This window comes from Salvelinus alpinus, chromosome 12 (assembly GCF_045679555.1).
Source record: "Salvelinus alpinus chromosome 12, SLU_Salpinus.1, whole genome shotgun sequence".
Taxonomy (NCBI): domain Eukaryota; kingdom Metazoa; phylum Chordata; class Actinopteri; order Salmoniformes; family Salmonidae; genus Salvelinus; species Salvelinus alpinus.
In genome coordinates, this window is record NC_092097.1 from 46,254,350 (window position 1) to 46,315,297 (window position 60,948).

General features: G+C 41.9%; 2 protein-coding genes across 7 annotated transcripts in view; one reads left to right on the forward strand and one right to left on the reverse strand.

The window, feature by feature from the left end:
- Positions 1-10,225, reverse strand: part of LOC139536239 (bridging integrator 2-like) — a 13,384-nt gene extending 3,159 nt beyond the window's left edge. For 2 of the 6 annotated variants that reach the window (XM_071336590.1, XM_071336588.1), the window contains exons 1-7: positions 10,104-10,225; positions 8,912-9,081; positions 7,828-7,908; positions 6,254-6,308; positions 5,148-5,242; positions 368-463; positions 80-187 (exon numbers count right to left, since the gene is read on the reverse strand). In XM_071336590.1, coding sequence (XP_071192691.1) covers positions 80-187; positions 368-463; positions 5,148-5,242; positions 6,254-6,308; positions 7,828-7,908; positions 8,912-9,004 — 528 coding nt within the window. In that variant the 5' untranslated portion in view covers positions 9,005-9,081; positions 10,104-10,225. Of the gene's footprint in view, positions 1-79; positions 188-367; positions 464-5,147; positions 5,243-6,253; positions 6,309-7,827; positions 7,909-8,911; positions 9,082-9,405; positions 9,651-10,103 lie in introns of those variants that run through there. The other 4 variants (XM_071336589.1, XM_071336586.1, XM_071336587.1 and 1 more) reach the window with 3 other exon arrangements.
- An 18,673-nt stretch (positions 10,226-28,898) lies between these two features.
- LOC139536240 (thioredoxin reductase 1, cytoplasmic-like) lies at positions 28,899-56,953 on the forward strand. The gene is made up of 16 exons (XM_071336592.1): positions 28,899-29,260; positions 29,901-29,961; positions 33,925-34,034; positions 35,069-35,176; positions 35,592-35,664; positions 35,887-36,009; positions 40,715-40,857; positions 41,356-41,471; positions 46,851-47,076; positions 47,573-47,665; positions 47,948-48,024; positions 51,070-51,226; positions 51,576-51,683; positions 53,509-53,604; positions 54,032-54,166; positions 54,797-56,953. Exons 1-16 carry the CDS (start codon positions 29,144-29,146, stop codon positions 54,857-54,859), a joined length of 1,806 nt encoding a protein of 601 aa, XP_071192693.1. The 5' UTR covers positions 28,899-29,143; the 3' UTR covers positions 54,860-56,953.
- The last annotated feature ends 3,995 nt before the right edge of the window (positions 56,954-60,948 follow it).

Sequence of the window (60,948 nt, forward strand, 5' to 3'; positions counted from 1 at the left end):
CAGTGTTTTTATCCTAATACATAGACAAAGAACAAAAATAATCTATACAGCTTTAATTTACATTTCATTTTCAACACACCTTGGTGATTTTTGCATCGTCTTTCTTCTTGGCATTCTGCAGCGCCTCCAAGTGGTGGCGTGAAGAATCGTAGTCTACTAGCTTCCGACCGCGTTTGGCTACTCGTTCCTAAGAGGCAGGGGGAGAAGCGATATTTCTGAGCACAATTCCCATGAGCCACATGGCACTAGTCTCTCATGATTGTTTGTAGGACCTATCAGCAATGTAAACACATGGGGAGAGAAGAGCTTTGACGTGAACTAGTTCTATCGGACCACAAACAATTGATAAGAATTTATCAGACGCTACCTTGACTTCATGAAACTGTCCAGTATAATTCTCCATGGTGCGAACTATCTGGTCTGTTAGTTTCTCTTCATAATCATTCCACAGCAAGTCCTCACTCTGTTGTAAAAAAAAATGTTTGAAATAAACCTTTAGGTTGCTTTCTACTATACAACAGAAATACATATGCCAAAATCAAGTCACATACGCAGATGTTATTGCCGGTGTAGCTCCAACAGTGCAGTAATATCTAACAATACACACAAATTAAAAAAGTAAAAATTGAATTTAAAAATATTAGGACGAGCAATGTCGGAGTCCAGAGTGTGTGAAATATTTAAGCAATAAGGCCCGAGGGGGTGTGGTATATAGCCACGAAGCAACGCGAAGTGCCTGGATATAGCCCTTAGCCGTGGTATATTGGCCATATACCACAAACCCCAGAGGTGCCTTATTGCTATTATACTGGTTACCAATGTAATTAGAGCAGTAAAAATAAACGTTTTGTTATACCCATGGTATACGGTCTGATATACCAGGACTGTCAGACAATTTTTTTATTTTACCAGGTAGGCCAGTTGAGAACAAGTTCTCATTTACAACTGCGACCTGGCCAAGATAAAGCAAAGCAGTGCGACAAAAATAACAGAGTTACATGGGATAAACAAACGTAGTCAATAACACAATAGAAAAGTCTACAGTTGAAGTCGGAAGTTTACATACACCTTAGCCAAATACATTTAAACTCAGTTTTTCACAATTCCTGACATTTAATCCCAGTAAAAAGTCCCTGTCTTAGGTCAGTTAGGATCACCACTTTATTTTAAGAATGTGAAATGTCAGAATATTAGTAGATTTCAGCTTTTATTTCTTTTATTTCAGCCCACATTCCCAGTGGGTCAGAAATTTTACATACTAATTGAGTGTATTTGGTAGCATTGTCTTTAAATTGTTTAACTTGGGTCAAACGTCTCAGGTAGCCTTCCACAAGCTTCCCACAATAAGTTGGGTGAATTTTGGCCCATTCCTCCAGACAGAGCTGGTGTAACAGGTTTGTAGGCCTCCTTGCTCGCACACGCTTTTTCTGTTCTGCCCACAAATGTTCTATAGGATTGAGGTCAGGGCTTTGTGGATGGCCACTCAAATACCTTGATTTTGTTGTCCTTGCGCTATTTTTCCACAACTTTTGAAGTATGCTTGGGGTCATTGACCATTTGGAAGACCCATTTGTGACCAAGCTTTAACTTCCTGACTGATGTCTTGAGATGTTGCTTCAATATATCCACATAATTTTGCGTCCTCATGATGCCACCTATTTTGTGAAGTGCACCAGTCCCTTCCTGCAGCAAAGCACCCCCACAACATGATGCTGCCACCCCCGTGCTTCACGGTTGGGATGGTGTTCTTTGGCTTGCAAGCCTCCCCCTTTTTCCTCCAAACATAACGATGGTCATTATGGCCAAACAGTTCTATTTTTGTTTCATCAGACCAGAGGACATTTCTCCAAAAAGTACAAACTTTGTTCCCATGTGCAGTTGCAAACTGTAGTCTGGCATTTTTTATGGCGGTTTTGGAGCAGTGGTTATTCCTTGCTGAGCAGCCTTTCAGGTTATATCAACATAGATACTTTTGTACCCGTTTCCTCCAGCAATTTTTTGCCTGAGGTCTTGGCTGATTTCTTTTCATTTTCCCATGATGTCAAGCAAAGAGGCACTGAGGTTGAAGGTAGGCCTTTAACTACATCCACAGGTACACCTCCAATAGGCTAATTGACATCATTTGAGTCAATCAGAAGCTTCTAAAGCATTACATAATTTTCTGGAATTTTCAAAGCTGTTTAAAGGCACAGTCAACTTAGTGTATGTAATCTTCTGACCCACTGGAATTGTGATACAGTGAATTATAAGTGAAATAATCTGTCTAAACAATAGTTGGAAAAATTATTTGTGTCATGCACAAAGTAGATGTCCTAACCGACTTGCCAAAACTTTAGTTCGTCAACAATAAATTTGTGGAGTGGTTGAAAAACGAGTTTTAATGACGCCAACCTAAGTTTATGTAAACTTCCGACTTCAACTGTACTTGCTGGAGCGCGTGCTACGGGTGGGTGCTGCTCTGGTGACCAGTGAGCTGAGATAAGGCAGGGCTTTACCTAGCAAAGACTTATTGATGACCTGGCGCCAGTGGGTTTGGTGACGAATATGAAGCGAGGGCCAGCCAACGAGAGTATACAGGTCGCAGTGGTGGGTAGTATATGGGGCTTTGGAGACAAAACGGATGGCACTGTGATGGACTACATCCAATTTGCTGAGTAGAGTGTTGGAGGCTATTTTGTAAATGATATTGCCGAAGTCAAGGATCAGTAGGATAGTCAGTTTTATGAGGGTATGTTTGGCAGCATGAGTGAAGGATGCTTTGTTGCGAAATAGGAAGCCGATTCAAGATTTAATTTTGGATTGGAGATGCTTAATGTGAGTCTGGAAGGAGAGTTTACAGTCTAATCAGCATTCAGGGCTCGAACCAACCAGTTTGTTTGTTAATGTGTCTGTGAGTGAGATGGGATGTTTAGACATTATGGACAGTATGTGGATAGAATATTTAGTATATCTGAAGAATATGTACAGCAATAGTTGAACAGGATGGCCTTGACTAGAATACAGTACAAACATATGAAGTGGGTAAAACAGTATGTTAACATTATCAAAGTGACCAGTGTTCAATGACTATGTACACGGAGCAGCAGTCTCTATGGTGCATGGTTGAATACCGGGTGGTAGCCGGTTAATAACAGTGACTAAAGTTCAGGGCAGGGTACCGGCTAGTGGTGACTATTTAACAGTCGGATGGCCTTGAGACTGAAAAACAGCTTCGGTCTCTGTCCTAGCTTTGATGCACCTGTACTGACCTCGCTTTCTGGATGGTAGCGGGGTAACAAGCCGTGGCTCGGGTGGCTGAGGTCCTTGATTTTCTTGGCCTTCCTATGACACCAGGTGCTGTAGGGCAGGCAGTGTGCCCCCGGTGATGTGTTGGGCAGACCGCACAACCGTCTGGAGAGCCCTGCGGTTGCATTCGGTGCAGTTGCCGTACCAGGCGGTGATACAGCCCGACAGGATGCTCTCAATGGTGCATGTATAAAAATTAGAGTGGTTCTTTGGGGCCAAGACTCATGGCCAAGACTCATTTCTTCAGTCTCCTGAGCTTGAAGAGGCGCTGTTGCGCCTTCTCCACCACACTGTGTGGGTGAACCATTTCAGATTGTCAGTGATGTGTGCGACGAGGAACTTGAAGCGTTTCACCTTCTCCACTGCGGCCCCATCGATGTGGATGGGTGCATGCTCCCTCTGCTGTCTCCCATGATCAGCTCCTTCGTTTTGTTGACATGGGGGTTATTTTCCTGGCACCATTCCGCCAGGGCCCTCACCTCCTCCCTGTAGGCTGTCTTGTCATTGGTAATCAGGCCTACATCTGTTGTGTCGTCTGCAAACATGATGATTGAGTTGGAGGCGTGCGTGGCCACGCAGTCATGGGTTAATAGGGAGTACAGGAGGGGGCTGAGCATGCACCCTTGTGGGGCCCGCACTGAGGATCAGCATGGCAGATGTGTTGCTACCTACCCTCACCACCTGAGGGCGGCCCGTCGGGAAGTCCAGGACCCAGTTGTACAGGGCAGGGTTCAGACCCAGGGCCCGGAGCTTAATGATGGGCTTGGAGGATACTATGGCGTTGAAGGCTGAGCTGTCGTCAATGACCAGCATTCTGACATAAGTATTCCTCTTGGCCAGATGGGATAGGGAAATGTGATGGCGATTGCGTCATCCGTGGATCTGTTGGGGCGGTATGCAAATTGCAGTGGGTCTAGGGTGTCAGGTAAGGTAGAGGTGATATGATCCTTGACTAGTCTCTCAAAGCACTTCATGATGACAGAAGTGAGTGCTACGGGCAATAGTCATTTAGTTTAGTTACCTTCGCTTTCTTGGGTACAGGAACAATGGTGGACATCTTGAAGCAAGTGTGGACAACAGACTGGGATAGGGATAGATTGAATATGTCTGTGCATGCTCTGAGGACGAGGCTAGGGATGCCGTCTGGACCGGCAGCCTTGCGAGGGTTAACACACTTAAAATGTGTTACTCATGTCAGCCACAGAGCACAAGAGCTCACGGTAGCCTGCATCGGAGGTACTGTTTTCCTTGAAATGGGTGAAGGTGTTTGTCTTGCTCCCCGAAACAAGCTAATGTCCCCAACATAGCTTGTTTCCCTTTATAATCTATGATTGTCTGGAGTCCCTGCCACGTAAGTCTGGGGTCTGAGCCGTTGAATTGCGAATACACCTTTGTCTCTGTACTGACGTTTTGCCTCTGACTTACAGAGGGCATAACTAAACTGTTTGTACTTTACCATATTTTCAGTCACCGTGCGTGTTTAAATGCAGTGGTTCACGCTTTCATTTTTGCGCAAATGCTGCCATCTATCTATGGTTTCTGGATCGGATAGGTTTTGATCTTACAGTGGGAAAATCCCCTATAGACTTCCTGATGAATCCAGTCACCGTGTCAGTGTATACTAACAATTATCATAAATACACACCGAAAGAACTGCCTCACCTGAAACATGAAAAGCACTTTTGCATAACTGTAGTCTTTGAAATTGAAACTCTGGTCAACACACTGGTATTATTGTATACTCTGCTCTTAGTTAATGGTTCTCAGACCAACATTTTGGTCAATGGATCGTCATCAGAGGTTCTTCCTCTAGTCTACAACAAAAAAATCCACTTGTCTGAAAACACCCATCTATGGCCCACCTCCATGATGACAGACAGGTCCTCTCCTCCCTGCCAGTCAGGTTCATAGACATCTCTTAACGTCTGGGACATTCGCTTGGAAGTCTCATGCATCACTGTGGAGAAGGACAGAAGGAACGTGTGAACTATAGCAAAACTGGTGCGTTTAGATGACACTATAAAGCTAATAGCTATTGTTTAGGACAGCCAAGTGAGAAAGTAGACATCTGTGTAGATGGTAGCTTGCCTAGCAGATACCTTGTTAGCTAGACCAAGGGTCAGAGTCTGGGGATGTGGGTTGAATGTTTGAAACTAGGGTTGTATTCATTAGGCACCAAACTGATGGAAACAGAACTTTTCCAATAAGAAACGCTTGTTTTCTGTTGCGAAACGTTTTGCTTTGGTGTGCACTAATGAATAGCACCAACCTTTTAGCCTTTACACAGCTCGTATGACAAAAATCAACATGGATGACACACTTAGATGAAGTAGTTTTGGTTTAGTGGCACACTGCAGATTCGGCTACACCTACACTTAAAGGTCAAAACATGATGGGCTTCACTTGAAGTGGTATGCAAATGGTAGCACAAAAAAACAAACATTATTCCTGCTCAAATTAATAACACGTTCTGCCCTTTTTGGGCTGCCTTTTTAATGGCTGGTAGTTCTTCGTTTTTATAAATTGACAGTTATGCTACCAGAGAGGTTTTCAAAGTAAGGTCAGTTTACACCAAAAAATTATAATGACAATAAAAAAAGATTTCAAAATAAATGTAAAAAGACTGGCCAGTGTGTTAAGTTGAACAATACTGTACAAGATATAGCCCTCCTACTATATAAACAGTTTAAAGACCAAAGTAATGATTTCAGATCTTGTGGCCATGAAAAGACCTATATATAAAAGATAGAAGTACAAAAAATAAGTTGATATTTGGTTTTGACCAGAATATGAATATGGCAGCTTGAACTGCCCAAATGGGCAGGGCAACACTACAAATAAGTACGGTGTCTATAACCTGTTTTTCTTCAACTAATGTATTTGATTAAATTAATCAGATCTAGGGCCGTAGGTGCCATCATGCCCGAGAGCAACCTCTGCTATGGATTGAGATGTAGACAGATCCTACCTTTCACTGCACTGAAGTATGCTTTGACTTCTTTAAATAGCCTGCCGCCATCATTCTGTTGGTTGTAAAGATAGAAGATTCTATGAAAGGGTTATTTTTTCCTTACAGTGAGAACATCCATCAAAAGACCCTTTCCAGTTTGACTTCACCTTTACAGAAGATAAGTCTCCCATAAACATTGTAAGAGACCAGGAACTTCCCAATTCAAGTTGTACAGTCACGTTTTGGAAACATTTCACAAACAATAACAGTACAAAGTGTACGAGTATTAAAAGTGACACTTAAGTCATTTCAATTTTACTATGTCCCTTTAAAAACAAGGAGGACCTTTTCAAACAAGTCAAATGGTTTGTGCTAGTGCAAATGGTTTGTGCTTCAAGGAGCAAGAGAAACCAATGACTTTAAAAACATTTCAGTGTAAAGGAGGATATTGTTTTACACAAGATAGTCTGGTGAAAATATCACGGGTGCGTCCTACTCGGTTTCGTAATAGAAGTGCGAAATAAGAGTGAAAACTGTCTAAGGGTGGAGCTCCTTCCTGTGACATGTCATGTTATCGGCATGCACAAAATTGGTCAGAGCTGGGAAGTCAGAGGTTAACGGACAGGTCGTCATGGAATTTATTAAAATTATTTCTGAGAAAATGTTCAGACTAATGACTTTTTCTCAAATGATACATGCTGATTTGGTGAAATGCCCCAAAACACAGAGATTTAAGATGGCACACAGCTCTGAGGGCAGTTAAACGGTTAACCTAACGTCAGATATGGCTCACTTTCAAGATATAAACTGAATCTATCGGAGAACATTTGTATGGTTGACCAACACAAGGACAGTAAAAACAAAATTATTAAGCAGACAAAACATCTGTTTTTAAAGTGCTTTTCCAAACGAGTGACTGACCAGTGGCTAGAGTCAGTAAGCCATTTGACAGCATATCAGCCAGTAAAATGACATGGAAAAACTAAGAATGTAAACAAAGTGCAAGGAAGACCACCGTTCCAAATGCCTGGAGTTTAGATCCATTAGCAATGCAAAAAAGTTTCAGTCATGTGAATATGGTCCTTATGTGACTTAGGGGATGAAGAGACGTGAGCAACCAACAGTAAGTACCACTCATTACCTAATATATGTTGCACATCGATACAAACTTTATGTATCAGTCAGTATGTTAACATGCACACAAATAATTCGGCATTACACTGATTATGGCAGTAGGCTGAGTATAGCAATAGCCATGTAAAAACTTTACTCTTACGCTTATCTTAAATTGGGTAAGGTCAAAATTGAAGTCCACAAACGCTGATTAAAACACCTGGTTTTCTGAGCAATCTTTCGAATTATTAAAAAATGTAAACTGCTTATACCGCTGGAACGCAGATTTAATAGATCTGCTCCTGTACCAGCACCGGTAGTGCAAGCCACCCTATGATGAGCAAGTTCGGAAAAACTGAAAGTATGCATCTTAGAAATAGTTTTCACACACAAACAATGTCCGAACTCTGAATCGAATAGGCTTTGCAAAAATAACACGGTTGAACGTTTATTTTGATTGGCGATGTCTGCATTGGTACCTGTTGTTTGAGAAGGTTCTGGGAGTACTGCTCAAACTGTTCATCTTTTGTCTCCATGTTCTTACCCAGCTTCTGCATGACCTATGACAAGATGAAAGCAAACAGCTGGTGACCTATCCACAGGTTTCAGACAACATTAAAAAGACTTGAGTCTCTAAACAGGTGCTGTTGTTGAGGTTGACCAGTGTGAGGTGCTAACAATCACACTTACATTATACTAGGCCCTACGTTGTATTCCATAATGATTCTAATCAATTAGTTCAAAAGCGAACTGTAATAGGATAAGGGCCACACTATTTTCTATACAGAGGCCAACATCATTTCTAGCATTCCCCTTCCCAAAAATGACCTCTGTGGTTGACCCCAAATGATAGGATGGAACTTGGGCACAACTGAACGGATTTCATTTTACATACACTACAATATCTGACACAAACTACACTCTCTGTCCTGTTTTGAGCGTTTCAGCAAGCAAAGTGAAACTAGCAGAGTAGAACCCAGGCCAAGCAGTGAACCACAAAGCCACCGAGTAAAAGTAGAAAGGGAGAGGAAGTGTACAGCAGAGGCAGGAAGTGGCATTTGCAAAAAACATCAACAAAAAGGTATTAACAAACTAATACTGACAAAGCCCATGGAAATTCCTCCATAAAGGCTACAGAGTTCATTCGGTTGATTTCTATTGGAATAGACAACTTGATATAGGCTAGCTCAAAAAAAGGTCAATGGAATATTGTTTGAACTGAGTTGATTTTTGTCTCAAGGAATTAAGCTGGGAGATATCAACATCAAAGCCTACATTCAGCATAATGATTCTTCAAACAGATTAAACACTCAAACCCCCTCAAACCAACAGTCAGCATCGATAGAGAATGTGTCTTAAGAAATTGTATTACTCTAATATACAACGTGGGCCTACTGTCACCATACTAATTTAATATCAATATGCATAAACAGGACAATAACTTATGAGCATCACTAGTTCAAGTAGCCCAAATAACAAGGATAGTCGTGTAGAAAAGCCTAAAGAATTGTGGCAATCTTGATTTCAGGGTAACAGAGATGCCACGGTTCACTAGTTGCTTACCTTCTCCTGAGCTCGATTCAATGACTTTTGTACCAGTTTGGCAAAACCTCCAGCCCCAGCCCCAATGTTTGGCCCCATCTTGTTCTCTGCCATCGTGTCGTCTCACTCCAGTCTATGTATGATTCCTCTTGTTAAGCCGCTGCTTTGATGCTTATATCTTTGTTGAGTTACTTAGGGGGCGGAGAGGAAGAGTCAGTACCGATCTCAGACAGGACTCTCCCTAACACACGCGCGCGCGCTTTGCTGTAGTATACCCATGTAATATTTGTGCCAGCTAACTGCTTGTTAAAAGTGTTATCTTGCAATGAAACGGGTAATAACGTGCTGGTTTCAAAATAAGTCGAAAGACAACATGAAACATGCTCGATCCTCTTGTTCAAACTTGTAAAATAGTCAGTGAATATTACGTTGCGGCAGGAGGGCGGTGTCTTTAGAGATATTTACCCAATATTCAAGAAATTGCTTCAACATGATAAAGGCTACACTTGACTCACCTCGGTGATTCACACCATGCTTATCCCGTCATCCGCAAGTAAACGCAATGCTTTTTCGCAACCAAACACAGGCAGATCGCAGGATGAATATACTACTCACCTGAAAAATACGAAACGTTAATTTGTTGTTCTATTCCTGTTCTATATCTAGAGGTGGGTTCAGTTCGCTTGAATGGTTGGTACTGAGCGACACGTTTCCCCCCCAAAAACGTTCTTGAACAGACTTTGAGGTATGTTTCCTCCGGTTTGATGGGTGTGGTTTGAAGCAATGAGTGACGTTTTAAAAGAGAAGAGGCCATGCTGACATCATTCCCTAACCCACAACCCAACCCAACCCCTCCACGTTGTTAAACTGGACGTTCAGGACAGCACTGTTTCCATTCAATTGAATATTCCAGAACGTAAAAACGTCTGAAGGCATCCCTGGTGACATCATTGTAAATTAGTTAAAGGTCCAATGCAGCCGTTTTGTCAGGGCATTTTCCCAATAGAGTGTGATTGCGGCCAGCATTGTGGCGGCAGGTAGCCTAGTGGTTAGAGCATTGGGCCAGTAACTGAAAAGTTGTTAAATCAAATCCCGAGCTGAAAAGGTAAAAATATGTCCTTCTGCCTCTGTACAAGGCAGTTAACCCACAAGGCCGTCATTGTAAATAAGAATTTGTTCTTAACTGACTTCCCTAGTTAAATAAATAATTCACCTGCCTGCTGTGTACTGTAGTCCTCCTAGTTAGCTAGCACACAGTGTCCTCGACTGACTGCCGAACACCTGCCATCGTTAACAGAACTTCTGGAAAGCGGTGCCTGATGGGTGGGGATGAAGGACACTGCTAGCTACTGTCAAATATATTTATAAATTACCCTAACTGCTCCTTGTTCTATCTGCCATTCCAATGTAATGGTGCATTACCGCCACCTACTGTACTGGAGCGCCTCCCGCTAGTGTACCTAGCTTAAAAATGAACCAATAGAATTATAAAGAAAGGGTTCTTGCAGATGCAGGAACCCCCCGAATTGCGGGCCGCAATTGCACCCTTCTGGAGTTTCCTGTGTTTTATAAACAGTACAAAACATTAGGAACACCTTCCTAATATTAAATAGCATATTATTATTATTATTCATATTAATTAATATTACTTTTAATTTAATATTTAATTAATATTAATATTAAATTGCCCTCAGAACAGCCTCAATTAGTCGGGGCATGGACTCTACAAGGTGTCGAATGCATTCCACAGGGATGTTGGCCCATGTTGACTCTAATGCTTGTTGGGTGGATGTCCTTTGGGTGGTGGACCATTCTTGAAATACACAGAAAACCCAGCAGCGTTTCAGTTCTTGACACAAACCAGTGTGCCTGGCACCTACTACCATACCCCGCACTTACTGTAAGTATTTTGTCTTGCCTGTTCACCCTGTGAATGGCACACATACACAATCCATGTCTCAATTGTCTCAATGCTTCCAAATCCTTCTTTAACCTGTCTCCTCCCCATCAACCCTAATCTTCATCTACACAGATTAGGGTTGCAAAGGGTCGGAAACCTTCCGGTAAATTTCCAGATTTTTTCCGGAAATTTTCCATGGGAAGTTAAGCCCTGTAATTTTGGTAATTTTTCTTAAATTCATCAAAAAGCTTATAACAGTGAACCTTTTTTGTGGGATACACATAAGGCAATCCTAGGTCTTTAGGCATATTTTGGTTAATCTATCTCCAATTCAATGGAATTGCAACCCTCTGCATGCACAGTGCACTCTTCCATCACATGTACAGCTGATTCTCAAGATCTTGCACACTAATGAGATGCTATTGAGCCCACACTACTACACTGTCTGAGCCAAGGACTACATGCTTTCTGGTAAATTTTGATTACAATACTGTGTGGGGTGAATATATTTTATATGACATACATGCTTTTTTGTTAACTAGTAAATAGTAGCCTACAGCAAAGTGTGTTTATATAATTTCTAACTTGTTAACAATTTCTGCTAGTTAGTTTTTGCTACCATTTGGGTTTTAGCTTGCTTGAGCCTGATGACTGAGGAGTGTTAATTCACCTGTTTCCATACATGTTTAATTTTTAAAACATTTATCTTACAAAGGAGTTGTTTAATCTAACTGCTTAACTATTTATCTGTACATGGAATTGTATTAGTTTTTTTTTACTCATTTTTTTCTCATCTACAGGAAAATGCCATGGGCACTATCTGATATGTGGAGACATTTCATTGCAGCTAATGTAGAAGGAAACGCTGTGTGCATTAGCAAAAACTGTGCCAAATTATATGTGAAGAATGCAACAAAGATGCAGAATCATCTGGCCAAGTGCATAAAGTTCCCTCAGCGCTCACAACAAGCAACCTCTGACAAAAGTCCCTCTACTTCTATTCGAGGTGAAAATGATGAATCAGACACCTTATCGATAGCAACAGCTCATGATCCTCCTGGAATCAGTATTTTTTTTTGACTCAATGGAGGAACGTAGTCAGAGAAATGCTGATGAATGTCTTGCTCGAGCTGTGTATGCAACTGATTCACCTCTGATGCTCACAGGCAATGTGTATTGGAAGAGATTTCTGAATGTTCTTCGCCCAGCATACACCCCTCCAACCAGACATGCTTTATCTACTCATTTGCTGGATGCAGAGTTCAACAGAGTTCAAGTGAAGGTCAAGCAAATCATAGAGAAAGCAGACTGTATTGCAATCATCTCTGATGGGTGGTCGAATGTTCGTGGCAAGGAATAATTAACTACATCATCTCCACCCCTCAACCAGCATTCTACAAGAGCACAGACACAAAGAACAACAGACACACCGGTCTCTACATTGCAGATGAGCTGAATTCAGTCATCAATGGCCTTGGACCACAAAAGGTATTTGCACTGGTGACAGACAATGCTGTGAACATGAAGGCTGCTTGATCTAAAGTGGTAAGTATTCAGACCCTTTGCTATGAGACTCACAATTGAGCTCAGGTGCATCCTGTTTCCATTGATCATCCTTGAGATGTTTTTACAACTTGATTGGAGTTCCCCTGTGGGAAATTAAATTGATTGGACATGATTTGGAAAGGCACACACCTGTCTATATAAGGTCCCACAGTTGACAGTGCATGTCGGAGCAAAAACCAAGTCATGAGGTCGAAGGAATTGTCGGTAGAGCTCCGAAACAGGATTGTGTCGAGGCACAGATCTAGAGAAGGGTACCAAGAAATGTCTGCAGCATTGAAGGTCCCCAAGAACACAGTGGCCTCCATCATTCTTAAATGGAAGAAGTTTGGAACCACCAAGACTCTTCCTAGAGATGGCTGCCTGCCCAAACTGTGTAATCGGGGAGAAGGGCCTTGGTCAGAGAAGTGACTAAGAACCTGATGGCCACTCTGACAGAGCTCCAGAGTTCCTCTATGGAGATGGGAGAACTTTTCAGAAGGACAACCACCTATTCAGCACTCCACCAATCAGGCCTTTATGGTAGAGTGGCCAGATGGAAGCCACTCCTCAGTAAAAGGCACATGACAGCCTGCTTGGAGTTTGCCAAAAGGCACGTTAAGCACTCAGACCATGAGAAACATGATTCTTCGTTCTGATGAAACCAAGATGGAACTCTTTGGCCTGAATGCCAAGTGTCACATCTGGAAGAAACCTGGCACCATCCCTACGGTGAAGCATGGTGGTGGCAGCATCATGCTGTGGGGATGTTTTTCAGCAGCAGGGACTGGGAGACTAGCCAGGATCAAAGGAAAGACGAAAGGAGCAAAGTACAGAGAGATCCTTGATGAAAACCTGCTGCAGAGCACTCAGGACCTCAGACTGGGGCGAAGGTTCACCTTCCAACAAGACAATGACTCTAAGCACACAGGCAAGACAACGCAGGAGTGGTTTCGGGACAAGTCTCTGAATGTCCTTGAGTGGCCTGCCAGAGCCCTGACTTGAACCAGATTGAACATCTCTGGAGAGACCTGACAATAGCTGTGCAGCGATGCTCCCCATCCAAGCTGACAGAGCTTGAGAGGATCTGCAGATAAGAATTGGAGAAACTCCTCAAATACAGGTGTGCCAAGCTTGTAGCGTCATATCCAAGAAGATGTGAGGCTGTAATCGCTGCCTAAGGTGCTCCAACAAAGTACTGAGTAAAGGGTCTGAATACTTATGTAAATGTGATATTTCAGTTTTATATTTTTTATACATTTGCAAAAATTATGTGGCTAGTTAGCTAGCTAGCTAACCTAGCTTGCTAACCTAGCCAATGAGGTGTGTGTGTGTGTGTGTGTGTGTGTGTGTGTGTGTGTGTGTGTGTGTGTGTGTGTGTGTGTGTGTGTGTGTGTGTGTGTGTGTGTGTGTGTGTGTGTGTGTGTGTGTGTGTGTGTGTGTGTGTGTGTGTGTGTGTGTGTGTGTGTGTGTGTGAAAGAAATAGTAATATCAATTATGCTATTTACTACCCCTGATAACTTAACCAAATAATCATGTTTGAAAGAGTATGACTGTGTATGTCAGATAAATAGTAATAGAATTGGTAGATACTACTGTACCCCTGAGAATTTGGTCAGATAACCGTGTGTCTGTGTCTGTGTGTACAGCAGGTGACATGACCATGATAGCTATCTAAAAACTATAGCTATGCTAGGTAATGGTTTGGCTTATCATGTTCATGTCTATGTAGAAGAAGACTGTAGGAGGAAGTGGAGAGGACTCAGGGACAGGTATCAGAGAGAGAGAAGGGCAGAGAAAGAGAAGAGGTCTGGGTCAGCAGCTTCAGGCTAGCAGCCTTGGTGCTTCTGCCACATTCTTTCTTTTCTGGATCCATTTATTGTGCCTAGGGCGCTATCGGCGGTACCAGCCCCCAGATCAACTAATTTCAGCAGAGGCTCCTCCAAGCCGTCGAGAGGGATGCAGCCCAATCTGATGCTCACAGGAAGGAGGATGAAGAGACCCTCTTTGCCATGAGCCTGGTGCCAACCCTGAAGAAGCTGCCTCAGCAAAGAAAAGCAGCAGTCAAGGATAAAATTCATCAGCTGCTTTTCAATGCCGAGTTCAATGGTAAAAAAAAATTCTCCACAACACAGGTAGAGTCATAAGTATTGCGACAGTGAAGTAGGTCGTTTTTACAGTATCATCTAGAGGCAAAAGAAACGCACACCTATTTAGGCGAGGTGCTGGCTAGCGGAGTGGAACACTTAAAAAATAAAAGGAGAGCCGCACACTCTAGGAGCTCAGATGCAAAAATATTTATGTCCAACGTTTTCGACAGACAGGGTCTTCATCAGGGTATAATGACAAACACTGAGGGATGACTCATTTATATAGTGTCAAAAGACACACAGGTGTCTGTAATCATGGCCAGGTGTGGCCTGATATCATTGGTTAATTCTCATATATTCAAATAGCATACAAAAAACTAATGCATAGCGTATGATCATAGATACAATTTGGCTACATAAGCCTACAAACATTTACAATAGCAAAATCACAATAATCACAAGAATGGCTTCAGATCAAAGTCAACGTTGAGACCGAAGGGAACAAGGGTCTTTAAATTAAAGATCCAAACAGCCTCTCGTTATAACAATAAATTGTCAAGGTCACCCCCTCTCCTAGGGAGGGTGACATGTTCGATGCCAATATAACGTGCAGACGAAATCGAGTGGGTTTCTTCCAAAAAGTGGGCCGCAACTGGGTAAGTCGAGTTTTTGCACCTAATGGTGCTACGATGCTCTGAGATACGTACTTTTAATTCTCGCTTTGTTTTACCCACATCATTTTTACCACAAGGACAAGTTATAAGATAAATAACTGCCTAAGTGGAGCATGTGATAACACCTTTGATTGGGATCTGTTTCCCTGTTTGGGGGGGTTGGGGGATCTACATTTATAGGTGCCATTACATTGAGCACAGCCATTACACTTGTAGTTTCCATCCAGTAGTGGTGCAAATACACGTTGTGTAGGGATAACTTGGGGTGGTAAATCAGAGTTTACCAGTTGATCTCTGAGGTTTCTGCCCCCTGAGAATACGACCAAGGGAAGGTCTGAAAACACATTACCGATACTATCATCGGATCTTAGAATGTGCCAATGTTTGTGAATGATTCCCTTAATTTGTTCAGAGCACTTTGAATAGCGGGTAGTTAGAATGCAAGAATGCTTATTTTTGCGAGACTGACCTTGAAAAAGGTCATGTCTCGTTTTGTTTTGAATTTTCTCAATGGCAGTATTAATCTGACCATTTTTATACCCCCTCTCCTTGAATTTTCTTTGCGTCTCGGCCATATTTCTGTCGAAATCTGATTGTTTTTTACAAATCCTTTTAATTCGACAGAATTGGCTGTAGGGCAAACTGTTTTTCAAGGGAAGTGGGTGACAACTATCAGCCCTCAACAAACTGTTACGATCAGTAGGTTTCCTGTAAAGATCAGTGTATAGAACATTATCTTCATACAAGATCAGAAGATCAAGAAAACTGATTTGACGTGTATCAGATTGCATAGTAAATCTCAGATGCTCAGAACAAGAGTTAAGAAAAGCATGGAACACCTGGAGCTGTTTTGCATCACCCCTCCATAGAACAAAAATATCATCAATATACCGTTTCCACATAATAATGTTAGGCAAGAAAACATTTTTGAGAGGTTTGAAAATAGACTGTTTCTCCATGTAACCCACATACAAATTAGCATAGTTAGGAGCCATGGGGGATCCCATAGCAGTACCCTTCGTCTGAATAAAGAAATCATTTAGAAACATGAAGTAGTTGTGTGTGAGTACTATTTCAGCCAATGTTATAATGCATGCACTGGAAGGTAGTTCATTAGGGTCACGTTGAGGAAGAAAATGTTCCATAGCTTCAATACCGCTCCCGTGTGGAATATTTGTGTATAACAACTCAACATCAAAAGTAACTAACAAAGTATTCTCTGGGAGAGGATTAACATATTCAATAGTAGAGATCATACTGCTGGTGTCCTTTACAAAGGAGGGGAGCTGTTCTGCGAGTGGACTAATAAAAAAGTCAACAAAAGTCGACAGAGGGGCCGTTACTGCATCAATGCCCGCTACAATAGGGCGCCCTGGAGGTTTTGTAACATTCTTGTGTAATTTCGGCAAAGTATAAAAAGTGACAATTTTAGGGTGTTGAATAGCCAAAAAGTCATGTTGTTTTTTGGTTATCTGACCAGAACTTAAATACCCATCTAGGACAGTAAAGATCATGTTCTCATTTTTACAGTATACTCATATAGGCTAATTGGTATTTCAGATAAAATGATTAATATGAGGTAAATGTACAGCTGTTGTTTCTGGGTTATAAAATATCCTAAAACAGTTTGATGTCTAAATATTTGCTTGTCATATTCATCTTTTGATCTGAAATACAAATTCCATGAGTTAACAGCAAGAATTACCAACTTGTTCCAATATTTATGGCACTAACTACATTATACAAGCAGTATTTAGTTAACATAAATCTCACCTATGTAATGCTTGTATGTGTTTTTCTCTTCCCTTCCAGAGATGGAGTCAATTTAGCCGACCAGCTCACAGGAAGGACAGGAAGAGGAGAGTAGTCTGGTTGTTTTTTTTTACCTTCTCCTCAATGGGTTTTGAGTGGGAGGTGAGGAGAGAGGATGCGAGGAATCAAGGAAATGCAACTGAGATTTTCCAACTGTCCTTATTCCGCTTACTAAACTCAGCAAAAAAATAAATGTCCTCTCACTGTCAACTGCATTTATTTTCAGCAAACTTAACATGTGTAAATATTTGTATGAACATAACAAGATTCAACAACTGAGACATAAACTGAACAAGTTCCACAGACATGTAACTAACAGAAATGTAATAATGTGTCCCTGAACAAAGGTGGAAGTATAAACACCAGGTAGGCCTTGAAATACATCCACAGGTAGACCTCCAATTGACTCGAATGATGTCAATTAGCCTATCAGAAGCTTCTAAAGCATGACATAATTTTCTGGATTTTTCCAAGCTGTTTAAAGGCACAGTCAACTTAGTGTATGTAAACTTCTGACCCACTGGAATTGTGATAGTGAATTATAAGTGAAAAATCAAAAGTAACAGTGATTTTTACAAGGTCAAAATCCAAAGTAACAGTGGCCACCAGCTGCATTAAGTACTACAGTGCATCTCCTCCTCATGGACTGCACCAGATTTGCCAGTTCTTGTTGTGAGATGTTACCCCACTCTTCCACCAAGGCACCTACAAGTTCCCGGACATTTCTGAGGGGAATGGCCCTAGCCTTCGCCCTCCGATCCAACAGGTACCAGACGTGCTCAATGGGATTGAGATCCGGGCTCTTCGCTGGCCATGGCAGAACACTGACATTCCTGTCTTGCAGGAAATCACGCACAGAACGAGCAGTATGGCTGGTGGCATTGTCATGCTGGAGGGTCATGTCAGGATGAGCCTGCAGGAAGGGTACCACATGAGGGAGGAGGATGTTTTCTTGTAACGCACAGCGTTGAGATTGCCTGCAATGACAACAAGCTCAGTCCGATGATGCTGTGACACACCGCCCAAGACCATGACGGACCCTCCACCTCCAAATCGATCCCGCTCCAGAGTACAGGCCTCGGTGTAACGCTCATTCTTTTGTGAATAAACGTGAATCCGACCATCACCCCTGGTGAGACAAAACCATGACTCGTCAGTGAAGAGCACTTTTGCCAGTCTTGTCTGGTCCAGCGAAGGTGGGTTTGTGCCCATAGGCGACATTGTTGCCGGTGATGTCTGGTGAGGACCTGCCTTACAACAGTGTGAGCACTGATGGAGGGATTGTGCGCTCCTAGTGTAACTCGGGCAGTTGTTGTTGCCATCCTGTACGTGTCCCGCAGGTGTGATGTTCGGATGTACCGATCCTGTGCAGGTGTTGTTACACGTGGTCTGCCACTGCGAGGACGATCAGCTGTCCGTCCTGTCTCCCTGTAGAGCTGTCTAGGCGTCTCACAGTACAAACATTGCAATTTATTGCCCTGGCCATATCTGGAGTCCTCATGCCTCCTTGCTGCATGCCTAAGGCACGTTCACGCAGATGAGCAGGGACCCTGGGCATCTTTCTTTTGGTGTTTTTCAGAGTCAGTAGAAAGGCCTCTTTACGGTCCTAAGTTTTCATAACTGTGACCTTAATTGCCTACCGTTTGTAAGCTGTTAGTGTCTTAACGACCGTTACACAGGTGCATGTTCATTAATTGTTTATGGTTCATTGAACAAGCATGGGAAACAGTGTTTAAACCCTTTACAATAAAGATCTGTGAAGTTATTTGGATTTTTACGAATTATCTTTGAAAGACAGGGTCCTGAAAAAGGGACGTTTCTTTTTTTTGCTGAGTTTATGTCCTTGTTAGTAGTTTCTCAATACTTAGGATAATATTCATTATTAGTTGTACATAATTGCATGAAAATTGACTGTATTGAAACTGACACACCGGAGAATTCAGATGCTCTTGTTCTTTTACAAGACTAAAGGTGGAATGTGTGTTTACCTGTACTGTGGCTACACATTCACGTTTATTTTTTTCAGACACACACACCTCTCCTCTCTGTACCTCAGATCTTCAGTGCCCTGCCCTCTCTCTCTTTATGGCCATGTCTGAAGTTCCCCTACTACATCTAGGCTTTATGAGTAGTCCCTGTATCTGTCTGCAGTTGTGCCAAAAATACACGCTCTTGTTGTTCTCTTACAGATTACAGGCTACACAAATGTTTGTATTTTTACACGCACATACATTTGAAGTCAGAAGTTTACATACACCTTAGCCAAAAACATTTAAACTCCGTTTTTCACAATTCCTGACATTTAATCCGAGTAAAAATTCCCTATTTTAGGTCAGTTAGGATTACCACTTTATTTTAAGAATGTGAAATGTCAGAATAATAGTAGATAATGATTCATTTCAGCTTTTATTTCTTTCGTCACATTCCCACTGGGTCAGAAGTTTACATACACTCAATTAGTATTTGGTAGCATTGCCTTTAAATTGTTTCACTTGGGTCAAACGTGTCGGGTAGCCTTCCACAAGCTTCACACAATAAGTTGGGTGAATTTTGGCCCATTCCTCCTGACAGAGCTTGTGTCCTGACAGAGCTTCTGTTGTCCTTAAGCCATTTTGCCACAACTTTGGAAGTATGCTTGGGGTCATTGTCCATTTGGAAGACCCATTTGCGACCAAGCTTTAACTTCCTGGCTGATGTCTTGAGATGTTGCTTCAATATATCCACATAATCTTCTTGCCTCATGATGCCATCTATTTTGTGAAGTGCACCAGTCCCTCCTGCAGCAAAGCACCGCCACAACATGATGCTGCCACCCCCGTGCTTCACGGTTGGGATGGTGTTCTTCAGCTTGCAAGCCTCCCCCTTTTTCCTCCAAACATAACGATGGTCATTATGACCAAACAGTTCTATTTTTGTTTCATCAGACCAGAGGAAAGTACAATCTTTGTCCCCATGTGCAGTTGCAAACCATAGTCTGGCTTTTTTATGGCGGTTTTGGAGCAGTGGCTTCTTCCTTGCTGAGCGCCCTTTCAGGTTATGTCGATATAGGACTCGTTTTACTGTGGATATAGATACTTTTGTAGCTGTTTCCTACAGCATCTTCACAAGGTCTTTTGCTGTTGTTCTGGGATTGATGTGCACTTTTCGCACCAAAGTACGTTCATCTCTAGGAGACAGAACGCATCTCCTTCCTGAGCGGTATGGCGGCTGCGTGGTCCCATGGTGTTTATATTTGCGTGCTATTGTTTGTACATATGAACGTGGTACCTTCAGGCGTTTGGACATTGCTCCCAAGGATGAACCAGACTTGTGGAGGTCTACAAATGTTTTTTCTGAGGTCTTGGCTGATTTCTTTTGATTTTCCCATGATGTCAAGCAAAGAGGCAATTAGTTTGAAGGTAGGCCTTGAAATACATCCACAGGTACACCTCCAATTGACTCAAATGATGTCAATTAGTCTATCCGAAGCTTTTAAAGCCATGACATCATTTTCTGGAATTTTCCAAGCTGTATAAAGGCACAGTCAACTTAGTGTATGTAAACGTCTGACCCACTTGAATTGTGATACAGTGAATTATAAGTGAAATAATCTGTCTGTAAACAATTGTTGGAAAAATGACTTGTGTCATGCACAAAGTAGATGTCCTAATCGACTTGCCAAAACTATAGTTTGTTAACCATAAATTTGTGGAATGTTGAAAAACTAGTTTTAAGACTCCAACCTAAGTGTATGTAAACTTCCGACTTCACCTGTACATGCACCTCTTTCAATAGATTTTATTTTTTGTAACATTTTTACAACAAACATACCTGTCATGTTCTTTCCTGTACTTGAATACTTATTAAATTCTAATGTTTTCATAGTCAGTTGTTTCATTTGTTTATTAATATATAATTTATTCTTAATCTGTTTATTTCTTCCCTCCACCTTTGCAGATCTAAGACAAGATGAAAGTAAAAACACATTCTCTTCTTAATAGTTTTTTTCCCCACCTGCATTTTTTCAGACCAGTGAAGATGGTGGTAAACTGTACTATTTATATGGATCCTAGGTCAAATCAAATCAAATCAAGTTTATTTTATATAGCCCTTCGTACATCAGCTAATATCTCGAAGTGCTGTACAGAAACCCAGCCTAAAACCCCAAACAGCAAGCAATGCAGGTGTAGAAGCACGGTGGCTAGGAAAAACTCCCTAGAAAGGCCAAAACCTAGGAAGAAACCTAGAGAGGAACCAGGCTATCAGGGGTGGCCAGTCCTCTTCTGGCTGTGCCGGGTGGAGATTATAACAGAACTATGCCAAGATGTTCAAAATATTCATAAGTGACAAGCATGGTCAAATAATAATCATGAATAATTTTCAGTTGGCTTTTCATAGCCGATCATTAAGAGTTGAAAATAGCAGGTCTGGGACAGGTGGCGGTTCCATAACCGCAGGCAAAACAGTTGAAACTGGAATAGCAGCAAGGCCAGGTGGACTGGGGACAGCAAGGAGTCATCATGCCTGGTAGTCCTGACGTATGGTCCTAGGGCTCAGGTCCTCCGAGAGAGAGAAAGAAAGAGAGAATTAGAGAGAGCCAAGATTTTCAAAATGTTCATAAATGACAAGCATGGTCAAATAATAATCAGGAATAAATATCAGTTGGCTTTTTAAGAGTTGAAAACAGCAGGTCTGGGACAGGTAGGGGTTCCATAACCGCAGGCAGAACAGCTGAAACTGGAATAGCAGCAAGGCCAGGCGGACTGGGGACAGCAAGGAGTCATCATGCCCGGTTTGCCGTGACGTATGGTCCTAGGGCTCAGGTTCTCCGAGAGAGAGAAAGAAAGAGAGAACGAGAGAATTAGAGAGAGCATACTTAAATTCACACAGGACACTGGATAAGATAGGAGAAGTACTCCAGGTATAACCAACTGACCCTAGACACATAAACTACTGCAGCCTAAATACTGGAGGCTGAGACAGGAGGGGTCAGGAGACACTGTGGCCCCATCAGAAGAAACCCCCGGACAGGGCCAAACAGGAAGGATATAACCCCACCCACTTTGCCAAAGCACAGCCCCCACACCACTAGAGGGATATCTTCAACCACCAACTTACAATCCTGAGACAAGGCCGAGTATAGCCCACAAAGATCTCCACCACAGCACAAACCAAGGGGGGGCGCCAACCCATTGTTACATTTTCCCATTGTTATCATGCTAACTGTATGTTGTATAACCTTAATTAGAGGTCCTGCTCACCTGATGTACCATGCCAGGTGTGTATAATACTGACGTTAATGGGAGAGGGAAGGGGTTTTAAGGTGTGGTCTTTACTCCCAAACTTCACTTAAATATAACTTCAAAATGAAGAGAGACAAGGAGACATAAAATAATCTGGGGGAAAAAATGCTGTTCATGGACAACGGTAGATGGTTCTTAAAATAACCTTGGTGTTAGGGGGCTCTTAAAAGAGCCGTTTCACTCCACAGCATACTGCCATGGGACTTCACCTGCTGGCCATGAGAAGTAGGTGGTCAGCTTCTCCCTCACATTGAGTGCCTGTCTGGGGGTGTTGTTGGCACCTGCCCTGGTGACATCAGGTAGGTGACCATTTGGCGTGCCCGTCTCCATCTGGAGCGGCTCCTGGAATGACCTCCGCAGGTAGTTGTGGAGAACACATGTGGTCTTCACGCAGGCATCGACATTTCAGAGGCTGAGACCAAGCACTCTCCAATACATTCTCCACCGGGCTGCCAGAATCCCAAAGGCGCATTCAACAACCAACCTTGCCCTGGATAGTTGTTCATTAAAGATCCCTGCAGGCTTTGGCAATGGCAGCTGGCATCCAGCGTAGGGCCTCGTGAGGTTGGGTCTCAAGGGAAGGCCTCGTTGCCGATGAAGACGTGGGGAACGGGTCCCAGGTCTTCAGCCCCAGGGAGTGATGCAGGTGGTGGAATCTCCAAAGTGCCTGGCCTAAGGCAGAGTCCCGGAGGGTCCTGCCATCACTCCACTTGCTGTAAGCACCAACATCGACAACACGGAAACAGTAGAAGGCATCTACAACAGCCAAGAGTACAACTGAATATTACCCTTGTAGTTGTAGAATTGTGAACCCGGGCACGTTGGAGCCTGGATTACTACATGTTTCCCTGCAATGGAGCCAAGACAGTTAGGGAAATTCCACCTCTCCAAGAACTCGGCAGCAATGGCCCTCCAGTCTTCCTCCTTGGGGACAGGCATGTATTCACCAACCAGACAGTCCCAAATGGCTTGTGCCACAGAGGGGACAATGCCTGCCACCGTGGACCTTACAACTCGGAAGCTGAATCCAATGGTCCTGTAGGAGTCCCCTGTCACCAAGAATCTGAAATATAATTCTAAAGAATTATCAATATTGTCTGTAACTTGAAATTCCACCCACAAATTCTACTCATATATCTACCTCATTACAGTTTATTATGCTCTACTAATTATATTGTAATACTCATCAACCATCATTAGCAATGCCTTGAAACAGTACAATTCAGTCTATGACTGTATCAATAAACTGTAGCCCAGGCCAACTCCACTCTTAGAAAAAAAGGTGCTATCTAGAACCTAAAAGGGTTCTCCGGCTGTCCCCATAGGAGAACCCTTTGAAGAACCCTTTTTGGTTCCAGGTAGTATCCTTTTTGGTTCTAAGTAGAACCCTATTCGGTTCCATGTTATAACCTTTTCCCCAAAGGGTTCTACCTGGAACCAAAAAAGTGTTATCCTATGGGGAAAGCAGAAGAACACTTTTGGAACCCTTTTCTCTAAGAGTGTACATGATTCCAACAAGAATGTAATGAATGACTGTAACTGTCTTGAACAACAAGGGGTCCTGGAGAAGACTAGCCTACCTTCATCAGGGCAGAAGGCACCCCAACTTTCTTTTCATTTGGTAACATTGGATCATTAAAAAAGGATTTAAAACCAACTTTGGGAAAAGTTATAGTCTTAATTAACATTCTGTAAAAGTACATCTCATGTCACATAGGGGCTATTAACTAGAGCCCTTTGGCTAGCTAGGTTGCACCCCTTGTTGTTCAAGACAGTTACAGTCATTCATTAAATTCTTATTGGAGTCACTTACACCGTCTTCATCGACCTGGCCAAGGCTTTCGACTCTGTCAACCACCGCATTCTTATCGGCAGACTCAATAGCCTTGGCTTCTCAAATGACTGCCTCGCCTGGTTCACCAACTACTTCTCAGATAGAGTTCAGTGTGTCAAATCGGAGGGCCTGTTGTCCGGACCTTTGGCAGTCTCTATGGGGGTGCCACAGGGTTCAATTCTCGGGCCGACTCTTTTCTCTGTATATATCAATGATGTTTCTCTTGCTGCTGGTGAATCTCTGATCCACCTCTACGCAGATGACACCATTCTGTATACATCTGGCCCTTCTTTGGACACTGTGCTAACAAACCTCCAAACGAGCTTCAATGCCTGACAACACTCCTTCCGTGGCCTCCAACTGCTTTTAAATGCTAGTAAAACTAAGTGCATGATATTCAACCGATTGCTGCCCACACTCTCCCGCCCGACTAGCATCACTACTCTGGACGGTTCTGACTTAGAATATATGGACAACTACAAATACCTAGGTGTCTGGTTAGACTGTAAACTCTCCTTCCAGACTCACATTAAGCATCTCCAATCAAAAATTAAATCTAGAATCGGCTTCCTATTTCGCAGCAAAGCCTCCTTCACTCATGCTGCCAAACATACCCTCGTAAAACTGACTATCCTACCGATCCTTGACTTCGGCAATGTCATTTACAAAATAGCCTCCATTACTCAGCAAATTGGATGGAGTCTATCATAGTGCCATCCGTTTTGTAACCAAAGCCCCATATACTACCCACCACTGCGACCTGTATGCTCTCGTTGGCTGGCCCTCACTACATATTCATCGCCAAACCCACTGGCTCCAGGTCATCTATAAGTCTATGCTTGGTAAAGCCCCGCCTTATCTCAGCTCACTGGTCACCATAGCAACACCCACCCATAGCACGTGCTCTAGCAGGTATATTTCACTGGTCATCCCCAAAGCCAACACTTCCTTTGACCGCCTTTCCTTCCAGTTCTCTGCTGCCAATGACTGGAACGAATTGCAAAAATCACTGCAGCTGGAGTCTTATATCTCCCTTTCTAACTTTAAGCATCAGCTGTTAGAACAGCTTACCGATCACTGTACCTGTACACAGCCGATCTGTAAATAGCACACCCAACTACCTCATCCCCATATTGTTACTTATCCTCTTGCTCTTTTGCACTCCAGTATCTCTACTTGCACATCATAATCTGCACATCTATCACTCCAGTGTTAATGCTAAATTGCAATTATTTCGCCTCTAAGGCCTATTCATTGCCTTACCTCCCTACTCTTCAACATTTGCACACACTGTACATAGATTTTTCTATTGTGTTATTCACTGTACATTTGTTTATGTGTAACTCTGTGTTGTTGTTTTTGTCACACTGCTTTGCTTTATCTTGGCCAGGTCGTAAATGAGAACTTGTTCTCAACTGGCATACCTGGTTAAATAAAGGTGAAATGAAAAAATATATATATAATATCAATCAATTACGGTATCAAAGGCTTTAAAATTTCACTAGAATTTAGCTTACCGGAGACTAATCGTCAGGCGTTCAACTGGGCTAATGGACTACCGGTCTCCAGGCTTTCAACTGGGCTAATGGACTACCGGTCTCCAGGCTTTCAACTGGGCTAATGGACTACCGGTCTCCAGGCTTTCAACTGGGCTAATGGACTACCGGTCTCCAGGCTTTCAACTGGGCTAATGGACTACCGGTCTCCAGGCTTTCAACTGGGCTAATGGACTCCCGGTAGTTGTTATCCATCCAGGCAATCCTGGCTCCAACCATCTGGAGCAGGTGATCGAACTCGCTTCGGTCCAGACGAAAGTAACTTCGAAATTCCTCTCGAAATAGTTGAAGCACTTGAATGAGACGGTGGAACTCCCCTGCCTGCTTTCGGGACTTCAACCATCTCTGGACCCACACAGACCTGCGCTTTCAGGACTTCAACCATCTCTGGACCCACACAGACCTGCGCTTTCAGCAGGGCTGGTCTCGGGCCAACAGCGCGATCAAAACCACCTTCCTCAACGTTAGTCTCATTGTTGAAAGAGACTACTCTTTGCTATCTTGACTATTTATTATTGTATTTCGCTCCAAAACTATGCATTTTGAGGGGAAATTATATTATAGGCTCTCACAATAAAATTGTAGATGTCATCAAATAAATAATATGTATGCTACTTGGCAAATAAATGAATAAAATATGTAAAGAAATTATGCAATCAAACTGTTTTTATTATGTAATCCCACATTTTTTTACTGCATATGTGTGCAACAAAAATTAAACATTCACATTTTGCTACTTTCTGTCAAGTCTACGCATACAATTTGAACACACTGCAACTGCCTCTGCAACGCAATGCTGCAAGGCAAACACAGCGTTCCATTGGAAAATAATGTACTGGTGTACCAAAACGCAATCACACAGTCGGTGTGTTCGAAGCGTTAATGTACTTCTGGTGTACCAAAACGCAAATAATCGGTGTGTTCGAAGCTCATTCTCCTTAATTGAGGGGGGTGCGGGTGGGTGATGATGATATGTGATTTACTAGTGAACATTTTAAAGTGAAATGTGAACAATTGAGGGGGATGGGGGTGGGTGATGATATGTGATTTACTGGTGAACTTTTGAAAGTGAAATGTGAACAATTGAGGGGGATGGGGGTGGGTGATGATGATATGTGATTTACTAGTGAACATTTTAAGTCATAAATCATTAATTTAAACAATAATGAAAAGAGAGTATGTGGTCTAATTTACTGTTTAAAGCTCATTTTATGGTTGGGACACTGGGAGTGGGAACGTGATATACACTTGCTTTCCAGCAGACGGTGCTATGAGCCAAAACATTGGGTCTGAGTTATGCTTTCTTATTGCAATGGATTATATCAGCCATATATCAAATAAGTAATGTAGCCTAAAAAAGTACAGATCCAGAGAATTTAAGTTTATGGTCTAAGACTTTTTTTTTTTTTTATCCTTGTACTGAGTAATACATACATGTGTAAACAGATGTAGTATATAGAACGATGCAAATACATATTTATGTATTTTTTTGTGCTCTCCCCCTCAAGAATATTGCATGTGGCTATCAAGTATTTTCCCTTGCTATCCAGAATCCTTGGGATGTCCCTACCCTCCATTGAATTTGACATTTAAATGGGTTAAGATTAGGGTTAGGGAAGGGTTAAGGTTAGGGTTTAGGGTAGGGACATCCCAATGATACTGCATTGCATTAACAATTTTGGTCTAGTAAACCCAGAAAGGGTTCCCACTAGATGGGAAAGCGGCAATGTCCAAATTGGCTATATCATAAAAATGGATCAAATCTAAAATTAGCTTTTTGGTCTTCATTTTAGGTTAGGGTTAGGCAAAAAGTTAGCAGTGTGGTTAGGGTTAGGTCTTACATTATTATAGTGATTGAGGCTTCACTTCTTCTCTGGTTAGGTTTAAAATCAGATTTTAAGAAGATACATTGTAGAATTAGGCGGTTTTGTCTAGAAGGGATAGAGTTTTGTCAAAATTGACTTTACGTAGCGGGTTAGGAGAATTGGGTTAAGGTTATGAAAAAGGTTAGGGTTAGCTAAATTGCTCTCCAAAAACCTACCTTTGACGACAAAAACTGTATTACGTCTAGACATGACCAAAACACCTAAATATGAAGTTTGGGACTTGAACATTTCTATGGAAACTAAAATCCACACAGGCGATCCAAACAGTTCACTCAAACCCTGGCGTCATTATTTCTGAAGACTAAATTCAGTGAATATGTCCAGAAAATGGGCATTCTAATGTCATGAAATGGAGAACAAGATATCATTTTTGTTTTGTATCTGTAGTCGTTAAAAGTCAGTTATAACTTACTTCAGTGACAGTTTTGAGTGATTTTATTTTAAAGAAACTTTCGCAACAGGTTAAAGAATGCCTGTGTGTGTGTGTGGTACTCCATCTGATAGAATGACAAGTGACCTTATGACAGCTCTGCCTACTTCTCGTTTTATGTATTTTATTTTAATTCTCAATGTTGGACAAAATTTGGTACGTTAAGCAAATTGTCCAGAGTTCTTGTTCAAACTTCTGTCACGGTCTCTCTTACAGTTCTGATGCCTATTTTACTGTCTGCCTTGTACAGGAAAACCTGTGGTTCTATGTATTTACACACACACACAGGTCAATTTTGTTCAAATGTAATTTGAATGAAATTGCACACATGGCTTTAGTGAATTCATGTTGAAGTGCTGTTCTGGAGATGTTGAACGGTCAGATGGGCTATATGACCGTTACTTGTTCATCCAAATTCATGCAGGTTTGTCTATCACTGTAAAAGTCGCAACGAATATTGGCACAAATTAAAAGTCGCTTTTGACCATAAAAATAAAATATATATATATATTTTTTTAAAGACCAAAATATCGGGGTTTAGGACCCTCAGAAAGCCGCCGAATGTAATATTTTAGCTGTCTGAAAATATTGCCTGTTGGTCCTCCAACAATTTTATGAATTCGTATTAATATTACATGCATTATCGATATCAATTTCACTGCTTCATCAGTTTCATGTTATAATGTGGTTGGATCACATATAAATACATTTCTTCAGAAAAAGGTTTGAAACAAGTGTTAGTATTTATTTAGGAAAGCAAACAGACATCCCACTGATCTTTACGCACGCACAAGCACACAGAGTTTTCACTAGTTACCACAGCCACAAAGTCAAAATTGCCTATATCTTAAAAATTCATGACAACTATTTTGTTTTTGTTTTTTTGTCTTCATTTAAGGTTAGCAGTGTGGTTAAGGTTAGGTTTAAAATCGGATTTCATTTTAAGAAAACTATTAGCAGAAATAGGCGTGGTTTAGACATTCGTGGCTGCAGGCAGGCTCTAAAATTTACGCACGACTTTTCGCGGTGTTGATGTACTGGGCGGGCGCTGAAATGACATGAGGACAAAAGTTGTCCCGTTGGAATTGTAGTCCATATCATACCTCAAGTGGTCCAGGAAGCTAGCTAGTTTCTCTTTATTTGCGATTCGCAAGGACAACCAGTTGGAGGGAGTTTCGCTCCTCTCTTCCATTGTTAGACACAAATTGAAGCTGCCAAGAGGCAAGTCAGACCGAAATAGTCCGAAAATGCCTCCTATCGACAATAACACCGGGAGGAATGAACTAAAATCCCGGATACAGGAGCTTATTGATTCTAATCAAGTGTTGGTATTCAGTAAAAGCTACTGCCCATTTTGTGTGAAGGTAAGTCCAACATATGCGTTTACTTTTTGTCTTAACTAGCTGGCTAGCCAGCTTTTGTCTTACTTATTTCTCCCGCGAGTAAGTTAGCCACATTCTCCCGCAAGTAACGTTAGTTGGCTGCAAGAGTTCTTCACGGGTCCACCCAATCGGGTATAGACCCGGACCTGTTAGGATACTAGTCGGGTCTAGGGAGGGTTGTCCTCGGGTCCATAGCTTGGTAGTTATCTTGGGCTAACGTTAGAATACTTAACATAACCAACTTTTAGTTGTTTTTTTTGCGACTAACAAGTGTTTTAGCTTGCCGTTATAACAATGTATTGACTGAGGCACCACTCATCTCCCCGTTGTGTGTACCCAAAGCTAGTTGGATGACTATCACGCTGGCTAGCGAGGTACATCGCACACGATCCCGTGTGGCTCAGTTGGTAGAGCATGGCGCTTGCAACGCCAGGGTTGTGGGTTCATTCCCCACGGGGGGACCAGGAAGAATATGTATGAACTTTCCAATTTGTAAGTCGCTCTGGATAAGAGCGTCTGCTAAATGACTTAAATGTAAATGTAAATGCTAGTAATAGCCAATAGATAATCCTGCGAAGACAGAACGACGGGGTTCAAGCAGCATATATGTTTTTCTTTACAGGTAAAGGATCTGTTCAAGGATCTGAACGTGAACTGCAATGTGGTGGAGTTGGATTTAATTGGTAAGGAGTTCTTCCCAGGATGTTTTAAGCTTCTGTCTTGGAATACGGGTGTATTCTGCACTGTATATTCTCAATTTATGCCTGTCACACCACATGTAGTTGTCATTGATTGGTATGATCACAATTGTACCAACTAGGTCTGTTGGGGTGACTGTATTACCGGCAGTAACGTCACGGTAACTAGGCTTCTCCAAAACTGCGCACTGATGGTCATTAGTTGCCTACCAAACTTGCCTGGTACTCAGCACTCTATTGTCCCTCTAATCACGCTGACATCAATGCAAATTAAATCGAAAATCAAACACTTCATGAGAGCCCTGGCATTCAGAGTTTGAGTGGAATAGGATGATCACCTGTTGCGCAGGGAGTGCCAGCTCCACATAGCTGGTTGATGCATGGAATGAAATAAGTGTTCCTTTAAGACCATGTTGCGCAACATTTCTATAGGCTATGCAGTTGCATGAAGACATCGTTTTGATGGCTCTATTAAAAGTGGAAGACCGCATCAACTTTCTATAGGCCAGGCCTAATTATTTGTCACAACTTTCCTAATATTAAGCACAATGCTTCGCTTTACAACCGGAGTAGTCTACCTGGCTGGCATGAAAATGAAACACAGGAGAAGTGTTATGACAGGTGCATGATAATGTCCCAATCTAAATCAAAACTAAATTCACCAATTTTATTTAGTATATGTAAAGAAAATTAATAAATGCAGAATAGTCAGCTGGGTGAGAATATTATCACTTGTGAATGATGCCCAGTGTGTGTCGTCAAGAAAAGGCACATGCATTTTTTATAAAAATAAAAAAACTTTTCAAATCATTGTTGCATGCATCTTGTAGCCTAGCCCATAGGCATATATGTTTTTATAAGGTTTGCATCACAACTAAAATGGCCAAATAGCTTGAAGTGTAGCCTATAGGCATGGGACCCCTGGAACAGGGTTGGGGAGCCCATAACCTACAGAACCTAGGGAATGTGTTCTCATAAGCCAACGCAGTCACGTGTGAAAACTGAGTTTTGACTGGCCGCTATTTATAACAGGATCCCATCTTTCTCGTGCTGCTATATTAAGCACATAAATCCAGTGTCGCCTACCTGGCATATTACAAACGTAACCGAACACAACCTCCATTCACTATTCCAGTGCAGGTTAAGGATGAATACAAAATATTCCACACATCATTATTAGTAAGCTATATGTAAAGACCAGATTACATTGAGAATAGCCTGATGGGTGAGAATATTATCGAGTGCTTGTCAAATTGTGAATGAGAGACTGATGAACTATGTGTAGTCTGCACAGGAAAAAGAGCAGAGCAGCTACCTTTTCATGTGACTTTTTTTGAAATCCTCATATAGTCGCATCTTTCTACGCTTGCTACGTTATGTTTTAATAACAGTGATGTTATATACACACACACATGTTTTGGCATGTCATTGAATTGACGAATTGCCTTCAATCGAGGTTCCAAAGGTCTTGAGTACTCTAAGGATCAACGTTTCATCAACGAACATACAAACATTTGCAGTACATGTTTGAATGGTGTAACATGTAAAAATACACTACATGACCAAAAGTATGTGGACACCGGCTTGTCAAACATCTCATTCCAAAATCATGTGCATTAATATGGAGTTGGTCCCACCTTTGTTGCTATAACAGCCTCCTCTCTTCTGGGAAGGCTTTCCACTAGAACATTGCTGCGGGGACTTGCTTCCATTCAGCCATGAGCATTAGTGAGGTCGGGCACAGATGTTGGGCAATTAGGCCTGGCTCGCAGTCGGTGTCACAATTCCTCCCCAAGGTGTTTTATGGAGTTGAGTTCGGCTCTGTGCAGGCCAGTCAAGTTCTTCCACACCGATCTTGACAAACCATTTCTGTATGGACCTTGCTTTGTGCATGGGGGCATCATGCTGAAACAGGAAAGGACCTTCCCCAGACTTGCCATAAAGTTGGAAGCACAGAATTGTCTAGAATGTCATTATATGCTGTAGAGTTAAGATTTCCCTTCAATGGAACTAAGGGGCCTTGCCCAAACCATGAAAAAACCGCCCCAGACCACTATTCCTCCTACACCAAACATTACAATTGGCATTATGCATTCGTCCGTCAGACTGCCAGATGGTGAAGCGTGATTCATCACTCGAATGCGTTTCCACTAATCCAATGGTGGCGAGCTTTACACTACTCCAACCGACGCTTGGCATTGCACATGGTGATCTTAGGCTTGTGTGTGGCTGCTCGGCCATTGAACCCCATTTCATGAAGTTACCAACGAACAGTTATTGTGCGGATGTTACTTCCAGAGGCAGTTTGGAACTCAGTAGTGAGTGTTGCAACTGAGGACAAACGATTTTTAATCGCTTCAGCACTCTGCTGTCCCGTTCTGTGAGCTTGTGTGGCCTACCAATTCGCGGCTGAGACGTTGTTGCTCCTAGACGTTTTGACTTCACAATAACAGCACTTACAGTTGACCGGGGCAGGGCAGAAAGTTCACAAATTGACTTGTTGGAAAGGTGGCATCCTATGACGGTGCCACGTTGAAAGTCACAGAGCTCTTCAGTAAGGCCATTCTATTGCCAGTGTTGGTCTATGGATATTGTATAACATCGAACACACAATCTCCATAGACCAACTATGGCAGTAGAATGGCTCAGCCACACAAGCTCACAGAACGGGACAGCAGAGTGCTGAAGCGCGTAAAAAAAATTGTGTGTTCTCAGTTGCAACACTCACTACCGAGTTCCAAACTGCCTCTGGGAGCAACGTCTGCACAATAACTGTTCGTCGGGAGCTTCATAAAATGAGGTTCCATGGACGGCCCAGTACATCACTACGGCCAAATTTCCTACAATCCAGGACCTCTATACCAGGCGGTGTCAGAGGAAGGCCCTAGAAATTGTCAAAGACTCCAGCCACCCCAGTCATAAACTGTTCTCTCTGCTACCGCACGGCAAGTGGTACCGGAGCGCCCAGTCTAGGTCCAAGAGGCTTCTAAACAGCTTCTACCCCCAAGCCATAAGACTCCTGAACAGCTAATCAAATGGCTACCTAGACTATTTGCATTCCCCCCCCCCCACGCTGCTGCTACTCTCTGTTATTGTCGATGCATAGCCACTTTAATAACTCTAACTGCATGTACATATTACCTTGACACCGGTGCCTCCTGCACATTGACACATTGACTCTGTACCGGTATCCCCTGTATATAGCCCCGCTATTGTTATTTACTGCTGCGCTTTAATTATTTGTTATTCTTATCTGTTACTTTTTGGGGGATTTTCTTAAAATTGTATTGTTGGTTAAGGGCTTCTAAGTAAGCATTTCACTGTAAGGTCTACAACTATTGTAATCGGCACATAATAAATGATTTTATACACCCGTCAGCAACGGGTGTGGCTGAAATGGACAAATCCACTCATTTGGGTGATGTAGTACATGTATAGGACCTATTATTGTACTAAGTTTGTTTCCTCAAGCTCACCTTATAGCTTTTCCTTATGGCTTTGTCTGCTATTTCTTAAATGTCGACTGTTGATCGAAAGGTAAAAAGAGGCTAACGGGGGCCTTTTCTGCAAATATACAGTGTTTTTACATAGTGAAGATGTTATGTTCTACCACGGAATGCACTGTCAACGTTAGCTACGGGCCACCACAAAACGTGCTGAGTCGCTCTCTCCTTCTCCCCCCTGCCATTTGATCGCTCTGGCAAATACATAGAAAATATTTTTCAGTGCTGAATTATGCAATTTATTTAAACACGCTCTGTTTGTTTGCAGAACCAAAGTACATTTACATTATAGACTGCACAGGCTGTCAGCAGTTAAGTCGATGGTGTATGTCATGTATATGACTAGTGTACATGTCAGCGATATGACAGGAAGAGTAGGATGAATGATTTATTTCATGTAAGTGTAGCTGCTACTCTGCTAACATCTCTTATTGGTTGTGTCTAGAGGATGGATCAAACTATCAAGAACTGCTGCTTGAGATGACCGGGCAGAAAACTGTCCCCAATGTCTTCATCAACAAGACACACGTCGGTGGCTGTGACAAAACAATGAAGGTATGGATCGGTGTAGCAGCTTTCATGAACCACGGATCATTCTCATTTCACTCGTGGTTTTGCAAGTGCCACTGACTTTTAGAGTCTTGTGTTCATCCTGTCTTGAAATTCAAGCGTATGTCAAACTTAGGCTAAAATCTCAGGTTTTGGCAACAAAAGATATCTTTGTGTTATTCATACGTTCCCCTTGCATTTTAGCGTGTGGTAAATTATGCCCACCACAGGCTTTAATTGTGTTGCAATATTATGAAAAGAGTCTTTCTCTTTTTGCCAGAAACAATGGTTGAGTGGATCTATTTTGGTCAAGTGTGGTTAAGCCAATTTACATCTAAATGCACTACATTTGTCTTTTTACATCAAAATGGCTACTTAAGAACACCCAAACCTAGTTTTCTCTTCCCTCTACACTGAGCTGCAATTTAGCTAATGAAACCATTTTTTTTTTGCCTGGTCATGCTTTTCAAAAGCTGCACTTTGTCAGCATGACACAATGGTGCATATTTCACTTGAAGCCACCAACATTCTCTTGATACATTATAATCCTGACAATATCACCACGTGTTCTGTCTCCTGCCCTTTTCTAGCAAATGCTGGTTTATTTCTGTCATGTGGCACGGAGAATATCCCTCCGGCATGAATGGTGTCAGCATCGCTGTTGAATGTAGAATACCTTTTTTTACATTTTAATCATTTAGCAGACACTCTTAACCCTAGTTGCTCTGGATAAGTGCCTTGCTCAAGGGCACATCGACCATTTTATTTTCTTCACCTAGTCTGCTCAAGGATTCTAACCAGCGACCTTTTTGTTACTGGTCCAACGTTCTTAACCGCTAGGCTACCTTTCGCCACTCGTAGACATGCACACTTTTCAATAAGAACCATTTTGGGACCATAAATTAGCATGTTGGTATCCTTACTGTATTACACTTGTCTATTTCCCACCAGAAGCAGAAAAATGTTTGTGCCCTTTTTAAGACTGCTGGGTTAATTTTGTTTTTGCCATTGTGTCTGACCACCTGTCGTCCTCTTCTCAGGCCCACAAAGATGGTGTCCTGCAGCAGCTGCTGTGCGGGGAGAATGAGGTATACGACTATGACCTCATCGTCATCGGGGGCGGCTCAGGAGGGCTAGCATGCTCAAAGGTGAGAGCCTCCCAGATAACGCTTTCAAAACCAACCTTACCTCCAGACGTGCACCTTTCTAGTGTAGTATTGAGGCCCATGAAGGAAGGCTGTAAGTCCATCATTGGCTCTGTCTGAGGACATTACTAGCTGTACATGCCATGTGTCCTCTGTCCTTGTTTCCTCAATTCCTCTGAAAGCGCATTGGAGGAGAGGGCCCAAGGTCCCTCCTCTAAAGAGCTTGGAGATGAAGTTAGGACGGAGGAAGCAAGAACATGATGGCTAGTAATGTTTTCAGACAGCCACAGGGAGGATTTCAGATGGCTCATTATCGCAGCAACAGAACTAAGCATATAAGCTGAGCTAGTTGACCAGTGGTTGTCTTAATCAAGTTGTCTAAATGGCCGTCTGCCCTTTTGTGCTTCTCCTGGCATAGGAGGCAGCGTTGCTGGGCAAGAAGGTGATGGTGTTGGACTATGTGGTGGCCACGCCGAAAGGGAACACATGGGGTGTGTAGAGCTTCACGTGTCACACTCTTCAGACATTGAAGAGTTCCGTCGCGCGCGTCAAACATACCCCCTACAGCACACTGCTGCAGGCCCACCGAAGCACAAATCAAAATGGCTTGCAGAATTCTGCTGTTATCAGTAACAACATGTTTGCATGTGTCAATGTGGATGAAAAATTAAATCTCCAAATGTGTGATTTTGTGTTTCTTTGGCTCGGGACAGGCCTGGGCGGCACATGCGTGAACGTGGGCTGCATCCCCAAGAAGCTGATGCACCAGACAGCTCTGCTAGGGACTTCCATTCAGGACGCCCGCAAGTTTGGCTGGGAGTTGCCGGAGGAGACAGGTAACAATTGGGTTGGCGTCTGGGTCAAAGGTCAGCAGTTTAGGTTCCAATGTCCATTTTAGTCACTTGGAATGCATGCCCAACACTAGGGACGGGCATGAGTACTCGAATGGACATCGAAACTCAATCTCTAACCAGCAATAACAAAAAACATTTTAAGTACTGTAAAACTATTTGGTGGAGTGTGCTTTGTGGCTTGAAGACAGCTGTGTTCCAATACTCATACTCTGTACTATTTGTGACAAATTGAGTACATAGCATGCTTATTGGTCATAGTATGGATATTGTCAGTATGCCAAAAGTTCCCGGATATCGTACTAGAGTCACCAAAATACCAAGTATACAAGCAGTGGACACGATTTCCGTGTGTCACAACGTTTTCAGATTTGAAGAAAATGGCGGAAAATATGCAGCCGAAGTCCAACGAGAGTGGATACATATCCACTGCTTTAACTAATTATTACAAATGTTAAAATGTTGAGCAATGTAATAAAGTAATGACTTTTCAAATAAGTTACCTTAGGTTGGCCGACAGTTTCTTAGCTACGCTATTCTTACAAACCGTATAGCATATAATTACAGCAGTATGTACCTGTATGTTATCTAGCTACCCAACATTAGTTGGCTACTAATACATCGAACTAGGGCTGGGCGATATGGCCAAAATATTATATCACGGTATTTTTTTTAATTTGGATGGTATTTGACTGTTTTTAGTTTTTGAATAATAAAAGTTGTACATTTGCTTTATGAGTAGTGAGTGATCCTAGGGTGGCAACACACTAAGTGATTTCAATGAGTCTTTCTTCATTCTGATTGTTTTATACTGTTCAATTCAACCAAAACAAATTTCAGCACTTCTATCATTTCTGCATTTCTTGCACTAAATTGCAGTGGTGGAAAAAGTACCAAATTGTCATACTTGAGTTAAAGTAACGATACGTTAATAGAAAATTATTCAACTAAAAGTACCCAGTTAAATACTACTTGAGTAAAAGTCTAAAAGTATTTGGTTTTAAATATACTTAAGTGTCAAAAGTAAATGTACTTGAGTATCAAAAGTGAAAGTATAAATCATTTCAAATTCCTTATGTTAAGCAAACCAGATGGCACCATTCTTTTTTAATTTACAGATAGCCAGGGGCACACTCCAACACATCATTTACAAACAAAGCATTTGTGTTAAGTGAGTTCTCTAGATCAGAGGCAGTAGATATCAAGAGAACATCCCTGGTCAAGTGCTTGAATTGGACCATTTTCCTGTCCTGTTAAGCATTCAAAAGTGTAACGAGTACTTTTAGGTGTCAGGGAAAATGCATGGAGTACAAGGTCCAGTATTTTCTTTAGGAATGTAGTAAAGTAAAAGTTGTCAAAAATAGTAAAGTGCAGATACCCCCAAAAAACGACTTAAGTACTTTACACCACTGCTCAATTGAGAATTTCCACACTGCCACGTAGGGCTGCACGATATGGGCAAATAATCTAGGACTTATTTTTAACCAAATGTTGCAATTGCGATTTGACTTGACAAATTGGCGCAAAACTGTTGGAATCATGGAAATAGAATGACTGTTCTATGGTTTGAATATAATAGTGCGCACTTTGAATACAGTGTTGTTTGAGACAACAAATTAAAATGCCAGGGAGGAGTTATTGTGACAGGGTAGGAACTAAAGTGTTGATAAGTGTTTCCTAGGGGACCCTATAAGCTTTGGCTACATTGCATGTTTTCTCTACTTCATGTAGCTAACATATTCTTGCTTTGCATGTTCCTCTTTGATGTAGAAGATACTGTTGCACAAACAACATGCTGTTTTACGTCCACACCATCACTGGTATTATCAAGCTGTATTAGCTAACTACGCTTGCTCTTACACATTAGGTAGCTAGCTATTAACATTAGAGGCTAAAAATCTGCGTCTCACAAGATTTAGGGCAACTTCCTAAGAAAAGACAAACTAGCTGTTTGCTGGTGTAAGAAACAAACGAATCGTGTCATTATAGAATGCTAGTGGATTTATATTAAGAAGCAAAGTGAAAACAGCATTGTTGTTGTCAACATTGTTACATGTGCTGCATTGACCATGCAGACTGAACGCAAGTGTCTCGTGGTTGTTGAACATCAAATGCGCTCCTTGAGTGACGGGGCTTGTCTAGATCTGTGTGGAAAGTGGTGCGGAGAGAGAGAGAGATGACTCAAGTAGCGAAGTAAACTATAAAAATGTACATTACACATGGCGTATCACATCTAACAAACCAAACATTCAAATACCGGTATAGAAGGTAAAGTTAAAAACCCAAACCGGTCCCTGCACCAATACCGGTATACCTTATTTTATGATATACCGCCCAGCCCTACATCGAACTTGCCAGAATATTAACTATACGCTATCTAACTACCCAATGTTTATTGACTTGATTATTCCCGTCATTCTTAGTTTAGTGGTATAGTCGTGCGTTCTCAATGGACATTCGGGTGCATTCGTAAATCTGCTCTGGCTACTCCGATTTCAGAGCACTCGTCCGAGTGTGCCAGAGCACAGAATAACTGATGAATTTACGAACACTCAACACCAGTTGAATAGGGCCGGTGTCAGTAAACGTTGGCAAAAAAAGCGTAAGTAATTGTTGCCAGCAGCACAGTTAGTCACCAATGCTCTAGATAACTTGAAAACAACCTAACCAGCTCTGCTAGGGCAAGTAAAATTTGTGTCTTGAAGTAGCTAGCCAGTTAGCTTGGGTGCTTGACTGCCGTTGTGAGGTGCGTCCAGTGACACTGCCTGGCAGAGTGAAACGCTCTGAATTTGCAATCTAACAACGCTCTGAATTTACGAAACCCAGAGTGCACTCTGGCACTCCAGATTGGATCTTAATAAGACACCCAAAGTCGTAAAATGTCTAGCTAGTAATTTGCTATGCTAACAAGCTAGCAAGAGGTTGCATAGGAACAGCATCAACTTCTGGTAGACATGCGAAGCGCTAGTACGCTCAACTGAATGGATACCGTTCGTTTACAGTATACTAAAATGAACTAATTGTGTGTGTGTAGTATGGGTATTCAAACACAGCTAAAGTTAATTTGCTTTGACTCTAGTGTTCCATTTGTACATGTGCATTTGCATGCACAACAAAAAAGAAACCAAGGCAAGCATCACAGTTCCCTTCACTTCTCACTCCCTCAATTGCGTTAGGACCGCTCCCTCTACACGCATGCGGAGTTTGCACACAAGCTCCCAATAGACCTACAGAAATAAATTCCTATTAAATATGGTGGGCATAAAAAAATGCCTTTAGCTGGTGGGATACACAAGCTACATTCCTTACCAAATAACAACAGTTTCCAACAACAAGCTTGCAGTTTGGAATAATTCCATCCCGTTTATTTTCCGCTTAGGCTACTTTGCAAACTGCTAGTGCCATTTTTAGAATTGGTTAGCCTGGTCTATAACCCCCTAAACATAGACAGGTTCCGCACTGAAAATTTGCAAAAACATGATTTTGACAAGTGTATTTTCCTCAATCATTAAGCCTAGGCCTACTCACCAAACAAACATGTTGTGGCTGTAATTCATCACCATGCAGTGTTCCATGTGGAATTATTCATCCATTTTAGAAAATTCCAAAGAACAGGAAGAATAAACTACATTGTAAGTCTGTAGGCATATAGCGAAAGGAAGACCAGATTTTGTTTTGTAACCGTGAAAAAAAAATGTATTTCAACGCTCCAAACTAAGCCTCATTTCATATGATCAGCCTTTGAGAATAACTATTCCAGACGCGCATCACTTCGCACTGGCAACTTTTTCATTTGGAAAAATATTTGGTTCTATTTTATTCTGCTATATTTCATGTGTTTTGCTATTAACAGTAGAGGCTGCTGAGGGGAGGATGTAATCAAATGGCATCAAACACATGAAAACCATTTGATACCATTGCGCTCCAGCCATTACCACAAGCCTGTCCTCTATTAAGGTGCCATCAACCTCCTGTGTTGCTATGTAATAGGCTTGTCTTGACAGTGATAAGGGCTCGGAAAATAAGTGTGTCTTATCTGCTAAATTAACAAAACATGGCTATGCCATTGCACAACCATAGTCTTCAAGCAAGTGCCACTGCCTTTTTACTGCCTTTTTGAAGATTGTGTTCCATAATATAACCAGTTGATATTACGGTTTCAATAAATGAATCTTAAATGGCACTTGCCTTTTTTATTGACTCAATATACAGTATGAGGCAATTAAGGTTTGTAATCGCTAATGGTTATGATAAATTAGGCATTGTTGTGTACTGTTGGCATAGATAAATGCCCAAATGTTTTTTCTTCCAGTCAGGTCTTGCCTTTGTTCTAAAGTAGATATTATTATTCTTTCCCTATTCCGAGTACTCTGGAAAACATTTTTATAATGTGAGTACTCGAACAGTCAAATGTCAAATGCCCATCTCTACCCAACACATGGCCTCAACCAAAGTAGTAAGGATATTGTAACAGAGCCATGGCCAGTGCTAGGATTGAAACATGTGAAGGCATAAGTCACTTTTTGATTTAAAAACATTCTTGTATAAGCCCTCTTCATGAGCCTGAGGTAACTTAAGGTCACGGAAATGTCAATGTTACATTTCCAGTGGAGTACTTTTTTAGTAATGGTAGTAAACAACTAAAGACTTGTTTGGTCATTGTTGACTGTAATTTTCATCTGGTTCTTAGTGAAGCACAACTGGGAGACGATGAAGACGGCGGTGAACAACTACATTGGCTCGTTGAACTGGGGCTACCAGGTGGCGCTGCGCGACAAGAACGTCAACTACGTCAACTCCTACGCTGAGTTCATTGAGTCGCACAAAATCAAGGTGGGTCGGTGCTTCGTGAGTTTACAAGCAGATCTTTGACAACAGTTATTAATGAATTGACCGCCTTTCATTTTCATACGAAATTGACTCTTCCATTTTCATACTGAAGCTACTGCCTTCAATTTGACCCATTTTAGAAGGCAGTCAATTCGCTATGAAAATGGATGTGAACTTTTTAGATGCAAAGCACATGATGTATTCTGAAACTGGATAGTAACTTGCTTTATGTTAGTTCCTTGGCTTAACATAATCAAACAAATCCCAAAGATATTTAATGGCTCTCTACATACACTTCACAGCACTTGGTAAAGCAGCTATTGTCTCCCATGGGAGGTTCTAAACTGCACACCCTTGACTTGACACATTGATTCTTGTTAACCACACTCAACAGATGAGATGAGTCTAGGTGTTGATTTTAATGGAAATTATTGTGTCTGTACGAGATAAATAAATCTGTGAAGAATGTTTAACACCGTACTTACCCACTCCACCTCCCAGGCGACCAACAAGCGAGGGAAGGAGACCTTCCATACGGCCGCAAAGTTTATCCTGGCGACAGGCGAGAGGCCGCGTTACCTGAGCATCCCCGGAGACAAAGAGTACTGCATCACCAGGTGAGACCGTTCCCTCCCAGCACACCGCAGGCATTATTTAACCCACTATTTAACCCATTATTTAACCCATTTAATCCATTTAGACTGCCATCCAGCCAGGGGAAAGCCCTCATCACCACAATAGAGACAAATACACTGCAGAGTTGTATTCAGTAGTGCACACTGTGGTGAAACCTTTTGCAACGGAAATGGAAAAACAAGTATTTGTAATTGGACAAGATCAGGTAATCCCTCCCTGTTTGGAGCCTAGTGAATATGACCCAGCTCTAGCAAGACTGTACAGATTAAAGCATTTGTCTGTAATGCTGACTCGTATGTGTGTATATATATATATATATATATATATATATATATATATATATATATATATACACACACACACACACACACACACACACACACACACACACACACACACACACACACACAGTTGAAGTCAGAAGTTTACATACACCTTAGCCAAATACATTTAAACTCAGTATTTCACAGTTCCTCACATTTAATCCTCGTAAAAATTCCCTGTCTTAGGGCAGTTAGTAGCACCACTTTATTTTAAGAATGTGAAATGTCAGAATAATAGTAGAGAGAATGAATTATTTCAGCTTTTATTTCTTTATCACATTCACAGTGGGTCAGAAGTTTTACATACACTCAATTAGTATTTGGTAGCATTGCCTTTAAATTGTTTAACTTGGGTCAAACGTTTCGGGTAGCCTTCCACAAGCTTCCCACAATAAATTGGGTGAATTTTGGACCATTCCTGACAGAGCTGGTGTAACTGAGTCAGGTTTGTAGGGCTCCTTGCTCGCACATGCTTTTTCAGTTCTGTTCACACATTTTCTATAGGCTTGAGGTCAAGGCTTTGTGATGGCCTCTCCAATACCTTGACTTTGTTGTCCTTAAGCCATTTTGCCACAACTTTGGAAGTATGCTTGGGGTCATTGTCCATTTGGAAGACCCATTTGCGACCAAGCTTTAACTTCCTGACTGATGTCTTGATGTTGCTTCAATATATCCACACAATTTTCCTTCCTCATGATGCCATCTATTTTGTAAAGTCCCCCAGTCCATCCTGCAGCAAAGCACCCCCACAACATGATGCTGCCACTCCCGTGCTTCACGGTGGGATGGTGTTTTTCGGCTTGCAAGCCTCCCCCTTTTTCCTCCAAACATAACGATGGTCATTATGGCCAAACAGTTCTATTTTTGTTTCGTCAGACCAGAGGAAATTTCTCCAAGAAGTACTATTTTTGACCCCATGTGCAGTTGCAAACGGTAGTCTGGCTTTTTATGGCGGTTTTGGAGCAGTGGCTTCTTCTTTGCTGAGCGGCCTTTCAGGTTATTTCAATATAGGACTTGTTTTACTGTGGATATAGATACTTTTGCACGTGTTTCCGCCAGCATCTTCACAAGGTCCTTTGCTGTTGTTCTGGGATTATTCTAAGAGACAGATCTTCTTCCTGAGCGGTATAATGGCTTTGTGGTCCCATGGTGTTTATACTTGTGTACTATTGTTTGTACAGATGAACGTGGTACCTTCAGGCGTTTGGAAATTGCTCCCAAGGATGAACCAGACTTGTGGAGGTCTATAATGTTTTTTCTGAGGACTTGGCTGATATCTTTTGATTTTCTCATGATATCAAGCAAAGAGGCACTGAGTTTGAAGGTAGGCCTCGAAATACATCCATAGGTACACTCAAATGATGTCAATTAGCCTATCAGAACCTTCTAAAGCCATGACATAATTTTCTGGAATTTTCCAAACTCTAAAGGCACAGTCAACTTAGTGTATGTAAACTTCTGACCCACTGGAATTGTGATAGTGAAATAATCTGTCTGTAAACAGTTGTTAGAAAAATTAAGTAGATGTCCTAACCGACTTGCCAAAACTATAGTTTATTAGCAAGAAATTTGTGAAGTGGTTGAAAAACGGGTTTTAATGACTCCAACCTAAGTGTATGTAAACTTCTGACTTCAACTATATATATACACTGCTCAAAAAAATAAAGGGAACACTTAAACAACACAATGTAACTCCAAGTCAATCACACTTCTGTGAAATCAAACTGTCCACTTAGGAAGCAACACTGATTGACAATAAATTTCACATGCTGTTGTGCAAATGGAATAGACAAAAGGTGGAAATTATAGGCAATTAGCAAGACACCCCCAATAAAGGAGTGATTCTGCAGGTGGTGACCACAGGCCACTTCTCAGTTCCTATGCTTCCTGGCTGATGTTTTGGTCACTTTTGAATGCTGGCGGTGCTTTCACTCTAGTGGTAGCATGAGACGGAGTCTACAACCCACACAAGTGGCTCAGGTAGAGCAGCTCATCCAGGATGGCACATCAATGCGAGCTGTGGCAAGAAGGTTTGCTGTGTCTGTCAGCGTAGTGTCCAGAGCATGGAGGCGCTACCAGGAGACAGGCCAGTACATCAGGAGACGTGGAGGAGGCCGTAGGAGGGCAACAACCCAGCAGCAGGACCGCTACCTCCGCCTTTGTGCAAGGAGGAGCACTGCCAGAGCCCTGCAAAATGACCTCCAGCAGGCCACAAATGTGCAGTGGGATATTGGTCATTTTGCACTTCCTAAGGCTTCCACTAGATGTCAACAGTCTTTAGAACCCTGTTTGATGCTTCTACGGTGAAGAATGAGGGAAGGAGAGCTCTTTGAGTCAGGTGTCTGGCACGAGCTGAACATGCGCGCTCACGTGAGAGCGACCTGCTTTCCATCGCATTTCTAAAGACAAAGGAATTCTCCGGTGAAACATTATTGAAGATTTATGTTAAAAACATCCTAAAGATTGATTCTATACATCGTTTGAGATGTTTCTACGAACTGTAATGGAATTGTTTGACTTTGTCTGACCTGTGCGTCATGAATGTGGATTACTGGACTGAACGCGCAAATAAAATGAAGGTATTTGGACATAAATTATGGACTATATCGAACAAAACAAACATTTATTGTGAAACTGGGATTCCTGGGAGTGCATTCTGATGAAGATCATCAAAGGTAAGTGAATATTTATAATGGTATTTCTGACTTCTGTTGACTCCAAAACATGGCGGATATCTTTATGGCTTATTTGGGCTCTGAGCGCTGTACTCAGATTATAGCATGGTGTGCTTTTTCCGTAAAGTTTTTTTAAAATCTGACACAGCGGTTGCATTAAGGAGAAGTTTATCTAAAGTTCCATGTTTAATACTTGTTTCTTTTTATCAATGTTTATTATGAGTATTTCTGTAAATTCATGTGGCTCTCTGCAAAATCACCGGATGTTTTGGAGGCAAAACATTACTGAACATAACGCGCCAATGTAAACTAAGATTTTTGATATAAATATGAACTTTATCGAACAAAACATACATGTATTGTGTAACATGAAGTCCTATGAGTGTCATCTGATGAAGATCATCAAAGGTTAGTGATTCATTTTATCTCTATTTCTGCTTTTTGTGACTCCTCTCTTTGGCTGGAAAAATGGCTGGGTTTTTCTGTGACTAGGTGCAGACCTAACATAATTGTTTGATGTGCGTTCGTCGTAAAGTCTTTTTGAAATCGGACACTGTGGTGGGATTAACAACAAGTTTATCTTTAAAATGGTGTAAAATACTTGTATGTCTGAGGAATTTTAATTATGAGATTTCTGTTGTTTTGAATTTGGCGCCCTGCACTTTCACTGGCTGTTGTCATATCGATCCCGTTAACGGGATCTCAGCCGTAAGAAGTTTTGAAGGTCTTACTCACATTGGCTGCGGAGAGCGTGATCACACTTCCGGAACAGCCATTTCTGACTGAAAAGTTGTTACCGAAATTTGTTCAGGAAAAACCTTCCCTAATCCCTCAACACTTGCTCTCTTTATGTGACACGTATGCGTCGCATGCACGTGACCAATAGGGCCTGACCTATAACATGTCATAATTACATCAATAAATTGGTTATATCAAACCCTTAACACTAACGTGTGACAGCAAAATGGAGAGGACGTGACAAACTCGAAACGGGGGAAATTTTACTGGTTGCTCATGAGGTAAAGAGGAAGTCGGATGTGTGGAATAAATTTGACTAGTTGTGGAAAATACTTGATCAAGAAAAAGGTAAGGAGTAAGTGCTGTGTGCATCTTTTTTCTGCTAAACAGGTTACAATATTTTTCTGATCGTTTGGACCAATGTAAACAACACTAAATTATAAGTGTTTAGGCCTATTTATTGTTTACGCTAATTATTCAATGGTCGCTTTTATTTTAAAACTAAAATGCTTGATTGCATTTCAAGTCATGAATCATTCATGCTGTGTGACATGAACAAATTAATGATTGATTGATACAGTATTTAGGCTACTGTAAGTATTGAAATATTAGGTCTCAGTAAGTTACAGTATTGAGACTAAACAGGATGCGCTCTTAGGCCTACAGCTCAATGGTGGTATACACGGCTGCTGTCTTTCTCCGATGTGGTTGTGTGAGGCTTGGTGCTCACGGAATCAGTAGGCTAGTAAACAAACACTCAAACAGAAGCAGGATGTGGCTTATTTCTGTAGATGTATATGGATGATTTATAAAGCCAGGCACATTTGAATAGTCAGGCTATTGATTTATAGATCCAATTAAATTGGTTTCTTCTCTTCTCACTTTTCTTAGATAATTAAAGGCAATGGATGTTTTCTCGTCTCTTAACTCCACTGTCTCCTCCGCCGCATTTTTTTTCAACACCAATATGCTGGTTAACTTTGCTATTATGCAAATAGCAACATGGTCTAGGAAATGGCGCCAATTCAACAGCGCACTGATGTGTTTCAGAACCGTGGACAGCGACCGCTTTCCAATGTGGGAGAAGGCGCATTTGTTATAAAATAATATAATTTATTTGTGTTGCATAATATAACATATACAATTTCAGTAGCGCGTCTTAGTGATGGACTGTGCCATCCCCATGTCCTCCACAATGGATTAGTCCATTCAGACAGGTGCCAATCAGGCAGGTGTCTTATACACCATGATTTTATATATTTGTTTGCTACTGCTCGACTAAAGAAATCTTGGTCGACCAACAGCCTATCGACCAAACAATCGACCAGTTGACTAAATGGGGTCAGCCCTAATTGTGACTGAATAACTAAATTCTCAGATGACATACTTATATACTGGTCTCATAAAGACCCAGGCTCATTTCAGACTACATAACCAGTCTTTTTGTGTATATTGTTGACATTTTAAGAATATAACTTTGTTTAGTGAATCAATCTGACATTCCAAGTATTTCACGTGCTTATTGCAGAAAGAATGGCTGAATTTTGGCATTGATACATCTAAGAGCTTTATGGTTTTAACGGAGGTGCACTCTACTCTGTGTGTGCCCATCCCTTTTACGCAGCGACGACCTGTTCTCTCTGCCCCACTGCCCTGGCAAGACCCTGGTGATCGGGGCGTCCTACGTGGCGCTGGAGTGCGGGGGTTTTCTGGCGGGCCTGGGCCTGGATGTGACAGTCATGGTACGCTCCATCCTCCTGAGGGGCTTCGACCAGGACATGGCCAACCGTGCCGGCAAGCACATGGAAGAGCATGGTGTAAAGTTCCTCCGGAAGTACGTCCCCGTCAAGGTGCGTCAACGTGACTTTTATCTACTACCAGACCTGGGTTAAAATCTTTTCTGAAATCTTTCGTTTAGCTTTTGGCTGCCTGAAATGCCAGGTGGGTAGTAGATATTGGTTCCATTGCAACAGGTAAACTCAATGAAGTACAGCTAGTATTTTTTAAATAATTTAAAATAGTGTTTAAACCCAGATCTGTGTACAAGGACCTTGTGTCTTTCCTCAGCTGTTATGGCTTGGAAATGCCTGGTACTAAATTGCTCTGTCATCAGGGAAGTTGTGTAATATTTTGCTCTCTATCTAAAGGGTTGTCATCAGTTTAAGTCTAACTTTGACGGCTGTTAGCCTGTAAGGGCAAACTGAATGAAAAACCACGTGCTCTTTCAGTAAAAGATGCCTTCGGTTCACCCGGCCCTGGCCATTGTAGCATTTAAAGACATTTTGTAACTAGATATAAAACTAGGTATGCAAGGTATTTGTTTGTGTGTGTGTGTACACACGCCAGGTGGAGGAGCTGGAGGCAGGTACTCCTGGGAGGCTGAAGGTGACAGCCAAGAGCACGGAGGGAGACGAGACCATCGAGGGAGAGTACAACACTGTACGTACCCATCACCGTAATGCTCAATATCCGATATAGCTTAGAAGTCCCAAAGTAAATCTAGCACTTATGACTGAAACTATGAGTTAAATCTGAAAATATACTACTTAAACATGTTGCATTAGGAATTAACTATGCAGGGTTGTCCATCTTAGAGCATTTGTTAAAACAAAAAAAAAAATTGTCAGCTAAATTGAATAATTCCTGCTTAGTTTTTTTTTATGACATGCTACAGCTGGAGAAATGTCCTGTTAACCAGGTGACTTCCTTCTCCTCACTCAGGTGTTGATAGCCGTGGGGCGCGACGCCTGTACAGGAAAGATCGGCCTGGATCAAGCCGGGGTCAAAGTCAACCCCAAGTAAGTTTCCTTCCTTTTTATTTTCTCTCTCTTAGTTCATTCATCCACCGATTCGCACTTGCGGCCGTCACCAAGGAGATGTAGATAAGGTGCTGTGTGTGCCTGTACCTTTAAGACTCCAGTCATGGTGATTCAGCACTATTGCCACCCCTGAGAGGGGGGGTGAGAGAGAGAGAACTGACACTGTTGGGATTTTTGTGCTTCATTAGTTTACTCCAATTAGGGGAGGGGTGGTAGGGTTAGGGGAAATAATAAAGGAAAATGTATTGTATTTCTATGTATGGGAATTGGAAATGATTCAGACAATTACATTGATAGAAGCCACAATCTATATGCAATATTAAAGCTGATCCACCCCCTAAAGAAAAATAATATAATAAAAATGTGTTTTTGTGCTTTGTAATTAGAGAAAGTCCCTTGTGCCGGGGTGGCAAATAGCCTAGCGGTTAAGAACGTTGGGCCACTAACCAAAATGTCACTGGTTCAAATCCCTGAGCCAACTAGGTGAAACTCTGTCTGTGCCCATAAGCAAGGCACTTAACTCTAATTGCTCCGGTAAGTCACTCTGGATAAGAGCGTCTGCTAAATTACTAAAATGTAAAATGCTGTAACATTTGGACACAACGGTATCTTAAAAACCTTGGGCTTCTTCACAATCATGTAAACTGGATTGAGGATGATGTGTTTTTCATGTTCCTAACATGGTGTTTGGTTATGAATGGGTCAGCCTTAAAGTGCTTTAGGCCATAGGGATAAGGCAATCGCCAGGTTTAGGAGTGACTGCACCTCTGAGTCAGCCATGTGACTGGGACCCTAGCAGCATTTTAACACGGGGCTGACTGACATACGGCTGAAGGGGCACCGGGGTTGCACTACGTGTCGTTTACGGGGTTGCACCACGTGTCGTTTACGGGGTTGCACCACGTGTCGTTTACGGGGTTGCACTACGTGTCGTTTACTGGGTTGCACTACGTGTCGTTTACTGGGTTGCACTACGTGTCGTTTACTGGGTTGCACTACGTGTCGTTTACTGGGTTGCACTACGTGTCGTTTACGGGGTTGCACTACGTGTCGTTTACGGGGTTGCACTACGTGTCGTTTACGGGGTTGCACTACGTGTCGTTTACGGGGTTGCACTACGTGTCGTTTACGGGGTTGCACCACGTGTCGTTTACTGGGTTGCACTACGTGTCGTGTAGGAGGGATTATTGACAAAAGTGAATTTTCTAATGAATAACAGAGAAATTACTAGTTTTTAATCAAATTATCAAATTTTATTTGTCACATACACAAGGTTAGCAGATGTTAATGCGAGTGTAGCGAAATGCTTGTGCTTCTAGTTCCGACAATGCAGTAATAGCCAACGAGTAATCTAACCTAACAATTCCACAACTACTACCTTATACACACAAGTGTAAAGGGATAAAGAATATGTACATAAAGATATATGAATGAGTGATGGTACAGAACGGCATGGGCAAGATGCAGTAGATGGTATAGAGTACAGTATATACATATGAGATGAGTAATGTAGGGTATATAAACAAAGTGGCATAGTTTAAAGTGGCTAGTGATACATGTATTACATAAAGATGGCAAGATGCAGTAGATGATATAGAGTACAGTATATACATATACATATGAGATGAGTAATGTAGGGTATGTAAACATTATATTAAGTGGCATTGTTTAAAGTGGCTAGTGATAAATTTTTACATCAATTTCCATCAATTTCCATTATTAAAGTGGCTGGAGTTGAGTCAGTATGTTGGCAGCAGCCACTCAATGTTAGTGGTGGCTGTTTAACAGTCTGATGGCCTTGAGATAGAAGCTGTTTTTCAGTCTCTCGGTCCCTGCTTTGATGCACCTGTACTGACCTCGCCTTCTGGATGATAGCGAGGTGAACAGGCAGTGGCTCGGGTGGTTGTTGTCCTTGATGATCTTTTTGGCCTTCCTGTGACATCGGGGGGGTGTAGGTGTCCTGGAGGGCAGGTAGTTTTCCCACGGTGATGCGTTGTGCAGACCTCACTACCCTCTGGAGAGCCTTACGGTTGTGGGCGGAGCAGTTGCCGTACCAGGCGGTGATACAGCCCGACAGGATGCTATCAATTGTGCATCTGTAGAAGTTTGTGAGTGCTTTTGGTGGCAAGCCGAATTTCTTCAGCCTCCTGAGGTTGAAGAGGCGCTGCTGCGCCTTCTTCACAACGCTGTCTGTGTGGGTGGACCAATTCAGTTTGTCCGTGATGTGTACGCCGAGGAACTTAAAACTTACTACCCTCTCCACTACTGTCCTGTCGATGTGGATAGGGGGGTGCTCCCTCTGCTGTTTCCTGAAGTCCACAATCATCTCCTTTGTTTTTTTGAGGTTGAGTGTGAGGTTATTTTCCTGACACCACACTCCGAGGGCCCTCACCTCCTCCCTGTAGGCCGTCTCGTCGTTGTTGGTAATCAAGCCTACCACTGTAGTGTCGTCCGCAAACTTAATGATTGAGTTGGAGGCGTGCATGGCCACGCAGTCGTGGGTGAACAGGGAGTACAGGAGAGGGCTCAGAACGCACCCTTGTGGGGCCCCAGTGTTGAGGATCAGCGGGGTGGAGATGTTGTTACCTACCCTCACCACCTGGGGGCGGCCCGTCTTGTATAGACGCACACACACATTCTGTCCAAACACACTCTAGACCTGGTCAGAGTTGTGTTGCATGGTCAGATATCAGATTATGCAAATACAATGGCACACCGGTTTTTCCAGGATCAAAATGGTGTTTAGGTGGTGGGTGTGACGTGGGCATAGCCCTCTAAAATGCTGTCATTTTTAAAGATAATTTTGCCATGGGGCTGGGAACATTTGCATTTTTAAAGCTAACTTCATGCAATTCTACACATTTGCCATAGTTTGTCGTGTTCTTATAGTATCTAAATGAATTTCAGATTCTCCCTAACGGTTTCGTTATTTATTTTGGTGATTGGGGATCTAAAATTAGTCAGATGGGAGTCGCCAGTCATGTTCCCCTCGCTAAGCTTCCACTCTTTCTCCGCCTTCCCCAGGAACGGTAAGATCCCGGTGAACGACGAGGAGCAGACCAACGTGCCGCACATCTACGCCATCGGAGACATCCTGGAGGGCAAGTGGGAGCTGACGCCCGTGGCTATCCAGGCTGGCAAGCTGCTGGCACGCCGTCTGTACGCGGGCGCCTCGCTCAAGGTAATTGTCAGACAGCGGGCCTTCAATTTACCCCCTAGGAGTTGCCATTTTCTATTGGTAGACCATAGCAGATTGACAGTGTGACCCTCCGGCAGTACTATCTCTGTGCCTCTGCTTTGAGGAGATTAGCTTGTTTCTTTCAAAATAAAATATGGATCTTGACCCTCGTTGGGGTTATGTGGTGGGGTCTTTGCGCCCCACCTAAAATGTATAAACTAGAAGAAACTATGTACATTTTTTCCCTAGCTTCTATCATACAGTAGGATATTTTGCCTGGTGAACCTCTGATGTGACACCACCAGGTACAGACAGTAAATTGTTATTAATTGCGGTTGAATTTTGTGTGCAGTGTGACTACGTGAATGTTCCCACCACGGTGTTCACCCCTCTGGAGTATGGCGCCTGTGGGCTGTCTGAGGAGAAAGCTATGGAGCTGTACGGCCAAGACAACCTGGAGGTAGCTACTGACGCAACACACGCTCCACTTCCAGCCTAGTGGTAACCTGGCCTAAAATGAACACCCTGCCAAATATGTGTAGATTTTGGCATTTGCGGGTAAGAATGTCTAATTCACCGTCCATGTTGGTCGGTGGTCACACTCGGGGCTATACAGTGGGAGTATTTCATAAAAAAATAGTCAAAAGTCAAGTATGGCCACATGTGAGTTGTGATTTTATAGCAAAATAAATGCTGCAGTAGTATTATTTCTGCTGTTTTGTTTCATATTTGGTAATGCACAAAGAAATAAGAATCCTAACATTATAGCTATCCCTTCTCGTGCAGCAACACTGGGGGGCTGTGCGCACAACAAATATTTGTTTTTAGAAGCAATGCGCATTAAAGTTGGTCTAATTTACTGAAGTGTACTGAATTGAGACTTTCCTTGTGTTTCTTGGCTATTTATACTGAACAAAAAATATAAACACAACATTCAACAATTTCAAAGATCTTACTGACTTAGTTCATACAAGGAAATCGTTAAGCCCTAAATGTGTTATGTGAAATCCATAGATTAGGGCCTAACTGGGCAGGGATGCAGCCATGGGTGGGCCAGCCAATCAGAATGAGTTTAATCCCACAAGGGCTTTATTACAGACAGAGATACTCCTCTGTTTCATCAGCTGTCCGGGTAGCTGGTTATATGTTGTGAGGCCGGTTGGACAACTGCCAAATTCTCCAAAATTATATTGGAGGTGGCTTATGGTAGAGAAATAAATGAACATTCAATTATCTGGCACGCTCTCAACTTGAGACATGTGTGGCAAAACTGCACATTTAGTGTAAAAAATAAATAAATGGCCCCAGCACAAGGTGCACATGTGTAATGATCATGCTGTTTAATCAGTTTCTTGATATGCCACACCTGTCAGGTGGATGGGTTATCTTGGCAAAGCAGAAATGCTCACTAACAGGGATGTCAACAAATTTGTTCCCAAAGTTTGAGAAATAAGCTTTGGAAAATTTGATGGGATCTTTTATTTCATCTCATGAAACGTGGGACCAACACTTTTACATTTTTGTTCAGTATACATTACATAAGCTACATTGTTTTTCAATGTTTGAGTTTGCTTCTACTGCTAGCAAAGAGACATCAATTGGCCTCTGCTATTGAGATTCCTCACAGGCACACATGATGACTATTGGCCCCGTTACCTAGGTAAGCTTAGAGGGGCAGCTGCGTTTTTGTCTCTGTGATATTTTGGTTAAAAGACAGGTCACATAAAATTTAGTTAAGCAATATACCACATTATCTTACTAGTAATATATTTCTTGTTTTAGAAAGATTACTGAGTATGTCAATCTTTTAAAAATTATGTAAAAAAAATGTCATTATGGAAACACAAAATTGTCTGGTTAAAAAAAGTCTGAGTGACTGGTAGATTTTTTTTTTTTTAATCTACCTGCCTATCTACCTATCTACAGTGGCTGGTAGCCAAAGATAGTTTTAGGCCCTGATTGGTACTTCAGCCACATCACACACACTCGCAGCCCACTGGCACTGAATAATACATATTGGACCGATATCAACTGACATGTTGGCTCTGCTCGCATATGCACTCTAGCTAGCATACCAGTTGAAATGTGGACACTGGAACAAAGCCTTTGACACACCATGTAAAACGGCTAGCTATTAGACAGTGGAAAACCAGAGTTCTGTGTTCACTTATGATTTCTTTTAACTTTTCTAACTGATACTTAACAGACATTTTTTCCTTATTAATAAAATGCATGTTATTCTTCCATTACGGTATGTGCATTTCATGTCCTTGTTAACTGTGTAGGTGTACCACAGTCTCTTCTGGCCTCTGGAGTTCACCGTCCCCAAGAGGGACAACAACAAGTGCTACTCAAAGATCATCTGTAATAAATTGGACAATGTAAGAACACCCTCTTTCCAAACTTACCTGACTACCTGTTTTAATTCATAGATACGGCAATTATTGTCACTTATTTCACCATATAGAGTTCAGACTTTCTCACATTGAAAACAGAGGATGTCTGGGAGCCAGACAAATGACATTCTCATTGTAAATGAGAACTTGTTCTCAACTGGCCTACCTAGTTTAAATAAAGGTGAAATAAATAAAAATGGGAACAAAAGGCTTCCACCCTGACAATGCGAACCCATTGTCACTTGTTTCTGAAAGCTATTCTAGAATAACTGACACGTATGTGAAATTCAATAGCCCATGTTGAAGACGAACACAAGTCCCTCCATGCAGAGTCTGGCTAACATAACAAAATAGTACATTACCGATACACTTGATCTATCAGACCCTGTAACACCCCTCTCTCTCCCTGCAGGACCGTGTGATCGGGTTCCATTACTTGGGGCCCAATGCGGGAGAGGTGACGCAGGGTTACGGCGTGGCCATGAAATGTGGCCTGACCAAAGAGCAGCTGGACAACACCGTTGGCATACACCCCACCTGCGCTGAGGTAAGACTGATCCCAGACCAGCTGCAGGCCGCATTTCATTTGAGTTGCTCCCCCCCCACTACAATTGGCATTGCAAGCACTATGCTCTACCAACTGAGACCCCCCCCCCCCCCCCCCAAAAAAAAGTTTTTTTATATATATATATATATATATATGGTGGCAGGTATAATAAGTCCCTCCACAGTGCAAAAAAGTGGTTTCATACTCAGTTAACCCAGTGAGCCCCCAGGCCCATGTTTCCCAGGGTTGACAACATGCATTGTAGATTCATAATATTACATTGCATTGTGTTACACCCTCTAAACTTATTTCACAGATTCCTTGGCCAAAGTCTGTTTAATCTTTTAATACTTTTTTTTTAAAATAACAAAATATATATATATATATTGAGATCTGGCAGCGGACCACTGCAGTACTTTGTCCGCGGACCCCACTTTGAGAACCCCTGTCATAGGTAACTACGTAATGTTCAAGGCTAATGACATCAGTATTTTGTTGAAAGCGCACCCTCTATCCATCTCTATGGTTTGAGCTTGGCTCTGACCATTAAAAACAATTATTGCGAACGAGTCGTGCCACCTCGCTACGATGCAGATCTCAACGGTCTTTCTGCTTCTTCTTCTCTTCCAGATCTTCACCACCATGGAGGTGACCAAGAGCTCGGGCGGTGACATCACCCAGACGGGCTGCTGAGGTTAAACCCTGCTTGTTTAACGGGCTGTCCTGTTCTCCATATTAGATCTCTCACCTCGTAGCTCTGCGCCAACCTGGCCCCCTCAAATTCTATACCCAAGACCAATCACTTCTCAGGAAAAACCAATAAGGTGATCAGAAACTGGGGGGGAGAAAGTCTGAACGGATGAAACCACACATTTGCGAATAGGGGTGGGGAAACAGTGGGTCAGTATAATACTGTCTGAAAGATTGAGCCAATAAATGCTCTGAGGGGGCCTGTAGCGTGGACATAAAAGACAACATAATGAGGTGATTAACTATCTATGGGACAGCCTGCTAGATAGCGGGGTTACTCTGCTGCTTTCACAATGCACCCTGTGTGTGTCTTCCTCAGAGGCGCACCACCCCTCTCTAGGGATGGGTGAGTGCTGTTTGACGTGCTGGCCCTTAACCCAATCACTGTGGTGGGCTAGAACTGATGTCCCTCTGTACAAAGACACCAGGGGTGAACCGAACCCTTCGTCCAAACTTAAACACCCACACACACACACACATATATATATATACATACACACACACACACACACACACATATATATATATACATACACACACACACACACACACACATATATATATATACATACACACACACACACACACACACATATATATATATACATACACACACACACACATATATATATATACATACATACACACACACACACACACATATATATATATACATACACACACACACACACACACATATATATATATACATACACACACACACACACACACATATATATATATACATACACACACACACACACACACACATATATATATATACATACATACACACACACACACACACACATATATATATATACATACACACACACACACATATATATATATACATACATACACACACACACACACACATATATATATATACATACACACACACACACATATATATATATACATACACACACACACACATATATATATATACATACACACACACACACACACACACACACATATATATATATACATACATACACACACACACACACATATATATATATACATACATACACACACACACACACATATATATATATACATACATACATACACACACACACACACACATATATATATATACATACATACACACACACACACACATATATATATATACATACATACACACACACACACACAGCTACATTTATACACACATCTACATATATACACACATCTACACACTTGCGTATAATGACTCCTGTAGTATGTTAACAACAGCTGGCACACATCCAGGGTTTGACTGAATGGATACAATAATTCTCTGATCCAGTGTGGTGGAAACGCCTGGTCATTTTTACTCGGTGGAAGTTAACTATTATGTCCTAAGATATGTTTCTTTTCTTTTGTCATCACGTCTCTTCTCTGACAAGCCATCAACATTCCAGGCATTATTTCTCATCAGAAGTGTATATTGTCCGATATCTCAGAAATGGAAAATTAAAATCAAGTTTAATGTGGGGCAATGGATGTTTAAAAAAATATATTTTTAAATATCAGTATTTCTCATGGTGTCGAACTTGCCGTTTCTCCACATCGGGATCGTCGACTTTAGATTTAAAGACGACTCCCAGTTCCAACTTCTACCAAAGTGTTAACCAGAAAGGTGCATGTAGGAGAAGTCAAAAGAAAGAGCCTCTGAACCATCATTCAAATCTCTGTCCTGCTTCAGAAAACACTGTTAGTAATTCCAATAACTGAATACATAAAACATGAATTGTAGTGATTTATTTTATATATTTGACACACACGCACACACACTTTAAAAGTTTCCAGTGGATAATTAAATAAATGCTTCTATTGTATCAGTTTGATCTTGCTGTTTTGTTTGCCTCTGTGTTGTGTATGTAAAATGTATCCAATCTGGTAGAGGACAGTATTTAAGAGTTATTTTCTGCCTACTGTTGAGCAGTGACACCGGTCAAAATGTATAAATGACTGCTTCACTGGTATCACCGTTTTTGTAGATTACTTTTATTAAAGTCTTGAAAGACAATGTCAACATGCAAACTATCGTCTTGACTCTTTTGTTTGTGTCAGTGAAATTTAAGATGTTACTTTTATTTTTGCTTCTATCATGAAACGACCTGTTCCGTGTGGTTGCCTAGTGGGTTGCCTAGTGGTTGATGGGGTAATCTTGTGCATGCGAGAAGAGCATGTCTGGTTTACAGGAAAGTACCTAAGGAAATATTGGGTGTTTGGGCGTTCCTTAGCAACCTGACTCTTCATTTCCTGAGATAAGATCAGAGTTTGTAACCGGGAATCGGGTGTGTTAAAAAGTCTTATCAGTGTGCTATGGCGTTTCCTCCTTACTGGAAAGGACCAGCAATGTGGCTTACACTCGATCAGTTTGGCACAAACAGATCTGTGACTAGACTATATCAGCACTTCATTACTTGCATATCATAAACCATAAGTAGGTGTATTGGGAGGGGGAAATGTGTATATTGTCCCAATTGTTCTTCAACCTGTATTCTTGAACTTGTACATTTCAGAAATATTATATTGAAACATTTGAACTGAGGTACAATTTTAGGAAAACCAATATTCTGTTTGCTGAGAACTGTTTTTCAGTACAAGGTGGGTGTGCTGTTTTCATAGTGATGAGATTATTTTAATCCTCTTCATTCGTCGTCCACATCGGTACAGTCGATCAAACCACGTTGAAGTGGGCTCCCATTCATTTCCCTATATATCAGACAAGGACGTTTTGAAAAATGTATAATGGGGTATTTCCGTTCAGATTTGTGTATCAATTGCTATGGTCTATTCATCCAGTTAGTGGCGGTCATGATCAAAAGAGCCTGGACTGGTGTGAAGCTTTTGTTGGGTTTAGTGGTTCTGTCTTTCGCTTTGGGTGTGTAAACGGTGTCACCTGCACATGCTGCCATGACAACTCTGGTCTTTGAATTTTAATTAACTTTATAGTCCCTCAGTTGAATTGAAAAGCAATCTACCGGAGATATGATTCAATTATTTTGTCTGTTTATCATTGAGAGCTTTTCAAACAAACACTGAGCTCCATCCCTGTGTTAATCAACCTGTTCCCAGAGTTTATTTAAGGTGATAGAGTAATTCATGTCAGTTACTAGAAATCTGTGGCAACATACCAGAATAGTCCAAAGGGGTTGAATAAATTTGTAAGTAAACATTTCTAGTCCTGTTCTATCTTTTTGAGATCAGGGCCCATATTTATAAAGAACAAGGCCTGTTCCTCTCACTGAGAATGAAGTTGTCAAGGATTGCAAACATACTGTACAAAGACCCAAAAACCACTTAACATTTGGTCTCCTATCGATTTTCTCCCATACCTTTATGGTACAGAAGGAAATGTACCTAAGGCGGGCTAGATAAAGTGACCTCGAACTTTGCGTGCTCTGTGATTGTTACCAGAAAACAGCCGACAACTTCTGTGACTCACAATGACAAGTCATGTTATTCCTGCCTCACTGCAAATAATGACCCTAACCACCTCTGTTGTAATGGAGTCTTGTGTTGAAACATGTTGGACTATTAGTACAGGTTTTATGTGGCATTTTGTTAATCTTAGACTCAAACAATCAGCAGTCATTAACTTGATTACGTTCAATGGACAGATACAGTATGCTTAGTACTTTGCATTGAAAACTGAACAGGTAATGCCGTTTGGTTTATTACAAGTAGAACTAAATGTTTTTAAGACTTCCTTGAGCTGTCACGACTCATCCTGCATCAGTGACTCAGGAACTAAACTCGGCAAAAAAAGAAACGTCCCTTTTTCAGGACCCTGTCTTTCAAAATAATTCGTAAAAATACAAATAACTTCACAGATCTGCATTGTAAAGGGTTTAAACACTGTTTCCCATGCTTGTTCAATGAACCATAAACAATTAATGAACATGCACCTGTGTAACGGTCGTTAAGACACTAACAGCTTACAAACGGTAGGCAATTAAGGTCACAGTTATGAAAACTTAGGACAGTAAAGAGGCCTTTCTACTGACTCTGAAAAACACCAAAAGAAAGATGCCCAGGGTCCCTGCTCATCTGTGTGAACATGCCTTAGGCATGCAGCAAGGAGGCATGAGGACTGCAGATGTGGCCAGGGCAATAAATTGCAATGTCCGTACTGTGAGACGCCTAAGACAGCGCTACAGGGAGACAGGATGGACAGCTGATCGTCCTCGCAGTGGCAGACCACGTGAAACAACACCTGCACAGGATCGGTACGTCTGAGCATCACACCTGCGGGATAGGTGCAGCATGGCAACAACTGCCCGAGTTACACCAGGAACGCACAATCCCTCCATCAGTGCTCACACTGTCCGCAATAGGCTGAGAAAGGCTGGACTGAGGGCTTGTAGGCCTGTTGTAAGGCAGGTCCTCACCAGATATCACCGGCAACAACGTTGTCTATGGGCACAAACCCACCGTCGCTGGACCAGACAGGACTGGCAAAAAGTGCTCTTCACTGACGAGTCACGGTTTTGTCTCACCAGGTGTGATGGTCGGATTCGCGTTTATCGTCGAAGGAATGAGCGTTACACAGAGGCCTCTGGAGCGGGAGCGGTTTGGAGGTGGAGGGTCCGTCATGGTCTGGGGCAGTGTGTCACAGCATCATCGGACTGAGCTTGTTGTCATTGCAGGCAATCTCAACGCTGTGAGTTACAGGGAAGACATCCTCCTCCCTCATGTGGTACCCTTCCTGCAGGCTCATCCGGACATGACCCTCCAGCATGACAATGCCACCAGCCATACTGCTAGTTCTGTGCGTGATTTCCTGCAAGACAGGAATGTCAGTGTTCTGCCATGGCCAGCAAAGAGCCCGGATCTCAATCCCATTGAGCACATCTGGGACATGTTGGATCGGCGGGTGAGGGCTAGGGCCATTCCCACTAGAAATGTCTGGGAACTTGCAGATGCCTTGGTGGATGAGTGGGGCAACATCTCACAGCAAGAACTGGCAAATCTGGTGCTGTCCATGAGGAGGAGACTTTTGATTTTGACACCCCCTTTGTTCAGGGACACATTATTCCATTTCTGTTAGTCACATGTCTGTGGAACTTTTTCAGTTGTTGATTCTTGTTATGTTCATACACATATTTACACATGTTAAGTTTGCTGAAAATAAACACAATAAACACATAAACACAAGATGGCGAGAGGACATTTCTTTTTTTGCTGAGTTTATATCTAGTATGAGTGGAGTGATCATTTCTTATTTCTGCGTAATGTACCTCTTCCTATGATTCTCTCTATGGTTCGAACAATGACAGGGTGCAGTGTATGGACTCAAGCGTCCTCTGCTGGTGCTTTGAATGATCAAACTTGCTCATGAAAAGTCAAGGTTCTATATAGAGTGATGCATTTTATATAGGCCTAATAAAGATCTTACGAAGGCTTCCTTGAGTCTTTATGAGATGCATTTATATGCTAGTTTTAAAGAGCAATATTCATAAATCGCTCTGCCATTTCCCAGTTGATCAAATTCTAATAGTTTGCCTAATTTCAGTTTGTGACAAAACAAGCAATGTGTAGAGAATCATTGTGCAAACCGCTGTGAAATGTCTTTTCAGTAACCAAAAATATTTTCAGTTGTTTGAAGCTGGTGCACAAAGCTGGGAATCATAGAAATAGTGCAGATCTACTGATTTCTTTAGACTTGCATTCAATGAGAGTGACAGATCTATAATTCCAGTTTCTAATGTAATTTGGTTGGGTGGCACAAAAAGTTGCACATTACAGCTTTAAAGTGTGACCATTCTACCGACCATTCTATGTGAGCGTTAGATGACTAATAGCAAATAAGTACAGATGTAAAATGAGTAACAATTTCAGTTACAAACTTGGAGTATGAACAAGAAGAATCATTGTTTCTCCTCTCGTTTTCTGTCATCTCAATGTTTCACCGTTTTATCATTGTTGTCCAGTAGGGGACAGTACAGTTTCACTAGTCCCTGGTGTCCACGAAGAGCTGAACAATTCTTTGCATAGAGACCAAACCATCCCCATATTTACAATCCTAC

Bases quoted from the DNA above. Each gene is read 5' to 3' on its own strand.
- LOC139536240 (XM_071336592.1), top strand. From the start codon at position 29,144: ATGCCTCCTATCGACAATAACACCGGGAGGAATGAACTAAAATCCCGG. The intron at 35,665-35,886 runs GTGTGTAGAGCT...GGCTCGGGACAG, and splicing joins GCCGAAAGGGAACACATGGG to GCCTGGGCGGCACATGCGTG. The intron at 53,605-54,031 runs GTAAGAACACCC...CTCTCCCTGCAG, and splicing joins TCTGTAATAAATTGGACAAT to GACCGTGTGATCGGGTTCCA.